The 63576-nt window shown below is 43.5% G+C and overlaps 1 protein-coding gene across 1 annotated transcript; it reads left to right on the forward strand.

Annotated features, from left to right (window-relative positions):
* The first annotated feature begins 19250 nt into the window (after window positions 1–19250).
* LOC124263415 (multiple epidermal growth factor-like domains protein 10) lies at window positions 19251–59811 on the forward strand. The gene is made up of 11 exons (XM_046698045.1): window positions 19251–19431; window positions 21101–21154; window positions 21932–22216; window positions 22786–23070; window positions 26037–26321; window positions 28638–28725; window positions 28933–28983; window positions 29347–29360; window positions 56746–56802; window positions 57733–57812; window positions 59413–59811. Exons 1-11 carry the CDS (start codon window positions 19380–19382, stop codon window positions 59809–59811), a joined length of 1650 nt encoding a protein of 549 aa, XP_046554001.1. The 5' UTR covers window positions 19251–19379.
* Window positions 59812–63576: the final 3765 nt, after the last annotated feature.

Here is a 63576-nt window from a genome sequence, read left to right on the forward strand (position 1 = left end):
AACAGGCCGGTTGAATTTTATGTGGCTTTTCTTCATGTGTAAGGCAACTAGGTCATCGGTGAATATCTTGCTACGGTTGAATGCCGGACTGGCTATCAGCCTCCTGAGCTTGTCTTCCTCATTCGACCGAACCAGCTTCATGGTCACGCGTTTCCTCAGGTTCTCCATAGTCTTACCAAACACCGAGTTGTTCATGAGCCTGTAGAGATTTTTCTCAAAGTCACTGGTGGCAAGCTTTTGCAGGTCCGTGTTCATTCTGATGTATGGCTCCATCCAGGGGCTCTGGTTGAACACGAGCACCCTGTGTATTTTGGTCAGCCTCATACCCAACGACAGGTACAGCTGTACGTTGCGATAGTGAATGATGCACTTGGCCTTATTCCTTAAGTTGGGCACGAGTTTTTCAACGTCTGTCACCCACCCACCTAACAAGTTGTGTTGGTACTCAGACATCCAGTCTGGGTTAACCCTCATACGTTCGGGGGCCAGGGGGTAGCTGTTGTGTGATGTGTGTAATGCCTTTGGGTATTCTAAGTCAACCTCGAGGATATAACCTTTGTTCGAATCTGGTGCGATGCTCATAACATCGACCTCGTGCGATGCCCATTCGAATCCCCCTGTGGGTAGATACTGGCTCATGGCCCAACCGTACAGGTTGTTGGCGTCGAGGTATAGAATATGATTGGTTGGCTTGCTCGGGTCGTAGCCCTTCACGTATTGATTATTTGCTTTCGCGTATCGTTTGGTTGCCATGGAAATCCCGCCTCGCAAGCCTTTCTCAATGAATAGGTGCATGTCGTAATCTGTGAGCAATTCCAACTTAACTCCGGTCTTTTTCAGCAAGGCATCCCACGACAGACCTGGGCTGGTGTAGTACCATGCGGGGTCGAGTTGATACTGCTTGAAACATGTCCGCCTAAATGTCTCAAACACGTCGGATAACAGCAGTACATCTGTCCTCAAGTGCAGGTCGTGATAGTCACCCAGATTCTTACAGCCCAGTTTATTCCATACGTTAATAGCGTGTGAGTAATCGTCTTGGGTGATTGCCGAGTCGGTCAGGTTACTGTAAAATTCTCTGATGGGGGGTAGTCTGGTCTCGGTGAACTTGGCTCAGCCATCCATGAACTCGTAGGGGTACACACCCCACCTCATCAGCAGGGGTCGAGTCTCGGCGTCGGTGTATCGATCGGTGATGGGGAAGGTATCGTTGGCCTTGACCAGACTGTCGAGTGACGACAGGAGGAACTGAACCGAGTCGATGAACCTCAAGTCATTCAAGCTGAAGGAAATGTATCTCTCCATGTTGTTGGGGATGCACGTCAGGTTGCCGTCGACTTTTGCGATGGCCTGCATGATCAAGTGAGAGTCGTACCCTCTCAAGTTGTGAAGACCACGGGGATGTTTATTGTCTTGGGGGTGATTCTGAGCTTGAGGTTGCACGCGCTGTGAGTGGCGCCTCTATACTTACCGGTGACGTGGCAGTGATCTCTCACCGAATCACCGTTAAGTGGTGAGTCACACACGTGGCAGTTAGTGCTACAGGCGTGGGCTAACCGGTCGGCTTGGGTCATACACATGGGAGCGACTGTATACAGTGCATTCCTAATAATTTTTTCTTCCTCCTGCAAACACTTTAGAAACTTTTCAGCCGCGTCGGGACCCCTATACACTACCGGAGCTTTCGTTTTCCCATCACAACGGACGACCACGTATCCAAACGCACAAGCCACATGCTCCTGTGTTTTGTGTGTGGTTGGGGTACCCCCGGCAACCTCAACAGGTTTGACCAAGGCTTCAAAGTCGGCGTAGATGACATAAGGCACAGACATTTGGTTCTTGTGGTTGCCGAATTTTAGGATATTGCCACTTTCCTTAGGTATGTCGACTCGTATGGTCGTCTGCCCCACACCTTGGCAATCCTCCCGGTTGGATTCTAATAAATCAGCTCGTGTGAAGCCGTGAAGGCATCGTATGCAAAAGTGTTTTTTCCCATCGTATTTCGATTGGTCATGCAATAGCCTGCTGAGATGTTTTATCCACGTGTAGTGATACGTTTCACCTAGCTTGATCATGAATATATTGATAACGTGGCGACCCAACAGTTGGGTTTCCCCAACGAACTGACCCTGTGTACTATTGTTGTGTTACCTTTGTGCCCTAATACGTTTATGGCTATATCGTTCTGTTTTTCTATTTTAGTGATCTGGGATATGGGGGTGGGTTCATCTATACCATCCCAGTTGAGCCCATCGTCTTGGGGATAGTTAGAAAGCCTGTTCGAATTAGAGTCAGCTGGAAACAAGGCTGACCTGATAGCTACCCTCAGGCAATCGTCTCCTCTATTCTTGACGTTGACCATGGCCTGTTTTTTCTTATAGTAGGGGGGCAAGTCTAAGTATGACCCGCCTCTGAATGGCACGTAGTTAGCTATGTCTAGATAGACATTATCGATTTTATCAACAACCCACCCGGACCCCATGTGTGTGTAGCGTTCTAGGTATTCTCGTATCTGCTGAAAACTGGTATCGATTGATGCGTCTATGGTCTCTGTATGAGTCACGACCTGTTGCCTACCTCGGAAGTAAGGCTGAACGTACTCAGTGACCCAATTCCCCACGTTCTTATCGAGTGACATTTTCACTGTGATCTGAAACTTTATACTACCCAGATTGTTTAGTTCCTGGTTGACTGTATCAGCTACCAGAGGCTTGATATCTGTGATGTCTATGTTCCTATCAACATCCATGCGCCAGCCTCTCAAATAGTTACCTACAGCGTGCTCAGTGGGTATGAACTGTAGGTCAATAGCTCTATTCTGCCGTAATAGTTCTACAAGCTGTGGTTTCCTCATACGGGAATATCCACCTAACCCCAAATTGCGTACCTCAGCTTTTAATTGTTTTACAGTGGGAGGTTTTGCTACGGGGTCATGTGATAACAATGCGACTAACCTGGCTCTCCCCAGGGTGGAATAACCCGTGAACCCAAGCTCTTTTGCTTGGACTTGTAGTTGTTATACCGTAGGAGGGGCTTGCAGGCCCAGTAAACGCAACAAGGCTGGCTTCCTCATTCGAGAGTAACCAGTTACACCCCTCTGTCTCGTGATCTGCTTGAGCTCACGAATAGTAGTCATAGTTGCGTACACACCTAAGTATATCAATCTCTAATTGGGCCGCCGGCAAGGGAGGTAACTCCTCCAACCTTGATAAAAAAATAGTGAGGCGCTCATAAAATCAGAGGGTTATATCCTCTCCGTCGCCCCAATCAGCTATACTTAGATGGGCCGTTTCGATCGAGTACTTACACTGGTGGATATAGTATTCCTTGAAGTTGTGCAGGTATTCCTGTATACTTGTAAAACAAGTTATCTGGTATTGAGTCGTGATGCCCCGCCCACATGTGAAAGGGAGAGTATACTTAACACCCTCTTTAATCCATGCCACTTCCAATATGACCTGAAATCTGAAGCGTCCCCATAAGTTCAGTTCATCTTTGAGTATGTTTTTGACCAGAGATTCGATGGCCCTGGGCTCAATTTCCACAAACATAGTTTGTTTGACATTTTGTGAATTTTATCGGGAGTGTAGTCCCCAAAGTAATGTTTGGCTTTGCCCCCAACAGCCAACGCCACCAGTCTCTCTCGCTTGTCGTCACCTAGGTGTGTACAGTCTCTAATTTGGGACTTATCCTGAGAAGGCGCCTACATTCTTTTATGTAGGCCTTTTTATTCTCGCAGATGAGATGATGTCTGACTACGTTTGCTCCGTGAGCTTTGCATAGGCAGTAGTGCCCTTTCACCCCTATACCACACACAGAACACGTGTAGTTAGGGCTTCCCATGTGAAAACAACAGTACCCCTCAGTCCTGCATCTCCTATCACAGGGTTCTTTCTTCCCTCATCTTTGGTATACTTATATGAGTACTTAGTCTAATTGTTTTGCAACCAACGCAGTCGCTGCTAGACCCAGCGCGATGAAGACCAGTTCCCGGTCCATTTACCCCTTGGATGGTGTGTAGTACTGAGCGAGTGTGGGCTTATTGAGTGGTTTTAGCTGTTTACCTGTTAGTAGGTAGTATTCTCTCCCTGCGCCGTCGACATCTTGGAATGTTTTAACCGCATGGCTCTCACGCCTGAGCTGTTCGTTAATGTAATCGATCCTCTGAACACGTTTTTTCGCGTACTCGGATTGTGCCGCTTGTAATTTCTCAACAGCAAGGTCGTGCCGCTTCCTCTCTGCCCGTATCTCAGCCGCGTGTGACTCTCGTAGTTTCGAGAAGAGGAAATTACTCCGAGAAAATGCCAGGGCATTTACTAACGCCCCGCCAACCATTATGGCGATCGTAGCCATCCTATATTTACTTCATAATATTTTCAGGTAGTATCCCTTGTTTTACTAGGATGTCCTTTGTGGCCATCGCCATACCAAGGTTCATTATGAGCATACCCATATCCTGCAGGTTGAAATCTAACTTGATAGTTGGTTGTTTAAGCACCATTTTGGTCAACTGAGCGTACCCTACAGCTAGACTGGCGACCACGGTGGCGTGGTATGCGTCGTTGACGAACGTTTTCCCCTCAGACATTATGTATATGATATAAAAATATATATTTTATAACATGATATGTGGGTTGACCTCTAATTGCGGGGATTTCTCCTGGGGCCGTGTATAGAACCATGAGATAGCCACGGCAGCTGCAATCAACAAGAGTGGAGTTGGGTTCCACGTGATAATTTTATGTTGGTTACACAACCGTTTTTTTCCGGCAGCTACTCTCTTAGGGTTCTTCTGCCTGGTGACTGTAGGAGGGTTCACCTCGGGAGGGTTCACCTCCCTGGGGGTTTCCCCCAGTTTGGGTTGGGGTGGGGTCTCCTCCCTGGGGGTTTCCCCCAGTTGGGGTTCCCCCAATTCCTCCTGTGCAGTATCCATCTATACTATTATTATTATTTTTCCCCTCCTTAAATTGGCAATGCTTTGCCGTGATAATCGCCGCCGTCACCGGGGCTAACAACATACCGTATTTGTGGTACAGCATGCAGCTGATAGAGCTCAAGGCGTGTTCAATAAAAGGGTCTTTCTCAAGGGCCTCCCACAGGTACAGTCGGCGCTCCGGGGGGATGGGAAGGAAGTATGACGCAATACCAGTGTATATCTGGGTCAAAACCGATCCTATAGTTTTCGTCATCTCTGCCCCGAGTCTAGCCTCGTATCTAGCGTACAGCTTATCGATTTCTTCGGCTGACATTTTGTGAACTTTATCGGGAGTGTAGTCCCCAAAGTAATGTTTGGCTTTGCCCCCAACAGCCAACGCCACCAGTCTCTCTCGCTTGTCGTCACTCACCTGTGGTGATAGTTGATCCTGTGGCACCAACAGTTGTTCGAGCAGTTCATCACACTCCATCTTATAATGTAACAAGCAAGTTTTAGTTTTAACAATATAATATACGGTGTAGGCGAAACACAGAGAAATGAAGGTTAAGTTGCAAACGACGAACACTTAAAAAACAACCATTGCTAAGCTTTGCTAAGCATTGCTAAGCATTTGCTAAGCATTGCTAAGCTAAAACACCCTATAGGCCACGGGTTGGTCGGTCTTGAGCACTAGCTTAGCATGTTTAGTTTCAGCAAGCTGTTTCTTCACACGTTCCCTATCATGTTTGCTCATCACATCATTCTCTCTCTGTGTTTTGCGTGCCTACCGGAGAAGGCCAGGTACGATAGCATGTCTCTCTTTTTTGTTATCTTGCGATTAGCGCTGCAGTCGTCCAGTATGAACAGCGTCGACTCCCCTTTAAATTTGTTGCGATAAGCATTCAACCAGTCCTGCAGACGTGTCCTCGGGTCGACTCTGTGTACGTCCGGGTCCGTCATCACCCAAGGTCTTTCCATGTACGTTTTATTAATTTGCAGAGTAGGGCACATGATAACGATGTTATCGAACACATCCCTGTAGTACCCCTCCAACATATTCAGCACGAAAACGGTCACGAAAACCTGCCTGGCCAGCTCCGGGCTAGTGACCATGTCGAACTCCAGAGAGATGTTGTCTATGGTGTAACTGGCCTCATCACCGTTCGGCGTACGCACTACTTTGCTGTAGTCGTTTAATGTGAGCTCGTATTCAAGCCTATCACCCAGCGCGCGGCCTGGTAAAACGGCGCGTGTTCCGTGAGCAACTCGAAGTCGAGCGGAACGCAGAACCTGTTCCCGTACGCTTGGGCGATGGCCTTTTCACCACCCGTGATTTTGTCTAACTGGTCTTGCGTGAAGCCCTATCCCACGCGCAACCGGGTCGATTTGCTGATACCTTGGTACACGCCATTGACGCGTTCTCCCTCACTTTTCCAGAAGTCCCCCGTAGCAGTGAAAGACGTCGCTGTCGTCGATGCTCAGCACCTCTTTACCGCTGATCTTGATGGTGGTTTTCTTGATGATGGCTCGACCTACGTTCCGGACTAGCTCGCGTTTGTCGTTGTCGGAGGTCAACGTGAGGTTGAACGTCAGTTGAAGCGTGCCTGGTATAATAAGGTCATTCTCGCCCAGGTTTGGAAATCTAACCAACAGCGTTTGATTCTGGTCTATCTTGCTGGGATTGTTGGTGATAGTCACCGACTGGAGCACAGCTCTGACGCCTATAGGCTCTCTTGATCTTCGAAACGGATCTAGCTTCCTGCCATACATTGTTATATAAATGAAATATTTAAGTCTTAATATTAAATAATGGCTGAAGGCGGTCATGAGGACATACCTATGGATTATATATGGGATGATAGTGCCCAGGCATTCGACGAGGAGGAAACCTCATTCACGCAAGGCAACGAACTCGTGAAGCAGGCCGTCAATGGGTTTTACGATGGCTAAAAGGGGATTGAAGGCTCACCCGGGGATCGATCTCATGAATAAGCGCACGAGAGAACCGCTTGCCTTATCAACACTCGGCAGTCGTCATGGGGGTGACATTATCCGCGATGAACTAGGATTCATAGATTACAGTGGCGCACGGCCTAGAGCCCTTCCCCCGGAGGCCATTCAAGATCTGCAAGACGTCAGGGGTGCCACATCGGATCAAGACATGACTGATAAAATTGAAAAGCTGTTGGCCACATACCATAACAAACCGTTACCCGGGTTCGAATTTACCGTTCGGGAACTGCGGGGGCTGGACAAGGCCATGCAAACCATTCGCGGACATCTCGTGAACAACACGGCCAAACTGGACGCGATAGACGACCACATCACCCATGAAAAGGTCAAACTTGGTGAAACGGAGGACGAGTCTCTGAAAGCCACCATCGAGGAACGAATACGTTATTTGGAAGAGGAAAGGAAGACCCGGCTGGAAACGGCATCCTCCTTCCGAGATCAGCCTCGATCCCAGATCAGCTGTACGCGGGAAACTGTTGATCAAGTCCTCTACCAGGACACCACGTTAGCTGACAGGATCCGAATCCTGTTCCGGGAGCAAGGCATCACCATCGCCAGCATTCTGACGGCATTGGGCTTCATCATATCAACCCTGGTCGTGTCATTGACAGGGGGTACCCCCACGCCAGCTGGCGGCAGTGGCACACCACCAAGTGGTGGGGGCGTCAAAGCCTGGATAAAAAAAATCGGGGAAGCCCTGGCTAAACTGGCTGGTAAGACCGCCGAAGCCCTGCCCGACATCCTGGGTAGCATCGTCTCGTGGCTGCTGAGCGCTCTGGTTAAAACTGCTACGTGGTTCAGTCAAAACCTGTTGGCAGCCATCGTCGCCGTGGCGGGTTTGGTGTACGTAGCAGCTAAGGAATTTTTAGCCAAATAAGTCCCAACCCGACCGCGACCCCACCAACCACCAGGGCTGTTTTACGGTGGATGTGCTGCTGCAGGTGTGTGTGTGACCCCACAGGGGGTGTTGGTTGAGCCCTGGACTCAGGGGGTGGCGCCACTATACCCGTTTCACCGGTCGTGGGTGGTGGGACGTGGGGGACGTTGACATCGGGGTTGACACCCAACTTTTGGTCCGCCGTGGCTATGACTATTTCGTTGTTGTAACCCACCACTTTTTTTACTCTCAGTTGCATATCGCTCGGAGCCATGTACAGTCCCACGTCGAAGATGTAGTCGACTTTCGACCTGGCGTATTCCAACACGTCTTGGTAGCGTTTGATGGTACTCGGGAGATCAGCTGGAGAATTGACAGCATCCTCAACGTTAACAACGAACTGTTTCTGAACGTCGTAAGCAGTCCCCTTACCGAGGATGTTGGAACACCCAAACCAACAGCGCCCACACGTTCGTTCGAATCGAGTCGTTCAATCTGATTACACCGGCATGAGTGAACCCTCTCGATGTGTCCAACATGAACTTTTTCCAGTCATCCGCTGGACCCTGCTCGAACCTCCAGACTCGGTAATCCTGGCTGTTGTCGAAAGCCATGTAACGGTCATCCCACTCGTTTGTTGTGATATGATACGACTTGTAACCCCAATCTTTCACCAGCTGTTTGCTGGCTTCCACAATATGCATATTGTGAACGATGGGGACACCCAACCAGTGGTTCGGCCCCGGCAAATGCCAATCCGTCTTCGGGTTTAGTTCGAATTCGTTGCAAATACGTTCGTAGGCCCGTCTATCGTACTGGTTATTTACTGCGTTCCATGCCTTGTCCTGTGGGAGCGGGGGCGCTGATCTCATTGAGGATACGTCTGATCTGGTAGTACACGTGGAACGTGAATACAGACTGACTCAGCGGTCCACACCGAGTGTCAGTGAATGTCACACCACACCCCGTTGTAGCGCACCACATGGCGAAGTTGAGTTGATTCTGCCAGAACTGCATCGGTTTGTTGAACCAAGCATGAACTACCTTGGCGTTAGTCACCGAAAACCTATACCGATCGGACACATCTATAAACTGGGCGTCGAAATACAGCCCATCAGCGACCACGATCTTGTGTGGGAAATCTATGTCCAGTTTAGGGTAAAACACTCCAGGGGAGTACATTTTAAAACTATTATGTAATGAGCATATATACTCTAACATGTACATAACACTTCCAGGAATAACGAGCGGCGAGGCCGTTCATCTGATGCACACGATCGATAACACGTCGGGTCAACTCGAAGCCGCACTCTGCGATATCGCCTACCTACCGCGATGGACTCACATCAACGTCAACAACAACAAGCTATTCGTCAGTGGCACGCAGCCAGATAACTGACGGCTACTACAGCGTGTGCTCGCTAAGCGACGAGGTCTTCAAGCCCCTGGGAGCCAAACTCAAGATGAACGACTCAAACGGCACAGTGGTGTTAATCAACAATGGAAGAAACTCCTTGAGGTTCGGTCGACCATTGGCGAGGACACTCGGTATGTCGCCTGACGAGATAAAACCAACAACTACCGTCACAGGCACGAAGTTACCCGACCTAGTACCATACCGAGAGCTGTGCATTCATCTCGGCCAGGTGAGCACAACGGACAACATTCAAGGGGGTCACCCTTCCACGATACTGAGAGCAGTGCCGGTGAAAACGGAGAAATACAACGACGGTAGAACCGAGTCGTTTTCACGGCGGCAGTATAAGAGGTTAACACAGGGCAACATCCCTGAGCTGATAATATCGGTGTTAGATATAAATCATAATCCCGTGAATATAGGATACCTCAGCATAACGCTGCACATAAAATGACCAGCGCACAAGGCCCCGGAATGAAGGTGAAAAAATGTGCCAATACGGGGATCTCCAACCTCGGGGACATACGCGGATTCGACGACCCCGTAGTAGATGGTAAATTGTACGCCTTGCAAATGAAAAACAACATTTACAAACGCGCTGAAGTCCCCTCCGGTGGAGCCCTAGGTGATATAGTAGATACCTCAAGAGCGGTCGTCAACACTCGGTACACCCTAGTCAACACCGGTGATGATAAATGGATAATATACCCATCGTTCGGGGGCAAACTGTTCAACTTAGACGATGACGATGTTGAGAGCACTACCGTCGCCCGAAACAAACCATATACGCTCGTCTTCACCGAAGATGACAAGTGGGTGTTGTTACCTGCTAAAGGCGACTGGTTTCTCAATATTAGGCTCTGTTCCCCCTACGTGTTCACGGATAACAAAGACAACTACCTAAACAAAGTCGTGAACAACGGAACCCTGCTCGTGGCTTACGTCCCGACTCAGAGACGTAGCGTAGTCATCAGTCCAGTCGCCAGTATGGCAGCCCACATGCTATCGGGTAAACCAGGAGTGCAAGACGTGACATTGCAGTTGGTGTCTGAATTCGCTGGCGTGGTCAACGTCCTGGCGAGCCTACCGGATAATGCCACTCTGATCATCAAAGTATACCTAGGGGAACCATCGCGGGATGAGGTCGAAATCGTGAAGGGGATCAAACTCGGGTGGGTGAAACGACACCAGTATCACGTTTGCACCGTTTACGTGTGGGTTGGTGTCGACTCCAAAACCAGTCTGCAGGGAGTCACCGTGATCGTGGAAGACACGATATCACTAACCAAGATCTTCCTACCCGACAACATACACTTCATGGGGGTGAAGTGCACCCCTGAACTATTATCAGAAAACCAGTTGGAAACTATATCGTAATAGTATTATAGCAATGACCAGTTATCACCCCATGGGGACACGGAGGGATTCGATCAGCCTGGTGAGGAAGACACCTTATACATCCTGCACTTCAAAGACAACGTGTATAGGCGGGTGTCATTATCAGATTTTAAAGAGCCTGAATGGTTAGTCAACTTAACCCTCACCTCACCTTATATCTCCTTGAAACAAAATAATACTATCTCCGAGATTAGGAACAACGGCATCATTCTAGGATCGTTCGTACCGGAATCTAGTGTACAAGTTATACCAATACCAGACCACTCGTGGGCAACATGCTAGCTTCAAACAGTGGGAGGGTAAAGACAGAGATCAAATTACTCGATTACCAAGAGGTTTTTAGAGATGTCGCGGAAAACTTCACATTCATCATAGACGTCTATCTCGGAGATATAAGTTTGACTAGTAATTATATTTACATTATAGATGATATGAAGATAGGTTGGGAAAACAGGTGTAATAACCAACGTTGTCGTATTATTAAGGTATCGGGAAACAGACCTTTAGCAAGCCTTGATGGGGTTCGTCTCCTTAATGGAAGTAGAGCTAAGACCCCGCTTTTTTACGTGCAAGTTAATCTAAGTATTATCAGCTTTAAGTACATTAATCGAAGGTTAAATGAAACCCAATTAAAATATCTTTTGTAATATATATTATAGGATGGGGCTATACCCAGTCGTAGGGGAAGTAGCGAAGACCCTGGAAACCGTAGACGGGTTCCGCTTGAGACAGTTATGTGATGTAAAACGCCAACTAGGACAAGACCGGAAAGCACTATGTAAGAAGTACCATAGAGCTTTCAATATCGTGGATGGGGCTGATACTGCCCTTATGACAACCAGCATGGGGCTAGGGGCAGCAGGTGTTGGGTTGTTAGCTACCATCGTGGCTACACCCGTAGTGCTAGGTATCGAAATAACAGCTGGGGTGGCAGGGGTGTTAGGGTTGGCGCTTAAAGAACCACTAAACTTTGTTTTTTGTTACTCTTTTAACCATTACATATGAAAGATTTGTGGTTAGTCTTATGCGGAACACCAAATTTATTCTTTAAAAACTTGTTGTTATTTAATACCGAGCGATTAAAAGTGGCCAAAAAGTCGCCTGCTTCCCTCTCGCCCGCCAACGAAACCACAGACAGGTTACGTAACTCTGTCGCCAGAGCACTGCAGTGACGTCATATGAGGAACGATTTTCAGTTAGTTGTATAGAAAATGTGTAGCACGCTCATCATTTTGATGATTTCTCGACATCAACGACGACATGCCGAATCGTTGCTTTGTCGTCAATTGCTCCTAGGGGTCGGGCAATGGTGTCCCCAAGCACAGATTTCCACAGGACCCCGCAATTCGTGCTAAATGGGTTATGTTTGTGAGTGCGAAGCGAGCGTTGTGGAAGCCTGAAACGATATCTTACTTGTGTTCAGATCGCTTCACGGAAGTTAAAGAATCAAAACTACTTACTAGTTGTAGTAAAATATGCATATGATTGATGACCATAAAGATTTTCTATGACACAACTTGTAACATAACGATTTCTTCCTCGAAAGTGAGGTTGTGGTCGAAGTAACAATAATATTGTAAGTAGTATTATATTGACACCCACCTCGCTGCCACGAGAGAAATTGTTATGTTATACGCTTTGTCATGCAAAATCCTATTGACCATCAATAAAATACATATTTTACTACCAGTAGAAAGTAGTTTTGATTTTGTAACTCGGTGGAAACAAACCTAAATACCATTTATCCTCAGACTGGCGGATGTTCCCGACAGGGCGCCGCCATTTTTAAAAATAAAAAAATCTGTTAAAATTAATGAGATTATAGTTTGTTTTCATCAAGTTAGAAAATCAAGACTACTTTCTACTCGTAGTTAAATATGTATTGGAATCATAACCAAACGGATTTTGCATGACACAACTTATAACATAACGATTTCTTCCACGGAAGCGAGGTGGGGGTCGAAGTCACAATACTGCGCGATAAATTTCTTGCTACATTCACATGGTTAATGTCCACTCACCAGTATGTAGATACTACTCAATGTGCGTCTTTATATTTGGTCTTATAATCCTAATAAGTTTATTATCATACTTGTATGCATTTTGAAACTAAATAAAAAGCAGACGATCTGCTGATACTTAAAGTGAATTTATAACATAACTGTAATATCTAGACATTTTATAGTTTGCCAATGTGAATCATAATTCGCACACACACCCTAGTGTATGTTGTCTGTCCCATTACACTTCACGGCGAAAACAATGATTCTGTTGAATGCTACGACAAATGAATAAAAACAAAATGCAAATATTAAAATTAAAACAGATTAAAGTTATAGGAACAATATCAGGCCATTACCTTGTTCGAGGAATGTATCCATCAATATCCACAAAACTGTTCCAAATGATGTGTCTTTTAACAGTTTAATATACGAAAAAGTGATAAATCTTTTCAGGTATTGGTGTATAGTCTCATTGGTCACCCAAGATAGCACACCTGGCAACTAATTGCATAATGTCCGCCTTTCTTTAAAACAGTAATTTAGTTAGCCAATAATGGGCAATCAATCAATGTATTGCCGGTTAATCCTTTGAAAGAAGGACGTTGTTTTACGCAGACACCGACACGACAGAGTGTATTCAGTATAGATTAGTAAATCTACATACATAAACACTACCTTTGGACAATTCCGCTGTGTAAGATAAAAGTAATTAATCAATCAGCGTGTTATCGGTTAATCCTTTGATCGATGTTTATAATGTTGAATATTTACTCCAGACACAAGAAATGCCAAATGGGAACCTTTGTCGGGTAATCTAAGTGTGTTACCACTAATTATACCTGTTATAAATTCATTAACTGACCATCAAGTGAATGATGACAAATAACATGTGTAGGTTTATACCACCTAACACGGGTTACAACAAGGGAGTATTAATTGCTGTATTGCATGTGAAAACTTATGGGCCGACACTGTTTTGAGAATACAAACAGATTTTTACATGACATGATTAAATATCGAGGTAAAAACACAGAAATGGGATCAATTTGGATCAGTCATTATACAAATAGGGCCTAACGACACCAATCGATTTTGACAGAAGCGTCTATGAAAACAAGTTGTAACTCGGAAACTAGGCAAAGCAGGAGACAAAATTAAATGACAGTAGATTGTGAGAACATATAGCTTTCATTTTCCACAACAATTGTCACGATTTCAGGTTTATACAAGCCTGTAAACAAGATAATTTAACCCCTAAAATGTAGATGAATTCTGCACAGGCCCTCCAAGCTATTCCTCATATGACGTCACAGAGTCGCGCCGCTCTGATTGGTTGAAATTTCGTTCGCGGGTGAGAATTGTGCACTGTTGTCAAAAAGGTCGATTTAAGTCAATTAAAGGTCGAAATGAGTAGTTTTAATGACGGGGTTTCATTTATTACGATGCGAGTTAGTGATTGATGTATTTTTAACCCCTAGGGTTTATGTGACCTTTAAGTTTGCATCACTCAGACTGCATCGTAAGGCATTGAAACACGACGAGATCAGGGTTCTGGCCGAAGCAAAGCTGAACACAGTAAGTGAGCGTATTTCCACGGCACTCACTGACAGTACGGTCTCAGAGGAGGAGTTTCGTTCAATCCTCTCTGAACTCACAAAATATAACAAAATGAAACAAGAGATTCGATCCAAGTCTCGTAAGTCTGCTATCAGCGAGGACGAGAAAAAAAAGTACATAGAAGAGGGAGTACGAAAAGCCCAGCAAGCCTTTATTACAAACACCAAAGAGATCATGGGCGATTCACATTAAACTGTTTCATCGAGGTCAACGTGACATAGCGGCACGTGCTAGTTCGCAGTCATAGTGGCACAGCAGTGCCACATGTGGGCGGGAAATTAACGGGGGCTCAAAAGTAGTAGATACAATGGTGGTGAGATCAAAGGGCCTGACAAAAGCTTTATTTGTGAAATATGGCTTTGCAGAGGCTTTTGTTGGACTTGATCCCATACCGCTATTGTATATACTACTGCGTACGCCAACTCCACTAGAAAACATATACGTCTATGGCCAAGACGTACTTTCGTTTCCGTCTGTACTTTGCCCTAACTCCGGTGCCAGCGAGCGGAACTACACTCCTACGGTACTGTGCCTTCTTGGCGCGGTCACTCAGCCCCAGTAGTACCCAGGGATATCTCAACATGGTGCGATTGCTCCACCTGGAGGCGGGACTCGACAACCCACTCACGGACTGGACACTCGGATTAGTTGGAAGGGTATCCTCAGGCTTAAAGGAAAACCACCGGTTCAAAAACATATCGATAACACCAGAGATTTTAGGACAAATATATCAAAAACTTGAAATGAGTCGCCACTTCAACATTGCTTTCTGGGCAGCTTGTCTCACCGCCTTCTTTACGTTCTTTAAGAAATCAACATTGCTACCTGAAGAGCCAGATTATACTGTATAAGTGATGACAACTATGTGGGGCTGATTGTCAGACACACTCAGACCAAACAGTTCGGCCAGAGGGTCCTGGGGGTGCCGTTATCTGCGTTACAGGGGTCTCCACTCTGCCCTGTGTCAGCCCTGACACGCCTGGGTCAGCTCCAACAGGGATTATCACGTGACTATCATCTGTTTGCATTCTGTGAGGCGGACAAAATCAACTGTCTCACTTACTCAACCTTTGTAAAAGCTCTAAAAAGTGTCTTGTGCGCATGTGGATACCGACCAGCAGACTACTTTGAACACTCCTTCAGGCGAGCGGGGTGCTCTTTTGCTTTCAGTCTAAGGGTTTCGCCCTTGATAATAAAACTTCACGGTGACTGGAAGTCAAATGCATTTGAGAGATATGTAACTATCAAAAGCGAGGCGTATCATAATTTCGCAAAAGCCATGGTCGTAGCGTCAACATAAAGTGTTTGAGTGAATGAGTGTTGGGGGATTTGGAGGAATTTAATATATATTTTTATGTTGTCAGAAATAAACTGACCTTTCCCCCAACACTTTGTCATTATTGACATGCATGGCCTGACGAGTTAAACCACAATTGTTTTAACCATAATTGGCAGAAATACTGCCTTTGTGACTAAAATGTTAACGTACTCACTCACTCTACCACCTGTAGCAGCTGTGAAAGTCATCTTGAGAGGCACTTTGACCACGGTAACAGTTTTTTCTGATGTGCGCCAGTTGTCGGCCTTAGTCGACCAAACCGGAAACGGTAACAGCTCGAGCCACAGTGTTATTCTAATTCCACCATGCCGCATGTGAAAAATAATAACAACGAATAAAAAGCCACAAAAAAGAAAAACAACCACAAAAAAAAGGAAAAAACAAACAATTACCGAAGAAAACGTTTCATTGAGTTTAGTAAAACAGCATCAGAACATCTCTCAGTCTGTTTTCTAGAGTTTAGTAAAACAACATCAGAACATCTCTCAGTCTGTTTTCTAGTGTTTAGTAAAAGAACATCAGAACATCTCTGTCTGTTTTCTAGAGTTTAGTAAAACGACATCAGAACATCTCTCAGTCTGTTTTCTAGAGTTTAGTAAAACAACATCAGAACATCTCTCAGTCTGTTTTCTAGTGTTTAGTAAAACAACATCAGAACATCTCTCAGTCTGTTTTCTAGAGTTTAGTAAAACGACATCAGAACATCTCCGAGTCTGTTTTGTAGAGTTTAGTAAAACAACATCAGAACATCTCTTAGTCTGTTTTCTAGGGATTAGTAAAACAACATCAGAACATCTCTCTGTTTTCTAGGGATTAGTAAAACAACATCAGAACATCTCTCAGTCTGTTTTCTAGAGTTTAGTAAAAGAACATCAGAACATCTCTCAGTCTGTTTTGTAGAGTTTAGTAAAACAACATCAGAACATCTCTCAGTCTGTTTTCTAGAGTTTAGTAAAAGAACATCAGAACATCTCTCAGTCTGTTTTCTAGGGATTAGTAAAACAACATCAGAACATCTCTCAGTCTGTTTTCTAGAGTTTAGTAAAAGAACATCAGAACATCTCTCAGTCTGTTTTGTAGAGTTTAGTAAAACAACATCAGAACATCTCTCAGTCTGTTTTGTAGAGTTTAGTAAAACAACATCAGAACATCTCTCAGTCTGTTTTCTAGGGATTAGTAAAACAACATCAGAACATCTCTCAGTCTGTTTTCTAGAGTTTAGTAAAAGAACATCAGAACATCTCTCAGTCTGTTTTGTAGAGTTTAGTAAAACAACATCAGAACATCTCTCAGTCTGTTTTCTAGAGTTTAGTAAAACAACATCAGAACATCTCTCAGTCTGTTTTCTAGAGTTTAGTAAAACGACATCAGAACATCTCTCAGTCTGTTTTCTAGAGTTTAGTAAAACAACATCAGAACATCTCTCAGTCTGTTTTCTAGAGTTTAGTAAAACGACATCAGAACATCTCTCAGTCTGTTCTGTAGAGTTTAGTAAAACAACATCAGAACATTTCTCAGTTTATTTTCTAGGGTTTAGTAAAACAACATCAGAACATCTCTTAGTCTGTTTTCTAGGGTTTAGTAAAACAACATCAGAACATCTCTCAGTCTGTTTTGTAGAGTTTAGTAAAACAACATCAGAACATCTCTCAGTCTGTTTTCTAGAGTTTAGTAAAACGACATCAGAACATCTCTCAGTTTATTTTCTAGGGTTTAGTAAAACAACATCATAACATCTCTTAGTCTGTTTTCTAGGGTTTAGTAAAACAACATCAGAACATCTCTCAGTCTGTTTTGTAGAGTTTAGTAAAACAACATCAGAACATCTCTCAGTCTGTTTTCTAGAGTTTAGTAAAACGACATCAGAACATCTCTCAGTTTATTTTCTAGGGTTTAGTAAAACAACATCATAACATCTCTTAGTCTGTTTTCTAGGGTTTAGTAAAACAACATCAGAACATCTCTCAGTCTGTTTTCTAGAGTTTAGTAAAACAACATCATAACATCTCTTAGTTTGTTTTCTAGGGTTTAGTAAAACAACATCAGAACATCTCTCAGTCTGTTTTCTAGAGTTTAGTAAAACAACATCAGAACATCTCTCAGTCTGTTTTCTAGAGTTTAGTAAAACGACATCAGAACATCCCTCAGTCTGTTTTCTAGATTTTAGTAAAACAACATCAGAACATCTCTCAGTCTGTTTTCTAGTGTTTAGTAAAACAACATCAGAACATCTCTCAGTCTGTTTTCTAGAGTTTAGTAAAACGACATCAGAACATCTCTCAGTCTGTTTTCTAGAGTTTAGTAAAACAACATCAGAACATCTCTCAGTCTGTTTTCTAGGGATTAGTAAAACAACATCAGAACATCTCTTAGTTTATTTTCTAGAGTTTAGTAAAACAACATCAGAACATCTCTCAGTCTGTTTTCTAGAGTTTAGTAAAACAACATCAGAACATCTCTCAGTCTGTTTTCTAGAGTTTAGTAAAACAACATCAGAACATCTCTCAGTCTGTTTTCTAGAGTTTAGTAAAACGACATCAGAACATCTCTCTGTCTGTTTTCTAGAGTTTAGTAAAACAACATCAGAACATCTCTCAGTCTGTTTTCTAGTGTTTAGTAAAACAACATCAGAACATCTCTCAGTCTGTTTTCTAGAGTTTAGTAAAACGACATCAGAACATCTCCCAGTCTGTTTTCTAGAGTTTAGTAAAACAACATCAGAACATCTCTCAGTCTTTTTTCTAGGGTTTAGTAAAACAACATCATAACATCTCTTAGTCTGTTTTCTAGGGTTTAGTAAAACAACATCAGAACATCTCTTAGTTTATTTTCTAGGGTTTAGTAAAACAACATCAGAACATCTCTCAGTCTGTTTTCTAGAGTTTAGTAAAACAACATCAGAACATCTCTTAGTCTGTTTTCTAGAGTTTAGTAAAACAACATCAGAACATCTCTCAGTCTGTTTTCTAGAGTTTAGTAAAACAACATCAGAACATCTCTCAGTCTGTTTTGTAGAGTTTAGTAAAACAACATCAGAACATCTCTTAGTTTATTTTCTAGGGTTTAGTAAAACAACATCAGAACATCTCTAAGTCTGTTTTCTAGAGTTTAGTAAAACAACATCAGAACATCTCTCAGTCTGTTTTCTAGAGTTTAGTAAAACAACTTCAGAACATCTCTTAGTCTGTTTTCTAGGGTTTAGTAAAACAACATCAGAACATCTCTTAGTCTGTTTTCTAGAGTTTAGTAAAACAACATCAGAACATCTCTCAGTCTGTTTTCTAGGTATCTGAAGTGTACAGCACCTCACTGACATATTTCGCTTCGAATTTTACCCCGACCTAGTTCATAAGAACGCCATGAAAAACGCTTGCACGAAAGTGTCTTGTTTGCTTAAACTTCAATAAACGTTGTGAATGGATTAATCGTTTTCTAAATCCATGTACCATCAACCTGGTTCCCAAGAATGCCACTCAAATAAACAAAGCAATATCACCTTAAAATATCCCCTACGTATTTCAATAGTATCTATAAGAAACAATAACTTAAAGCATCATTTGTATTCAAGATGTTATTACTGATCACTCTGATGACTGTTATTCCGAGATCGACCGCCTCGTTCAGTCCAAATATAGCTCTGACACTTATTGTGTACAGTCGGGTAGACCGCTGCACACCTCAGTGTACAGGACTACAACTACAGAGTCACGGCCCTTTCATCCGGGTTGTCTGTCAATGGAGTACTCTGTCGTGCTGTAGTATGTCCTGTTGGAGAGTGTGGTTGTTGGTTTGTGGAGAATATGTTGAGTGGGACCCTACGGGACAGTGACAAGTGTAGGTTCTGGGTTGACGGTAAGCTGGATGTATAGTCCTATTACATTTGATGTTTTCAGAGCACACAGCTCAATGTATTCATGACAGTTTCGTCACAGCGCCTTTTACATACAGCATGCTACTGTCACGACAGATCAACGCTAACATATTAGTATGTGAGCACCGAAACCTTACAGGAAGGACGTATTTTAAGGTGTGTCGAGAAATGGCCGATACACTTTCCTGTACGATGAGAAGCAGAGTTTAAAAGATGGCGTCATAATACCGTGAATGTGTACCTGACATACGGGTCACACTGACCTGGAAAATAATGTTATCAAACGAACACGTTAAGTGTGTCTACGTGTGTCTCCGTGTGTCTCTGTGTGTTTCCGTGTGTCTCCGTGTGTCTCTGTGTGTCTCCGTGTGTCTCCGTGTGTTTCAGTGGGTCTCTGTGGGTCTCCGTGTGTCTCCTTGTGTCTCTGTGTGTTTCCGTGTGTCTACGTGTGTCTCCGTGTGTCTCTGTGTGTCTCTGTGTGTTTCCGTGTCTCTCTTTGTCTCTGTTTGTTTCCGTGTGTATCCGTGTGTCTCTGTGTATCTCCGTGTGTCTCTGTGTGTCTCTGTGTGTTTCTGTGTGTCTGTCTGTGTCTCCCTGTGTCTCTGTGTGTCTCTGTTTTTGTGAAACTCCGTGTGTTTCTTTGTCTCCCTGTTTCTCCCTGTGTCGCCGTGTGTATCTGTGTGTCTGTCTGTGTGTCCGTGTGTCCCTGTGTATCTGGTCGTCTCCCTGTGTCTCTGTGTGTCTCCCTGTGTCTCCGTGAGTCTCTGTGTGTCTCCCTGTGTCATCTTGACATTCGGGTAACACTGACCTGGAAAATAATGTAATCAAACGTACACGTTACGTGTGTCTCCGTGTGTCTCTGTGTGTCTCCGTCTGTCTATATGTGTCTCTCTGTGTCTCTTTGTTTCTCCGTGTGTCTCTGTGTGCCTCCGTGTATATCCGTGTCTAAGTGTGTCTGTATGTTTTTGTGTCTCCGTGCGTATCCATGTGTCTCCGTGTGTCTATGTGTGTCTCTGTGTCTCCGTGTGTCTGTGTGTCACAATGTGTCGCTGTGTGTGTCAGTGTGTTCCTGTGTGTCTCTGTGTGTCTCTGTGTGTCTCTGTGTGTCTCTGTGTGTCTCTGCGTGTCCCCGTGTTACTGTGTGTCTCCCTGTGTCTCTGTGTGTCACAGTGTGTCTCCGTGTGTCACAGTGTGTCTCCGTACGTCTCCGTGTGTCTCTGTGTGTCTCCGTTTGTCACCGTATGTGGTGGGTAGCAGTGGAAGCCAGGTGGGGTGGGAGGCAGTAGGTATGGGTGCCGTTAGTAAGAGTGATGTGGGTGATAGCTTGATAAAGTAATCCCTAGTAAGACCGAAGGCTCATGCTCGATTCGATTCGGGTACTACAGGCTAAAACCCGTTTGTCCCACTTACAGGTATAACTGACAAGTAACTGAAACGACGTGAAAGGCTTTGGTCTTTCTCTGTTGTATTCAGAGTCGTTTGTTTGTTGGTTGCTTCACTGGGCGATGTTCAAGCTATATGGTGGTAGTTTGTACTGAACATGGGAACACCATGTGAAACTGGAAATACGATGACTAGAAATCCGAGTCTCCGAGCTAGACCAGATCCCGTTGCAGTAGTAATTAGATGACAATTTGAAATGTTTTGCAGGAGCTGTGGCCAGTATGCCTGAAGTAATGATTGGATCACTGCTGCTCATATTTCGTAAGTGCACAGAGTACAACTACATCATTTCTATGTTCACCCTTGTATTGGACAGAATGTTTGTTCATGTATAAGTGTACAAGGTAAACTACATTTTTTCTTTGTTTACCCTTGTATTGGACACAATGTTTGTTCATATATAAGTGTACAAGGTACAACTACACCATTTCTATGTTTACCCTTGTATTGGACACAATGTTTGTTCATATATAAGTGCACAAGGTACAACTACATCATTTCTATGTTCACCCTTGTATTGGACACAATGTTTGTTCATATATAAGTGCACAGGGTACAACTACATCATTTCTATGGTTACCCTTGTATTGGACACAATGTTTGTTCATATATAAGTGCACAGGGTACAACTACACCATTTCTATGTTTACCCTTGTATTGGACACAATGTTTGTTCATATATAAGTGCACAGGGTACAACTACACCATTTCTATGTTTACCCTTGTATTGGACACAATGTTTGTTCATATATAAGTGCACAGGGTACAACTACACCATTTCTATGTTTAACTTTGTATTGGACACAATATAAATAAAGACAATAACATGTCTGTAAACATTGTTTTAGTCTCCCTGTATATTGATGTGGGTGCAAATACCATTCACTTGGGCAGCGACTAGGTAGAATAATACCATAGCTGATATTTGGTTATTCAAACCTGCTTCAAATACCATCTACTCACTACTGACAGATATTATGAAAACGTTTAGCTTTGCTAGCTGCAATAATAATGTTTCTTGTTGATCTTTTGTTTCAGTTTCGACAGTTAATGGTGTCCCAGTGTGCGAGTGGGGCAGATATGGACAAAACTGCGACCAACTATGTTCACATCTCTGTAGACTTTACCCTGGCAGAAACCTTCCACCGTGTGACAAAGATGCTGGGAAGTGTTTAGAAGGATGCGTTCGTGGTCGGCATGGTGACCACTGTGATCAACATTGTAGCCAGAACTGCATCAACACCACGTGCAATCAACCCAACGGGGAATGTACCCTCGGGTGTACAGACGGATACACTGGGTATTTCTGTAACATAGCAACAGGTACACATATACAGATGTAGAAACACATTCTGAAAAGTATTTCAATCACATCTTGCCTATCTCAGACTGAAGTAACATGTCAGTGCAGATACATTCGGATATGAAAATGGCTAGCTACATTACCGTTACTTAAAACAATTAAATTCCTTTTTAGCACGCCATAACAAGCTTTCATAAGCGTCTCATAATGTATCGCAGGTAGATGAAGAAACTCTGTCTGATAGGTATTTCTATGACCTCTTTCCATCCTTCAATTTTTATATCTCAGACTAATTTAATACGTCAGTATAGATACATTTTGGATAGGAAGGAATGCTTCTTATATACATTATTGGGTATTTGAAAAATATTTAATTCATATTTTGTAATTTAAAAATGCATAACAAGCTTCATAACCGACTCGTAATGTTGAAAGTGGTAACTGGAGTTTTACATGTAGCGTTGACTGGATAGTATATTATACATCTCCGTCTTGTACAACAGGTCCCCCTGTAGCTGTCCCACCACCACCTCCACCATAACCTATGGTAGCATTGTCCTCCTGAACGTCAGTTGGTTTTTTGTTTCAGTTTCCAAAGTTGATGGTGTTCCAGTGTGCGAGTGGGGCAGGTATGGACCGAACTGTGACAAACTATGTTCGCCTCACTGTAGACTTTACCCTGGCAGAAACCTTCCACCGTGTGACAAAGATACTGGGAAGTGTTTAGAAGGATGTGTTCGTGGTCGTCATGGTGACCACTGTGATCAACTCTGTAGCCAGAACTGTATCAACACCACGTGCAATCAACCCAACGGGGAATGTACACTCGGGTGTGCAGACGGATACACTGGGTACTTCTGTAACATGGCAACAGGTACACATATACAGGTGTATGACATCGTTTTCATCTTGCAATATCTAAATCTCAGACTGAATGAATGAATATATCAGCATAGATACATTTCTGATACGAACAAATTTCTACATAACGACAGTATACAGAATCTGCTCTACACACAGACTATGTAGTCTACCTGTATATGTTTACAGTTGGAAACCACAGTTGAACAGATTCCATTGTGTTACAATTTCTCAGTTGAAACTTCATTTGGACAGCAAACTTACAGGATTTGATGATTATTTACCCAAGGTAGCATGAAATGGTAACAAACTCTTTACTGATATGGGTCCATTTCCAACATGAAGGAATATGTTAACCGGGAATCTGTCAGTGAAACCAACAAACGACACGGAAAAGTTAAAAAATTCAAAACTGTATTCTAAAGGAAGCTAAATTTACAAATCTGTACGCATTACTACAAACTGATTACAAAGAATTACAGTACACATTCAATGGAAGCACAAAATACAAGGGTGATATTAAATTAAAGTTGTGGTTATTGCCATAGAGATGGTGATGATTAGTCTCACACGGCTGCAGCAGCGGCTAAGCTTACTGTGTGGTGGTGGTGTATTTCAGAAAAGTAATGCAGGCTATAGGCCCAAGTTACACATTGAAGATTACAGAGTGAGAAAGTATGTTACAGTGAAGACTGTCTCAGTAACATAGCTTGATATATAGTAGTATGCATAATGGGGGGACGAATACAAGGTACCCTAATGGTTTATTTTGGGTTAATACCGCTCCCAGCGTCCAGTAAAAATGGTGATCCCCGAGTGGGAGACATCTTTCGATGTTCACTATCTCATCCTTCTATTGGCTACAACAGTGTCCATACGCGTAAGTCGTGACAGCATCGATGGCGATCCGTCGTTTGGTATCCATGGGCGACAGCGACGTTTCATTGAGGGTGATCCCGTACGCTGGGAGCGGAATTAACCCAAAATAAACCATTAGGGTACCCTGCAGTCGTCCCCCCATTAAGCATACTACTTACATATATGCTGATAAATGTTTTAAGATGCTTGCATTTGATGATTGCAGAAGCGTATTAAATTTTTGGATTGTTGGATATTCATAAAATTGTAAAGGGATGTACAGAAGCCGCAATGCTTGATATTTATTATAAATAAGCAAGAAGTGATATTCATCTTCTATATACGGCAGTTTACAGGTATAACATAATCTGTCATTTCTAGCCTCTCCAGTATACCTACCTGTTTCTATTCGTAGTTTATGGGACCGCGATCTAAACTGAGCAAGAGCACGTCTATGTTTAAAATAGCTAACTGTGAAGATATAAGGTTCAACACCGAACATAGGTTTAAACAACGAGTATCCAAATGTTTTTGTGCCTTTTATTAGTGCAAAATGCCAGTCTTGTTGATACGAAACTTTGAGTCTACCTAGAAATTCATTTAGAAATAGCGTTTCACTTCGAACCATCTGTTGGTCTTGAATAAATGTCCAATGCAATATGAGATGGCCAAAACACGCGTGCGCCAGTTAATGTTAGTCCGTGTTGACATATTCTGTCTATACTGGAATATTCGGTAACACTAGGGGTCTGTCTATACTGGAATATTTGGTAACACTGGGTATCTGTCTATACTGGAATATTTGGTAACAATTGGGGTCTGTCTATACTGGAATATTCGGTAACAATGGGGGTCTGTCTATACTGGAATTTTCGGTAACAATGCGGTTTTTTCTATAGTGGAATATTCGTTAACACAGGAGGTCTGTCTATACTTGAATATTCGGTAACAATGGGGGTCTGTCTATACTGGAATATTCGGTAACACTGGAGATCTGTCTATACTGGAATATTCAGAAACACTGGAGGTCTGTATATAGTGGAATATTCGGTAACACTAGGGGTCTGTCTATACTGGAATATTCGGTAACAATGGGGATCTGTCTATACTGGAATATTCGGTAACACTGGAGATCTGTCTATACTTGAATATTCGGTAACACTAGGGGTCTGTCTATACTGGAATATTCGGTAACACTTGAGGTCTGTCTATACTTGAATATTCGGTAACACTAGGGGTCTGTCTATACTGGAATATTCGGAAACACTTGAGGTCTGTCTATACTGGAATATTCGGTAACACTGGAGATCTGTCTCTACTGGAATATTCGGTAACAATGGGGGTCTGTCTATACTGGAATATTCGGTAACATTGGACATCTGTCTATACTGGAATATTCGGTAACAATGGGGGTCTGTCTATACTTGAATATTCGGTAACACTGGAGATCTGTCTATACTGGAATATTCAGAAACACTGGAGGTCTGTCTATACTGGAATATTCAGTTACACTGGATGTCTGTCTATACTGTGATGTTCAATAACACTGGAGGTCTGTCTATACTGGAATATTCAGAAACACTGGAGGTCTGTCTATACTGGAATATTCAGTTACACTGGAGGTCTGTCTATACTGTGATGTTCAGTAACACTGGGGGTCTGTCTATACTGGAAAATTCAGCAACACTGGAGGTTTGTGTATATTGGAAAATTCAGTAACACTGTAGGTGTTTCTATACTGGAATATTCAGTAACACTGTGTGTGTTTTTATACTGGAATATTCAGTAACACTGTGTGTGTTTATATACAGGAATATTCAGTAACTGTGTGTGTGTTTATATACAGGGGTCAGTAACACTGGAGGTGTTTCTGTACTGGAATATTCAGTAACACTAGGGATCTGTCTATACTGGAATATTTGGTAACACTGGGGGTCTGTCTATACTGGAATATTCAGTAACACTGGATATGTTTCTATACTAGAATTGTCAGTAATACGCCCAGTTTAAGTATAGAAACTAGCTCTCTTGCGTTTTTGTGATGTCATGCTTTTAACAGAATGTAGTTTAGGACACAACTAACGACCGCCGTGTGCCATTTAGTTTCCTGTTTTGTTTCAGTTTCCACAGTACAGAGTGGCACAAGATGTGACTCTGGCAAGTATGGACCAAACTGTGACCTCCACTGCTCTGAACACTGTGGTCTATTGCTAGAGACGAACCACCGACCGTGTGACAAAGATACTGGGAAGTGTTTACAAGGATGTGTTCGTGGTCGTCATAGTGGCCACTGTGATCAACCCTGTAGCCAGAACTGCATCAACACCACGTGCAATCAACCCAACGGGGGATGTACACTCGGGTGTACAGACGGATACACTGGGTACTTCTGTAACATGGCAACAGGTACACAGATACAGATGTAGAAACACATTTTTAAGTATTCGCATGGCACTTATTTGATCTTTCAAGTTTTATATATAAGATAAAATTAACTATAGGACAGTCAGTATAGATACACGTTGGAAAGAAATAGAAGGCTACTTATCTACTTAATTGGTTCTTAGAAAAACATTTTATTCATTTTTTGGTATTACAAAAGTGCATAACAAGCTGTCATAACCGACTCGTACTGTATCGCAGGTCTGACAAACCTCTGTTGTAACTATTGTAGCATAACAGGGACACAGACAGGTGTGGAGCCAGATTCTGGTAACGTGGGTGTGAGACTGGAGCCAGAACATATCTGGTACGGTGATTGAGAAGAGGACATTCTGTAGCAGCTCCTAGTTTCAGTATTTGGCAGAAATATGTAATTGTACATCACGTAATGAGATCAGTCCAACAACACCTGTTTCTATAAAGTGCTGACATATCATTCAGTCACGGTTCAACACAGATAGGATTTATCACTGTGAATGATTCATAACACATCTTTAACTGATGATGGTCAAATGGGAAGATCATGTAGTTACTCACGATCAACAACAAATCTTGTTATATTTTACTGTATGTAAGACTCTAGAGGGTGTCACTATTAGTTAGGAGGTTGATAATTGTTGTTTTAGATGTAGAGTTGACTTGACGTGAGGAAAGTAGCTCAGTATCTGAATGTTAGAATTCAGTCTCACAGGTCTGGGCAGGATTCCTTGTTTTATCATTACCATGGATACTTGAAAATGCTTACTAAATACAACCTGGATATGACAATGTTTGGTGCAATTCCAGAAATAGTGTTACGAAAGGGCTGAATATGAATATGAAACAACCGCATTCATTCAACGGATGTTTTTTTTCAACGATTGTAAAGATATTGATGAATCTGTGGAACGTTTGCAGTAGAACTATCATAACAAAATGATAATTAAAATAATTCGACCAGATGGTAAACCATTATTTAATTCAGAATTAAGGAAAGTAATAAGGAATAGGAATAGGTTAGACAATATTGCAAGATAACAAAGTAAGACAAAGTCAAAATAGTAATCAGAGACAAGTAAATAATATAAATGTATACAATGCAAAGGGAATGTCATATTCCAATTTTGAACACTTCAGATATCGTTGTCCGTGTGTAAGTCAGGTGTACGTTAACAGATCACCATAACCATGCAACAAAAGCAGTCAAACTGGGATTTTTTCATAGTTAGGGGAACATCAGACAGACTTATTAGTCCTTTAGTGTTTGTTCCAGTTGAAGGGCACATCAGACAGACTAATTAGTCCTTTAGTGTTTGTTCCAGGTGAAGGGCACATCAGACAGACTAATTACTCCTTTAGTGTTTGTTCCAGGTGAAGGGCACATCAGCCATACTAATTAGGACTGTAGTGTTTGTTCCAGGTGAAGGGCACATCAGACAGACTAATTAGTTCTTCAGTGTTTGTTCCAGGTGAAGGGCACATCAGAGAGACTAATTAGTCCTATAGTGCTTGTTTCAGTAGAAGGGCACATTACACAGACTAATTAGTCCTATAGTGTTTGTTCCAGGTGAAGGGCACATTACACAGACTAATTAGTCCTATAGTGTTTCTTCCAGGTGAAGGGCACATCAGACAGACTAATTAGTCCTTCGTGTTTGTTCCAGGTGAAGGGCACATCAGACAGACTAATTAGTCCAATAGCGTTTGTTCCAGGTGAAGGGTTCATCAGACAAGACTAATTAGTCTTATAGTACTTGTTCCAGGTGAAGGGCACATCAAACAGACTATTTAGTCCTTCAGTGTTTGTTCCAGGTGAAGGGCACATCAGACAGACTAATTAGTCCAATAGTGTTTGTTCCAGGTGAAGGGCACATAAGACAGTGTAATTAGTCCTTTAGTGTTTGTTCCAGGTGAAGGGCACATCAGACAGACTAATTAGTCCTTCGTGTTTGTTCCAGGTGAAGGGCACATCAGACAGAGTAATTAGTCCAATAGTGTTTGTTTCAGTTGAAGGGCACATAACACAGACTAATTAGTCATGTAGTGTTTGTTCCAGTTGAAGGGCACATTGCACAGACTAATTAGTCCTTCAGTGTTTGTTCCAGGTGAAGGGCACATCAGACAGACTAATTAGTCCAATAGTGTTTGTTCCAGGTGAAGGGCACATAACACAGACTAATTAGTCATGTAGTGTTTGTTCCAGTTGAAGGGCACATCAGGCAGACTAATTAGTCCTGTATTGTTTGTTTCAGGTGAAGGGCACATCAGGCAGACTAATTAGTCCTGTATTGTTTGTTTCAGGTGAAGGGCACATTCCACAGAGTGTAAACGTGGTGTCGATGTTAGCTGCCATCATCTTCTTGTTCACGACTGTTTGGTGCTGGAGGAGGTGAGTTACTGTTTGGCGGGTACCAACCTGACACAACATCTTCTGTCTCAGCCAGTTTTCACTTTACTTACATAACACTGCAATGGCAGCGCTATTCAGCTGTTGATTGATGACACAAGACACAAATGTGAATTTGATGGGGCAACAAGCAGGGAGGGTGTTTACGAAACAGATGCCCTATTTTCTAAAAGACAAATTTCTTTGCAGTGGACGATGTAGAAGAACTTGCAACAGATGGTGTGACTGGCTGACCGAAAGGTAATCCACACGAATACTTGTTATTTATACACTATTACTGAACAGATGAGTGAGTGAGTTTGATTTAACGCCGCTTTTAGCGGTAGCTCGGTCATATGACGACGTGTCTGCTGAATGGGGGAGCAAAACCCGAAGTGTTGCAGGTCATAGATGGTTACCAGGTTTGTGGGCTCTACAAACATCGTCATGGTAATGACAAACCTAGAAATATAATCTAGACGATCTGGCATTGATCATACCGTCATATGTTTTTACTACAGTCAAGGGCGATAACCGTGTCATGCTTACAACCCGTGTCCCTATATACACGTTACCTTACTTTAATAGTTCAGTTTACTTACCTCATCTGTTATTCCTTTACAGGATCCTTTGGCCAGGTAAGTGATATTTTTCTTCATCATAGATGAAAAAATACCTGATTCACGCCACGTCACAGTATGTGTTCTTTCTTCCGGAATGTTAATCAATCTCGTCATTGTTTGTTTACTTTCAGATATCTAACTGTTTTTGTCACTGTTGTACAATTCATATCTTTCCGTTGTCGAAATTAAATATACTGTGTACCTATCAGGTATATGCAAACTGTATGCATCCACGTAGGACTTACATTGTTAACAGTGTAGCCAAGGTCATGAATACAAATATCTAACTATGATTTCAACATTTCTGCTATCAATGTATTTTATCGAAGCCATAAATGGGGTAAACGTATCCTCGCTGCGAAATATGCATACTCCCGTTTGCTCCTCCCTTGCATAATTCTAGTAAACTGAATTCAGTTAGGCTGAAGTTAGTCCTGATGTACAAGCACGTACAGGAGAGCCATGTCAGGTGTTCCGTGTATGGAGCTGTTGTCACAGAAGTCCTGATGTACATACACGTACAGGAGAGCCATGTCAGGTGTTCCGTGTATGGAGCTGTTGTCACAGAAGTCCTGATGTACAAGCACGTACAGGAGAGCCATGGCAGGTGTTCCGTGTATGGAACTGTTGTCACAGAGATGTCCTGCAACACACACGCATCTTCGTGTCTCCACCCTTATGGAAACAGAACAGGCTCAGATGTGACACACACGCATCTTCGTGTCTCCACCCTTATGGAAACAAAACAGGCTTAGGTGCAACACACATGCATCTTCGTGTCTCCACCCTTATGGAAACAAAACAGGCTCAGATGTGACACACATGCATCTTCGTGTCTCCACCCTTATGGAAACAAAACAGGCTCAGATGTGACACACACGCATCTTCGTGTCTCCACCCTTATGGAAACAAAACAGGCTCAGATGTGACACACATGCATCTTCGTGTCTCCACCCTTATGGAAACAAAACAGGCTCAGATGCAACACACACGCATCTTCGTGTCTCCACCCTTATGGAAACAAAACAGGCTCAGATGTGACACACACGCATCTTCGTGTCTCCACCCTTATGGAAACAAAACAGGCTCAGATGTGACACACACGCATCTTCGTGCCTCCACCCTTATGGAAACAAAACAGGCTCAGATGCAACACACACGCATCTTTGTGTCTCCACCCTTATGGAATTAGAACAGGCTCAGATGCAACACACACGCATCTCCACCCTTATGGCAGAAACAGGCTTAGATCAGAACACACACGGCGATGCACCCTTATTGAAACAGGATTAGATGTGACACACAGCGATGTACCCTTATTGAAACAGGATTAGATGTAACACACACGGCGCTGTACCCTTATTGAAACAGGCTTAGATGTAACACACACGGCGATGTACCCTTATTGAAACAGGCTTAGATGTAACACACACGGTGATGTACCCTTATTGAAACAGTCTATGATGCAACACACACGGCGATGTACCCTTATTCAAACAGGCTTAGATGTAACACACGCGGCGATGTACCCTTACTGAAACAGGCTTAGATGTGACACACAGCGATGCACCCTTATTGAAAACGTATTAGATGTAACACACCCGGCGATGTACCCTTATTGAAACAGGCTTAGATGTGACACACAGCGATGCACCCTTATTGAAAACGTATTAGATGTGAAACACAGCCATGCACCCTTATTAATACAGGCTTAGATGTGACAAACGGCGATGTACCCTTATTGAAACAAAACAGGCTCAGATGTGACACACGGAGATGTACCCTCATAGAAAAAGTATTAGATGTAACACACAGGAATCCACCCTTATTGAAACAGGCTTAGATGTAACACACACGGCGATTTACCCTTATTGAAACAGGCTTAGATGTAACACACACGGCGATGTGCCCTTATTGAAACAGGCTTAGATGTAACACACACGGCGATGTACCCTTATTGAAACAGAATAAGATGTGACACACAGCGATGTACCGTACCCAACAAGATACGGCAGTACCCCACTTAGAGACCTCTACCCTCACTGCTGCCACACAGACAATAGACTTTACCAACAAGATACAGACACCAACCACACACCCCACAGACCTCTACCCTCACTGCTGCCACACAGACAATAGACTTTACCAACAAGATACAGACACCCCACAGACCTCTACCCTCACTGCTGCCACACAGACAATAGACTTTACCAACAAGATACAGACACCCCACAGACCTCTACCCTCACTGCTGCCACACAGACAATAGACTTTACCAACAAGATACAGACACCCCACAGACCTCTACCCTCACTGCTGCCACACAGACAATAGACTTTACCAACAAGATACAGACACCCCACAGACCTCTACCCTCACTGCTGCCACACAGACAATAGACTTTACCAACAAGATACAGACACCCCACAGACCTCTACCCTCACTGCTGCCACACAGACAATAGACTTTACCAACAAGATACAGACACCCACAGACCTCTACCCTCACTGCTGCCACACAGACAATGGACTTTACCAACAAGATACAGACACCCCACAGACCTCTACCCTCACTGCTGCCACACAGACAATAGACTTTACCAACAAGATACAGACACCCACAGACCTCTACCCTCACTGCTGCCACACAGACAATAGACTTTACCAACAAGATACAGACACCCCACAGACCTCTACCCTCACTGCTGCCACACAGACAATAGACTTTACCAACAAGATACAGACACCCCACAGACCTCTACCCTCACTGCTGCCACACAGACAATAGACTTTACCAACAAGATACAGACACCCCACAGACCTCTACCCTCACTGCTGCCACACAGACAATAGACTTTACCAACAAGATACAGACACCCCACAGACCTCTACCCTCACTGCTGCCACACAGACAATAGACTTTACCAACAAGATACAGACACCCCACAGACCTCTACCCTCACACTGCCACACAGACAATAGACTTTACCAACAAGATACAGACACCCCACAGACCTCTACCCTCACTGCTGCCACACAGACAATAGACTTTACCAACAAGATACAGACACCCCACAGACCTCTACCCTCACTGCTGCCACACAGACAATAGACTTTACCAACAAGATACAGACACCCCACAGACCTCTACCCTCACTGCTGCCACACAGACAATAGACTTTACCAACAAGATACAGACACCCCACAGACCTCTACCCTCACTGCTGCCACACAGACAATAGACTTTACCAACAAGATACAGACACCCCACAGACCTCTACCCTCACTGCTGCCACACAGACAATAGACTTTACCAACAAGATACAGACACCCCACAGACCTCTACCCTCACTGCTGCCACACAGACAATAGACTTTACCAACAAGATACAGACACCCCACAGACCTCTACCCTCACTGCTGCCACACAGACAATAGACTTTACCAACAAGATACAGACACCCCACAGACCTCTACCCTCACTGCTGCCACACAGACAATAGACTTTACCAACAAGATACAGACACCCCACAGACCTCTACCCTCACTGCTGCCACACAGACAATAGACTTTACCAACAAGATACAGACACCCCACAGACCTCTACCCTCACTGCTGCCACACAGACAATAGACTTTACCAACAAGATACAGACACCCCACAGACCTCTCTACCCTCACTGCTGCCACACAGACAATAGACTTTACCAACAAGATACAGAGACACCCACACAGACCTCTACCCTCACTGCTGCCACACAGACAATAGACTTTACCAACAAGATACAGACACCCCACAGACCTCTACCCTCACTGCTGCCACACAGACAATAGACTTTACCAACAAGATACAGACACCCCACAGACCTCTACCCTCACTGCTGCCACACAGACAATAGACTTTACCAACAAGATACAGACACCCCACAGACCTCTACCCTCACTGCTGCCACACAGACAATAGACTTTACCAACAAGATACAGACACCCCACAGACCTCTACCCTCACTGCTGCCACACAGACAATAGACTTTACCAACAAGATACAGACACCCACAGACCTCTACCCTCACTGCTGCCACACAGACAATAGACTTTACCAACAAGATACAGACCCCCCACAGACTTCTTCCCTCACTGCTGCCACACAGACAATAGACTTTACCAACAAGATACAGACACCCCACAGACCTCTACCCTCACTGCTGCCACACAGACAATAGACTTTACCAACAAGATACAGACACCCCACAGACCTCTACCCTCACTGCTGCCACACAGACAATAGACTTTACCAACAAGATACAGACACCCCACAGACCTCTACCCTCACTGCTGCCACACAGACAATAGACTTTACCAACAAGATACAGACACCCCACAGACCTCTACCCTCACTCACTGCTGCCACACAGACAATAGACTTTACCAACAAGATACAGACACCCCACAGACCTCTACCCTCACTGCTGCCACACAGACAATAGACTTTACCAACAAGATACAGACACCCACAGACCTCTACCCTCACTGCTGCCAAACAGACAATAGACTTTACCAACAAGATACAGACACCCCACAGACCTCTACCCTCACTGCTGCCACACAGACAATAGACTTTACCAACAAGATACAGACACCCCCACAGACGTCTTCCCTCACTGCTGCCACACAGACAATAGACTTTACCAACAAGATACAGACACCCCACAGACCTCTACCCTCACTGCTGCCACACAGACAATAGACTTTACCAACAAGATACAGACACCCCACAGACTTCTACCCTCACTGCTGCCACACAGACAATAGACTTTACCAACAAGATACAGACACCCCACAGACTTCTACCCTCACTGCTGCCACACAGACAATAGGCTTTACCAACAAGATACAGACACCCCACAGACCTCTACCCTCACTGCTGCCACACAGACAATAGACTTTACCAACAAGATACAGACACCCCACAGACATCTACCCTCACTGCTGCCACACAGACAATAGACTTTACCAACAAGATACAGAGACACCCACAGACCTCTACCCTCACTGCTGCCACACAGACAATAGACTTTACCAACAAGATACAGACACCCCACAGACCTCTACCCTCACTGCTGCCACACAGACAATAGACTTTACCAACAAGATACAGACACCCCACAGACCTCTACCCTCACTGCTGCCACACAGACAATAGACTTTACCAACAAGATACAGACACCCCACAGACCTCTACCCTCACTGCTGCCACACAGACAATAGACTTTACCAACAAGATACAGACACCCCACAGACCTCTACCCTCACTGCTGCCACACAGACAATAGACTTTACCAACAAGATACAGACACCCCACAGACCTCTACCCTCACTGCTGCCACACAGACAATAGACTTTACCAACAAGATACAGACACCCCACAGACCTCTACCCTCACTGCTGCCACACAGACAATGGACTTTACCAACAAGATACAGACACCCCACAGACCTCTACCCTCACTGCTGCCACACAGACAATAGACTTTACCAACAAGATACAGACACCCCACAGACCTCTACCCTCACTGCTGCCACACAGACAATAGACTTTACCAACAAGATACAGACACCCACAGACCTCTACCCTCACTGCTGCCACACAGACAATAGACTTTACCAACAAGATACAGACACCCCACAGACCTCTACCCTCACTGCTGCCACACAGACAATAGACTTTACCAACAAGATACAGACACCCCACAGACCTCTACCCTCACTGCTGCCACACAGACAATAGACTTTACCAACAAGATACAGACACCCCACAGACCTCTACCCTCACTGCTGCCACACAGACAATAGACTTTACCAACAAGATACAGACACCCCACAGACCTCTACCCTCACTGCTGCCACACAGACAATAGACTTTACCAACAAGATACAGACACCCACAGACCTCTACCCTCACTGCTGCCACACAGACAATAGACTTTACCAACAAGATACAGACACACCCACAGACCTCTACCCTCACTGCTGCCACACAGACAATAGACTTTACCAACAAGATACAGACACCCACAGACCTCTACCCTCACTGCTGCCACACAGACAATAGACTTTACCAACAAGATACAGACACCCCACAGACCTCTACCCTCACTGCTGCCACACAGACAATAGACTTTTTACCAACAAGATACAGACACACCACACAGACCTCTACCCTCACTGCTGCCACACAGACAATAGACTTTACCAACAAGATACAGACACCCCACAGACCTCTACCCTCACTGCTGCCACACAGACAATAGACTTTACCAACAAGATACAGACACCCCACAGACCTCTACCCTCACTGCTGCCACACAGACAATAGACTTTACCAACAAGATACAGACACCCACAGACCTCTACCCTCACTGCTGCCACACAGACAATAGACTTTACCAACAAGATACAGACACCCCACAGACCTCTACCCTCACTGCTGCCACACAGACAATAGACTTTACCAACAAGATACAGACACCCACAGACCTCTACCTTCCCTCACTGCTGCCACACAGACAATAGACTTTACCAACAAGATACAGACACCCCACAGACCTCTACCCTCACTGCTGCCACACAGACAATAGACTTTACCAACAAGATACAGACACCCACAGACCTCTACCCTCACTGCTGCCACACAGACAATAGACTTTACCAACAAGATACAGACACCCCACAGACCTCTACCCTCACTGCTGCCACACAGACAATAGACTTTACCAACAAGATACAGACACCCCACAGACCTCTACCCTCACTGCTGCCACACAGACAATAGACTTTACCAACAAGATACACAGACACCCCACAGACCTCTACCCTCACTGCTGCCACACAGACAATAGACTTTACCAACAAGATACAGACACCCACAGACCTCTACCCTCACTGCTGCCACACAGACAATAGACTTTACCAACAAGATACAGACACCCACCCCACAGACCTCTACCCTCACTGCTGCCACACAGACAATAGACTTTACCAACAAGATACAGACACCCCACAGACCTCTACCCTCACTGCTGCCACACAGACAATAGACTTTACCAACAAGATACAGACACCCCACAGACCTCTACCCTCACTGCTGCCACACAGACAATAGACTTTACCAACAAGATACAGACACACCACAGACCTCTACCCTCACTGCTGCCACACAGACAATAGACTTTACCAACAAGATACAGACACCCCACAGACCTCTACCCTCACTGCTGCCACACAGACAATAGACTTTACCAACAAGATACAGACACCCCACAGACCTCTACCCTCACTGCTGCCACACAGACAATGGACTTTACCAACAAGATACAGACACCCCACAGACCTCTACCCTCACTGCTGCCACACAGACAATAGACTTTACCAACAAGATACAGACACCCACAGACCTCTACCCTCACTGCTGCCACACAGACAATAGACTTTACCAACAAGATACAGACACCCCACAGACCTCTACCCTCACTGCTGCCACACAGACAATAGACTTTACCAACAAGATACAGACACCCACAGACCTCTACCCTCACTGCTGCCACACAGACAACAGACAATGGACTTTACCAACAAGATACAGACACCCCACAGACCTCTACCCTCACTGCTGCCACACAGACAATAGACTTTACCAACAAGATACAGACACCCCACAGACCTCTACCCTCACTGCTGCCACACAGACAATAGACTTTACCAACAAGATACAGACACCCACAGACCTCTACCCTCACTGCTGCCACACAGACAATAGACTTTACCAACAAGATACAGACACCCCACAGACCTCTACCCTCACTGCTGCCACACAGACAATAGACTTTACCAACAAGATACAGACACCCCACAGACCTCTACCCTCACTGCTGCCACACAGACAATGGGCTTTACCAACAAGATACAGACACACCCACAGACCTCTACCCTCACTGCTGCCACACAGACAATAGACTTTACCAACAAGATACAGACACCCCACAGACCTCTACCCTCACTGCTGCCACACAGACAATGGAGCTTTACCAACAAGATACAGACACCCCACAGACCTCTACCCTCACTGCTGCCACACAGACAATAGACTTTACCAACAAGATACAGACACCCCACAGACCTCTACCCTCACTGCTGCCACACAGACAATAGACTTTACCAACAAGATACAGACACCCCACAGACCTCTACCCTCACTGCTGCCACACAGACAATGGACTTTACCAACAAGATACAGACACCCCACAGACCTCTACCCTCACTGCTGCCACACAGACAATAGACTTTACCAACAAGATACAGACACCCCACAGACCTCTACCCTCACTGCTGCCACACAGACAATAGACTTTACCAACAAGATACAGACACCCCACAGACCTCTACCCTCACTGCTGCCACACAGACAATAGACTTTACCAACAAGATACAGACACCCCACAGACCTCTACCCTCACTGCTGCCACACAGACAATAGACTTTACCAACAAGATACAGACACCCCACAGACCTCTACCCTCACTGCTGCCACACAGACAATAGACTTTACCAACAAGATACAGACACCCCACAGACCTCTACCCTCACTGCTGCCACACAGACAATAGACTTTACCAACAAGATACAGACACCCCACAGACCTCTACCCTCACTGCTGCCACACAGACAATAGACTTTACCAACAAGATACAGACACCCCACAGACCTCTACCCTCACTGCTGCCACACAGACAATAGACTTTACCAACAAGATACAGACACCCCACAGACCTCTACCCTCACTGCTGCCACACAGACAATAGACTTTACCAACAAGATACAGACACCCCACAGACCTCTACCCTCACTGCTGCCACACAGACAATAGACTTTACCAACAAGATACAGACACCCCACAGACCTCTACCCTCACTGCTGCCACACAGACAATAGACTTTACCAACAAGATACAGACACCCCACAGACCTCTACCCTCACTGCTGCCACACAGACAATAGACTTTACCAACAAGATACAGACACCCCACAGACCTCTACCCTCACTGCTGCCACACAGACAATAGACTTTACCAACAAGATACAGACACCCCACAGACCTCTACCCTCACTGCTGCCACACAGACAATAGACTTTACCAACAAGATACAGACACCCCACAGACCTCTACCCTCACTGCTGCCACACAGACAATAGACTTTACCAACAAGATACAGAGACACCCCACAGACCTCTACCCTCACTGCTGCCACACAGACAATGGAGCTTTACCAACAAGATACAGACACCCCACAGACCTCTACCCTCACTGCTGCCACACAGACAATAGACTTTACCAACAAGATACAGACACCCCACAGACCTCTACCCTCACTGCTGCCACACAGACAATAGACTTTACCAACAAGATACAGACACCCACAGACCTCTACCCTCACTGCTGCCACACAGACAATAGACTTTACCAACAAGATACACAGACACCCCACAGACCTCTACCCTCACTGCTGCCACACAGACAATGGAGCTTTACCAACAAGATACAGACACCCCACAGACCTCTACCCTCACTGCTGCCACACAGACAATAGACTTTACCAACAAGATACAGACACCCCACAGACCTCTACCCTCACTGCTGCCACACAGACAATAGACTTTACCAACAAGATACAGACACCCCACAGACCTCTACCCTCACTGCTGCCACACAGACAATAGACTTTACCAACAAGATACAGACACCCCACAGACCTCTACCCTCACTGCTGCCACACAGACAATAGACTTTACCAACAAGATACAGACACCCACAGACCTCTACCCTCACTGCTGCCACACAGACAATAGACTTTACCAACAAGATACAGACACCCCACAGACCTCTACCCTCACTGCTGCCACACAGACAATAGACTTTACCAACAAGATACAGACACCCCACAGACCTCTACCCTCACTGCTGCCACACAGACAATAGACTTTACCAACAAGATACAGACACCCCACAGACCTCTACCCTCACTGCTGCCACACAGACAATAGACTTTACCAACAAGATACAGACACCCCACAGACCTCTACCCTCACTGCTGCCACACAGACAATAGACTTTACCAACAAGATACAGACACCCCACAGACCTCTACCCTCACTGCTGCTGCCACACAGACAATAGACTTTACCAACAAGATACAGACACCCCACAGACCTCTACCCTCACTGCTGCCACACAGACAATAGACTTTACCAACAAGATACAGACACCCCACAGACCTCTACCCTCACTGCTGCCACACAGACAATAGACTTTACCAACAAGATACAGACACCCCACAGACCTCTACCCTCACTGCTGCCACACAGACAATAGACTTTACCAACAAGATACAGAGACACCCCACAGACCTCTACCCTCACTGCTGCCACACAGACAATGGAGCTTTACCAACAAGATACAGACACCCCACAGACCTCTACCCTCACTGCTGCCACACAGACAATAGACTTTACCAACAAGATACAGACACCCCACAGACCTCTACCCTCACTGCTGCCACACAGACAATAGACTTTACCAACAAGATACAGACACCCCACAGACCTCTACCCTCACTGCTGCCCACACAGACAATAGACTTTACCAACAAGATACAGACACCCCACAGACCTCTACCCTCACTGCTGCCACACAGACAATAGACTTTACCAACAAGATACAGACACCCCACAGACCTCTACCCTCACTGCTGCCACACAGACAATAGACTTTACCAACAAGATACAGACACCCCACAGACCTCTACCCTCACTGCTGCCACACAGACAATAGACTTTACCAACAAGATACAGAGACACCCCACAGACCTCTACCCTCACTGCTGCCACACAGACAATAGACTTTACCAACAAGATACAGACACCCCACAGACCTCTACCCTCACTGCTGCCACACAGACAATGGAGCTTTACCAACAAGATACAGACACCCCACAGACCTCTACCCTCACTGCTGCCACACAGACAATAGACTTTACCAACAAGATACAGACACCCCACAGACCTCTACCCTCACTGCTGCCACACAGACAATAGACTTTACCAACAAGATACAGACACCCCACAGACCTCTACCCTCACTGCTGCCACACAGACAATAGACTTTACCAACAAGATACAGACACCCCACAGACCTCTACCCTCACTGCTGCCACACAGACAATAGACTTTACCAACAAGATACAGACACCCCACAGACCTCTACCCTCACTGCTGCCACACAGACAATAGACTTTACCAACAAGATACAGACACCCCACAGACCTCTACCCTCACTGCTGCCACACAGACAATAGACTTTACCAACAAGATACAGACACCCCACAGACCTCTACCCTCACTGCTGCCACACAGACAATAGACTTTACCAACAAGATACAGACACCCCACAGACCTCTACCCTCACTGCTGCCACACAGACAATAGACTTTACCAACAAGATACAGACACCCCACAGACCTCTACCCTCACTGCTGCCACACAGACAATAGACTTTACCAACAAGATACACAGACACCCACAGACCTCTACCCTCACTGCTGCCACACAGACAATAGACTTTACCAACAAGATACAGACACCCACAGACCTCTACCCTCACTGCTGCCACACAGACAATGGGCTTTACCAACAAGATACAGACACCCCACAGACCTCTACCCTCACTGCTGCCACACAGACAATAGACTTTACCAACAAGATACAGACACCCACAGACCTCTACCCTCACTGCTGCCACACAGACAATAGACTTTACCAACAAGATACAGACACCCCACAGACCTCTACCCTCACTGCTGCCACACAGACAATGGACTTTACCAACAAGATACAGACACCCCACAGACCTCTACCCTCACTGCTGCCACACAGACAATAGACTTTACCAACAAGATACAGACACCCCACAGACCTCTACCCTCACTGCTGCCACACAGACAATAGACTTTACCAACAAGATACAGACACCCCACAGACCTCTACCCTCACTGCTGCCACACAGACAATAGACTTTACCAACAAGATACAGACACCCCACAGACCTCTACCCTCACTGCTGCCACACAGACAATAGACTTTACCAACAAGATACAGACACCCCACAGACCTCTACCCTCACTGCTGCCACACAGACAATGGACTTTACCAACAAGATACAGACACCCCACAGACCTCTACCCTCACTGCTGCCACACAGACAATGGGCTTTACCAACAAGATACAGACACCCCACAGACCTCTACCCTCACTGCTGCCACACAGACAATAGACTTTACCATCAAGATACAGACACCCCACAGACCTCTACCCTCACTGCTGCCACACAGACAATAGACTTTACCAACAAGATACAGACCCCCCACAGACCTCTACCCTCACTGCTGCCACACAGACAATAGACTTTACCAACAAGATACAGACACCCCACAGACCTCTACCCTCACTGCTGCCACACAGACAATAGACTTTACCAACAAGATACAGACACCCCACAGACCTCTACCCTCACTGCTGCCACACAGACAATAGACTTTACCAACAAGATACAGACACCCCACAGACCTCTACCCTCACTGCTGCCACACAGACAATGGACTTTACCAACAAGATACAGACACCCCACAGACCTCTACCCTCACTGCTGCCACACAGACAATAGACTTTACCAACAAGATACAGACACCCCACAGACCTCTACCCTCACTGCTGCCACACAGACAATGGACTTTACCAACAAGATACAGACACCCCACAGACCTCTACCCTCACTGCTGCCACACAGACAATAGACTTTACCAACAAGATACAGACACCCCACAGACCTCTACCCTCACTGCTGCCACACAGACAATAGACTTTACCAACAAGATACAGACACCCCACAGACCTCTACCCTCACTGCTGCCACACAGACAATAGACTTTACCAACAAGATACAGACACCCCACAGACCTCTACCCTCACTGCTGCCACACAGACAATAGACTTTACCAACAAGATACAGACACCCCACAGACCTCTACCCTCACTGCTGCCACACAGACAATAGACTTTACCAACAAGATACAGACACCCCACAGACCTCTACCCTCACTGCTGCCACACAGACAATAGACTTTACCAACAAGATACAGACACACCCACAGACCTCTACCCTCCACTGCCACACAGACAATAGACTTTACCAACAAGATACAGACACCCCACAGACCTCTACCCTCACTGCTGCCACACAGACAATAGACTTTACCAACAAGATACAGACACCCCACAGACCTCTACCCTCACTGCTGCCACACAGACAATAGACTTTACCAACAAGATACAGACACCCCACAGACCTCTACCCTCACTGCTGCCACACAGACAATGGACTTTACCAACAAGATACAGACACCCCACAGACCTCTACCCTCACTGCTGCCACACAGACAATAGACTTTACCAACAAGATACAGACACCCCACAGACCTCTACCCTCACTGCTGCCACACAGACAATAGACTTTACCAACAAGATACAGACACCCACAGACCTCTACCCTCACTGCTGCCACACAGACAATGGACTTTACCAACAAGATACAGACACCCCACAGACCTCTACCCTCACTGCTGCTGCCACACAGACAATAGACTTTACCAACAAGATACAGACACCCCACAGACCTCTACCCTCACTGCTGCCACACAGACAATGGAGCTTTACCAACAAGATACAGACACCCCACAGACCTCTACCCCCTCACTGCTGCCACACAGACAATGGACTTTACCAACAAGATACAGACACCCCACAGACCTCTACCCTCACTGCTGCCACACAGACAATGGACTTTACCAACAAGATACAGACACCCCCACAGACCTCTACCCTCACTGCTGCCACACAGACAATAGACTTTACCAACAAGATACAGACACCCACAGACCTCTACCCTCACTGCTGCCACACAGACAATAGACTTTACCAACAAGATACAGACACCCCACAGACCTCTACCCTCACTGCTGCCACACAGACAATAGACTTTACCAACAAGATACAGACACCCCACAGACCTCTACCCTCACTGCTGCCACACAGACAATGGGCTTTACCAACAAGATACAGACACCCCACAGACCTCTACCCTCACTGCTGCCACACAGACAATAGACTTTACCAACAAGATACAGACACCCACAGGCCTCTACCCTCACTGCTGCCACACAGACAATGGGCTTTACCAACAAGATACAGACACCCCACAGACCTCTACCCTCACTGCTGCCACACAGACAATAGACTTTACCAACAAGATACAGACACCCCACAGACCTCTACCCTCACTGCTGCCACACAGACAATAGACTTTACCATCAAGATACAGACACCCCACAGGCATGTATCCTCACTGCTGCCACACAGACAATAGACTTTACCAACAAGATACAGACACCCCACAGACCTCTACCCTCACTGCTGCCACACAGACAATAGACTTTACCAACAAGATACAGACACCCCACAGACCTCTACCCTCACTGCTGCCACACAGACAATAGAGCTTTACCAACAAGATACAGACACCCCACAGACCTCTACCCTCACTGCTGCCACACAGACAATAGACTTTACCAACAAGATACAGACACCCCACAGACCTCTACCCTCACTGCTGCCACACAGACAATAGACTTTACCAACAAGATACAGACACACCACAGGCCTCTACCCTCACTGCTGCCACACAGACAATAGACTTTACCAACAAGATACAGACACACCACAGGCCTCTACCCTCTCACTGCTGCCACACAGACAATAGACTTTACCAACAAGATACAGACACCCCACAGACCTCTACCCTCACTGCTGCCACACAGACAATAGACTTTACCAACAAGATACAGACACCCCACAGGCCTCTACCCTCACTGCTGCCACACAGACAATAGACTTTACCAACAAGATACAGACACCCACAGGCCTCTACCCTCACTGCTGCCACACAGACAATAGACTTTACCAACAAGATACAGACACCCCACAGACCTCTACCCTCACTGCTGCCACACAGACAATAGGCTTTACCAACAAGATACAGACACCCCACAGACCTCTACCCTCACTGCTGCCACACAGACAATAGACTTTACCAACAAGATACAGACACCCCACAGACCTCTACCATCACTGCTACAATACATTTTAGTAGCAATAAAGTGATCGAATTGGTTTCAAGATGTTCTACTCTCTACCCTGATTAAAATACAAAGGATAGATCTACCTCTCAGTTCAGAGTTTAAACCACACTTTTATCTGTTCCAATCTTTGTCGTTGATGGAGAAACATACATTGGTCCAATGGATATGTAATGGAGAGCAGTAGTCGGCACAAACCAGACTCACACGCATCCTTGGATCTTGGAAGTAACGTTTTTAAGTGTCCTTCCCCTTCAACCCTCAATTTCAAGTCCAATAAAAATCAACATATCCCACGCACACAAATACCTTTCACAGTTTCGAATTCTGTTTCTTGATACCACCCACTATCACTTTAGACAAAGCTCAAGTGCTGAAAATGACCTTTCAAAATAGGCTTTATCGAAAATGTCGCCATTTTTGACACAGTACGAAATCGCGATTCACAGCGTTATTTGCTGTATGTTTTGAAGTGTGAAAATCGGATAATTACTGGGAGCATTGAATTTCAAAAATAACATATTCATGATCACTGATATCAGTTTTACATGAAATCGCTAATTATAATTCTTAAACGTTGCCGATGAACCTAGAATCGGTTTGGATGTTTTCGAAAATGCACTTACACGAACGCCGTAGAGCGCTTTTAGTCCAGTCAATTTACATGAATACCCACCACAAATTGCAACAGAAATGATTGCAACTGTTTTAAGATCCTGAACCATTTCTTTATAACATATAAAAAGTCTAGGAAAATCGACCGTCAAGGTCATAGGGGTCATCTTCGCTTTCGAAATATTAGATGGAAATGCAAACTTTTGTTATAATCTACTCAATTGTGTCATGTCATATATCAAATGAAAGCTCTGTTTACAGGTTTTTCAAAGACATATGCTTTAATAGGTATTAGCCTCATCATATTTGTTATATTTTTAAAACATCATTCCGAAAAGTATGAAAATTGTGTTCCACCATCCACATGTATATGTATGCTACGATTATGCCCAACATACCATTCTTCAATTGTGTGACAGTTTTTGCATGAAGAAATATTGTGATGGATCGGTATCAACCAATAGTCTAATAATGAAATAGATTTAACGATCTATATTGGATTGGGTGTGTGGGTCTGTGGGTGTGTGTGGGTGTGTGTGTGTCGGGTGGCTGTCTAAAGCGCCAGGTTAATGGTCCAGTGAGCTTAAGGTGCTGGGATCGAGCCCACCTGTGACCGGCCGGATACAGCAACGTGCAATTAAACTTGGACAAAGTACTGTGACTATGTGTCCCCTTTAGTTACACTTCCTTGACAGATAGGCAATGTCCTTTTTCGGTTTACTTTACAACAGTTCTCTGATTCTGTTGTTATGGATTCAATGGGCTGGGTGAATAGTTTCCCACATTCTCTGAAACATAGATCGTCCTGAAACTTTTTCATGGCAACAGCTTTTCCAATTCCATGGATTCTTGATGTCGTATCACAGCCTAAGACAGCATGTATGAACAAGTTCTGACAAGCGTCTTCTCCAAGCTTCTTCTTGGTTTCACTGATATTCCAAACTGGAATTCTTTTCAAAGAACTTTTCTTGGGGATTGACAGCACGAAGATATCATGCAATTCCAGATTTGCGTGATGGCACAGGGAGGACCGGCAGATCCGTGTCGTCCCCTTTGACAACTGTTGATGGCATGCCAGTGAAACTGCTGTTAGAACTATCACAACATCACCGGTGGCCTGAACTGTGTCACATCCTTCAGCTTGGTGATAGGAACACATCATGACGAACTGTTTTTGTTCTGAACAGTGGCGAGCATGACTCTTTCTTTGAGTGAAAGATCAGACTGTCATCAAATTTAACTGTTGGTCCGACAAGTCCATCTCAGTTATGTTGTATACTTTGTCCAAGAACTTCAGTATCCATCGAACACGACAGTACCTCTGTCATAGTGTATTTTGACATATATGCAGTACATGATGCACAACCCAGCATAAGATTCTCCACGTGGCCAAGGTAGTGTATGAAGCAAAGCCCTTCCATCGAGAACATAAACAGCATCAGAAGCTGGACCAGGGGAAAAACCACCATCCAATGTTGATATGAATGAAGCCAGGGCAGGTTGTTTGCTTTCTAGCGGCAATCAGAAACCGTTGAAACACTAAAACTGGACCAATGTTGCCAATCGATGCTCATGCTCGATCACTGGATTGCCTGGATTGTCTGGTCCAGATTTGATTATTTACAGACCGCCGCCGTATAGCTGGAATATTGGTGAGTGCGGAGTAAAACTAAACTCACTCACTCACTCCTTTTTGAATTTGAAATCGCCAGTGGTAGTGTTTGTCATAGAGTCCAAAATTGAGCTACCAACACAACATGCATCATCTGCATTCACAGTTGTATACTATTTGCAATGTTTCTGAGGCCAGGATCAGGTTTGAATGGGTCTCTGTCTTGAAGGAAATGGAGTAGTTTCATGCCCACATTCTTGTCTCTCTCCTGTCTTGCACTGGACATATCCTTGTGTAGTTCAGAGTTTCTGTTTCCACTACTTGTAAGATCACTCATTGCATTGCTGACTTCCGTGCATGATGGTATTGACATGAGCCTTTGCGTTTCAGACATGCCTGTCTCCCTTGTAAGTTCTCCGTTTGTCTTAATGCTCCGCATGAGCACCTGTTCAATCACAAGATCTGTTGAAAGTCCTCCCCAATAGTGATCGGAACGGCATATAACGGCATATGATGACCTCAGTTAGAAGGTCTTGGGATGTGTTCCTTGCAGGGAAGTCATCAACTGAACGTACAACTCAACTGATTTGGTATACAAGTTATGACAATAGACATTGGGTGCATCTTCCCATTTCCAAATGTTTCAGCTTTAATGAAATTCCACAAGATATCTATCATGTTCATATACTGGATCCTAAGTTTTGCTGTCCTCATGTTGCTTAGTGCATCTTTTTTCTGGGTATACTGACTGACTGAGTTTGGTTTTATGCTGCTTTTAGCAATATTCCAGCAACATCACGGCTGGGGACACACATTGTACCACATTGTACCCATGTGGGGATTCGAACCCGGGTGTTCGGCGTGACGAGCCAACGCTTTAACCACTAGGCTACCCCACCGCCCCTTTTTCTGGGTTTAACTGATGGTGTATGTTCTTTATGTGTTTGAAAAAGAGACTTCACCAACAGTCAAGGATTCACTCATCAGCTCATCGTACAGCACTGCCGCCATGTTGAGATCTTCACCATCGCTGTTTCGAAGGGGAGTGGCAAGGTCAGCTTCATCAGAAGGCTTACAAAACGTAGGAAGGTTCACGTTAAAAGCTCTTGATACTAACAGTGCACTGAGAGCTGTGGCTACAAGAAAGTGAGCTGGAATAGCTCTGGCAACAGCTTTCCCTGTTAGTATGTAACTAATTGTGTTACTGGCATATATCACTACCAGAAGTTCAAATAGACCCCATCAAGACATGATATTTCGAATCCATCCCAAAAGGCGACCTTCTTCAAATCCCTTGATGAAGGCTCACTGGAAATTTTCATTCAAGCTTTCCGCCAGAGAGACTGATCAAAAGTGACGATTGGTGTGACATTGTTTTCCATGTCTTGTGTGGTGACAAGTCACTTGTGCTCATGTCAATCATTGGCAGGACAACAAATGTTAGTCAATTAAAATTTAAAGGACTTTAACTGCATTTTTAAATGTTCGTTTTTATTTTTAAAGATATAAAAGTACAATGTTTTAAAATTATTAAAACATTGTTTTTAGCAGATATTAGTTTTACATAATCGTAGCATACACATACATGTGGATGTCTGAAACGATTTTCATACTTTTCAGAACGTTTTTTAAAAATAAAACAAATATTATGAGGCTAATACCTATTAAACGTATATCCTTGAAAAGCCTGTAAACAGAGCTTTTATTTGATATATAACTTGACACAATTGAGTAGATTACAAAAAAGTTTGCATTTCCATCTAAGATTTCGAAAGCGAAGATGACCCCTATGACCTTGAGAGTCGGATTTGACCTTGTTCCACCACTGAGATTTTCCTAGACTTTTTATATGTTATAAAGGAATGGTTCAGGATCTTAAAACAGTTGAAATCATTTCTGTTGCAATTTGTGGTGGGTTAGGTCAGAATCTTACCAGGATGACTGGACTATTTCCGCCATATTGGATAGTGTTTACAAAATCACGTTTCGCTAAGGCCGGTATTGAGACGCCTATTACATCACGTATATTTCATATTCAGCTTCGAAAAATGCATCACTGAATTCCCCATGCATTTTAGAATCAAATTGCAACTGGTCTGCGTCACCAATACCAACTGTCTAGATAAAATGAGACGAAACATATTGGGTGTGAAAACGAACGCTGTGCTTGAGAGACTGCGCTTCTCTGAAATGTAAACAAAAGACAAATTCCGATTTTACACTGCGTAGCATTTTCTTAAATTTTTCAACATTCATCCGTCTATTCATTGCTTGCAATGGCTCAATACCTTTGGAATATGCATGGAAAGAGTATCGTAGCAAGAAATAGGAAATTATAAATAGATACAATGCAATGAAGTAATAGTTCTTAAGAAATTGTCAAAGTTTCCGTGCAGCGTGACGCCATGACTGACGCAAAATCACGCAGAACGACAACGGTAATTATCTGCATTTCTGGCTTTTTCTCTTACTTATAGTGAAAACGATAAAAACATATAACAACACACAGATAGTCAGAATCATTCTGATTACTTACATCTCATATTTATGTACAAACGATCCCTGAATCAATGGAAGGGTCCTCGCAAAATCCTGTGTACCCTTGTCAGCAAAGACGCCATTTTTTAAGAAATCGGTCAGTGGTAGTGATGTCATACGTCAACATATTGTTCTACATACTAGGCAATTTCTTTGAGGTGAAGGTCGGTTGAACAAGAGTAAACACAATCGCCCAATCCTTCCGATTACACTGTCAGTATTATGGTGTATATTTTGCGTATAGTTCAGATACTTTTTCATGAAACTGACTTCAGTATCTACATTTAGCCTTGTTCAATATCATATCATACGTGCATATAGGGTTTACGGTGTTTTATTCTTTGAAAGTTTTTGATTGTTTGAATCATATTTACATAAGAAATTGACATATTTAGTGCAATACACCATATTCTAAACCTTTACACAAGTGTTAGAAGTTCAAACGTAGCCATAACTGCAACTACTTTAGTTCCTATGATGTACAATATTCAATTTATTTGGGCTAATATCGCAATTTCATATGAACAGGTTAATAAACGGTGATTTAATTCAACCTTATATTGTAAAACTGATAATATTAATGAAAATGATTTATATATGGTATGAAATGTATATGCACACATATTCAAAGGAATTGTCTCGTTCATTGCATAATTTTGTGTCGTTTTATAGACAAAAGAATGATGCATATTGATCGGCCAGGTGCGCGTTTGTTGGAAACGTTTTATGATTTTCTATCATTGTTTCCGATAATATAATCAATTCATATTCGATTAAATAATATTGCGATGACAGGATATCTACCTCTAACTACATTTATTGGAAAATTGTTGGGAAATATATATACCATCTTATGTGTTAATTCGGACAAATCTTACATCCATATTCTAATATATAGTTCCATATATGAATAGCTATCTTTTTGCAACTTTCATTGCATACGTATGAAGAGAAATAGCTACATAATCATAAACAAACAAAATTCTTATCCCAAACAAAATATTCGAGTGTTGTGAAATATTATTTTTATTTACGTTAAATTGATGCCAAACATGTGCGCGTGTTGTTCACAATAAGATACTCTGTCAAACCGTCTATTTGTTGATATATTCAGGACACTATTTAAATTTGAAAAATCAGTCATTTTATGTTTTGTCTTAAAGAGTGTTAAATTCTTACGTAGAAGCCGAGACCTTTTATACAATTAATGGAAATTAGGTGAGATATATACTGATCAGCATACCAATGTCGTCTTTTTCCGACGTCGCAAAATGCATAAAACAAGCAATGACATCAACTAAAATCTTGTATTATTTTCAGCAATTTCATTACATTTGAAAATATGGTTAGTATTCTGGTAATAACGATGCAAAATTAGTCAACTTACATCTACACAAACAGGATAATATGGGAATCTAAGAACTAAGTTATATATTTGATAGAGCCATCCAAATCGCTATTACGTGCTTTCACATGTAATACGTTGTCATTTTTCTTGTAAATTGTGAAACTAACAAACTGCATCCGCTCACACTGGGGAACTTTGAATTGGAATAGTTTGGTTCACCATGAACATAAAATAACGAAAATATAGCGTCATTATCCACAACAAATTCTCTCCAAGTGATCTGAGTTACATTGACTTATTGTTAGACATAACGGAATTATGCCCCCTTATCATTATACGTGTATGACCTCTCTATCGTCGTATGACGTCACAGAAGAAATTCCATTTTTGACATTTATAGACCATTCTTAATGAGGCCTCATGAATATTCATATCTGTACCAAAACGAGGCTAAATGGGGCAAGGACACAATCGCATAATGGCGACAAATCTCAATGTATACTTTCTGGTTTCAAATTTCCCTTGAACGGTACATTACGAAACTGTCCAGTAGTTCGGGGAAATCGCAGAGAAATGGGAAAGGGCTACACAAATGTTTCTGTATCATATCCACGGATTGAAGGGTGAATAATTACTGTACATCACGATAAGTCATATGACCTAGATATCTAGGTAACGTTTACCATGTTGCCCAGCATTTATTAAGGGAAGTCACAATAGTGGAATATTACCAAGGGAAGTCAATTACGTTTACTTCATCAACATATGAACAAAGCAAAAGACTCAACGTATTTCCTGACCTGGATTCAAATCATCCACTTCCACATGGGAGAAGTGATGTTAATTCTTGAGCTGGATAATCGAGATTATAAGTAATATGTAGATCACGATAGCTCTCCTCGAGTGGATCTGGACCAAACAAATTTGTTTGTATTATTCATGTGATGAAATTATTTGTTTGGTATTTTTTCTGTTAAAATGTTTTGTCCTATCGACTATTGGGTATTTATTCACGCATTTATTTACAGTTGTACAGGACTAGTGGTGATGGCGGTGTGCGCTGTGCGCGTAGCTGCATGTTACAATCGCAGAGGAAAAACGAATCGCCACATCATCATGTAGAAACTATTTATTTCAATCAACATCTATCATATAGTCTCTGGTGGGACACAATGTGCAAGACAAAACTGGATGATTTTTTCAAGTTTTTTCCTTGACTGATTTGGAGGTGAATAATTAACTTACCTAAATGGACAAGTGGTACCTGCATAGGGAATATTTGAACCAATTTTCAATTCTGTGTTACTATACCATAAAATTGATTTATTGTAGATCAGGTGTATTTATTCTGTACCACTATAACTGAAGACATTTTTAAGGAGAACATATTATCAGAATAACATAACAGGATTCACACTACAGCAAACAATTAACCCAAATAAATAACGAACACCTGGAGTGCAGTTAATAATAATTTATTTTGAAATGGTGTCTTAAAAGTCCAATAACAATAGACACATTCACAATAGCTTCCAACTGTAATACTATTGAATAACAATAAAATTTTCAGAGGATGCAAATTGAAAATATATTGGGTGCAATATTTATGTTCAGAGAAGCATCCTTTTAGATTAGTCTGGCATAAATGGCAACAATTACCGCTGGATCAATGCATACTTTATCATAGTTTTCTCCCCTTACACATTATCATAATCTCTTACCTATGAATGATGTTCTTTTCTGATTCCCAACTAACTCTTTTCAAACAGGATGAAATACATTCTTTTTCATCAATTATTAATTAAACAGCAGCAAATAAGTTACATCTACAACTATGCCATTATGAAAGACCTGTCTATTTTTCAGTTAAATCCATCAATGTGTATGTATTACAGCTGTCTCTTTTTTTTCATCCATCATTTACACATCACAAAAGCACCAAACAATTTCATTTACATTCATGTCTGTCAATTTTTGTGCTGTTTGGGCAAGGTACTTCACAAAACCTGGGAAGATATTCAACAAACGAAAACGTTCCAGCTAATCAGTGCCAATGTTTGAAATGATGGAATACTGTAAAATTTTCAATCAATTTTTATCATCATACATGAATTTACAAACTCCAAACTTTTCAAGTTCAAGTTTTCTGTTCAATTTTTCTATTTTGTCAACCTTTTCTTTGAGTTGCCTCCCCTGTTCATGTAAGTTTTGCTGGAGTTGTTCTATGTAGGACTGGGGTCAGTGGCTGCTGTATCACTCTCTGCTTCACAGTAAAATAAGCATTGTAAAGCATCAGTATTATCTCTTCGACCACACAAACAATAAATATATCTCTGGAATTACAAATATACATCAAGGAATAGAGGCTAAAATCATTTCATATTTTAGACAGTATGGGCAATCAATATTTTTATATGTAAATAACATAGCATATAGGTCAAAGTTCAGTTGTATTACATTCTTTAATGTTGGCAAAATTAACTTAATACGATCTGACATTCTTACTGTATCTGAGATGGTGACTGTGGTAGATTCCTTATGGGAGGTTCCTGAGCTGGTTACATGCTCTCTGACTCTTAATTAGCAGCATCTGAAATGGATGTTTAAACACTAAATATATTTCAGTTGGTGTAATTACATTGTCCAGTAATATGTCCTGTATCCCTGAAGTACTGGTCAGTATGCAGTAATTTTGAAAGTAGATACATATTCAAGATTTTTTTAACAGCATGTGTATGTCCTGCATATACAAATGTATGTCCTTCATATATATGTACTTGAAATGTTACTTTGATTTGCAGCCAATCTAATTTCACGGACACAGAATATTTGCAAATAAAATTCCCTTGCCATCATGACAAGAGTGTCTGCACATGTCGATATGCTTAATTGTTTTTAATATATTGGACCGTTCATAATTTATGACTAGGGGGGGTGATGATGATTTTAGGTGCAGTGTTTGTGGGGGTTGGGGTGTCTCCCAGTTTGTTTTGGGAGGCAGGGGGAGGGGTCAATTGTGTACATATGAACTAGGGGGGTGATCACTGATTTTGAACATGACAATGTGTGTGGGGGTGGGGGTGGTGTTTGAATGTGTCTGTGTGTGTGTGACATTCACATTGTACACGAGCCCCTGATATCAAAACCTTGCATAGTGAACAGTTTGTACATTACACGGCAGATCTAGACTATGACATGTGCCGTAATTATTTTGTACTTACTATGAATCATTTTCCAGGATCTCTAAGTATTTTCGTCAACCACTGCCTTCTTCTGATCTTATTCTTGGGAATATGGTGAAAAGATACCGTAAAATCCTTACGGGCATCACTCCAACGCAAAGGCACACAGCAGTAATCTTTCCTTTTCGAGGTCGCCATTTTCAAGGTGGGGTCAACCTATTTAAGCCTCGCTTTCGATTTGACCTCGAGGTCATGCATATTGGCTAAGAATGGTCTATTGCGAGTCATTTTTAATGTTGAGCGTATAACGTTATGCACAAGCACATAAACCCAATTTATATACACTTATATCGTTCAGATATCAGGCTGCATTTTCTTCGCTAACACTTTCCGTAAAGAGGCCACATTAAAAAATTCGTAGCACAGTGCTTTTATCGGTGCGCGATAAAAAGCGGATACATTTACTGTTTTTTAACGCATAACAAACTGTGGACAACATTTAACAGTGTCTATTTCTCAAACCGCCAAGGAAGTTGCATTTATATTTATACCAACGGATAGGAAATTTAATATTCTACATTTCTGTGTAATTTTATAGCCGTACGCAGATCCAGGACCACGCGAGCGCAATTCTCGCACAACGTTCACTTTTCAAAGCGTATGAAAATGTGCGCCTGAAAAAAAACTCGGCATCAAGGGGGTTAAGTGAAACATATCCACAAGGAACACCCGACCTTCTCACTGACTGAAGCGCTTTGTTTTGATTGACAGTTGGATCGGTCTATTTCTTACATAAACACGGATGTGACGTGGATGGAATTTGACTTAACTGATTTAATTAACTTTATGGTGTTTTGCCCACATCCGACAGGCTGTTCTTCCTACAATGCTGGATTATGTTAATGATTTTTTGCGTTCTGATATCTATTGTATAAAAATTCCATTGATGAGGGGTTTCTAATTTTTTTTACCGTAACACGTGACAGAATTCTGGCAACAATAGGCATCAACAGGCCTCACACTTTACGCATGTCACTGAAGCGACGTAATTCTAAAGCTTGTAGAGGTGTAGGTGCATGTCGACTAGGGGTACAATACTTGGACCCTGTACTTTTCCTAATAAAATCACACGTCTGTTTGAATATATGTTAGATAATGGGTCTGTTGAGAATATACCACACCACATTAATCTTGGCGTGGCGTCTGGCAGCCGGACAGTATATCATTATCAGGCTACAATAGGCCTGGCTCACAAGCGGTTGATCCGTTCACGCAGTCAGGCGCCAAAATATGACCGACTCTACTTGCCACGTCATAGTGACGTCATAACTAACACCTTCTCGGTGTGGTGTCGCCAGTCAAAGGCAGTTCATGACTGACACTAGAAGTGTATGACTTGTGCTGAGCGTGATGGGCGGGTGAGTTACTGGTTTCTACTTTACACTTATTGTGAAAATAACATGGATCCAGAAATTGGGAATAGAGTAAGATTGATTGACAGTATATGTTTACGTAATGCCCCTGCCTGTCTTCACACAAAGTTTACCCAGACCACACTGGCCTGTATCGGAAACAAATGGCGGCGACAATATATATACATTCATGAGCCAACATTGTTTTAATTTTTACCGATCGGCGGAATGCGAGACAATTTTGGCACATGTGTGAACCTTGATGCCAGGTATATGCAACACAGACGTGATGGTTAGGCCGAGAATAATTTGGTAGACGAAGCTTCATGCCACACGACGAGGTCCATGACTACAGTATAGGCTTTCTCACATTACAGTTCCGAAAATGTGTGGAAAAAGAGTAGAATTCTGCAGCAGTTATTTTATAGAATGACGAGGTATAACAGTCGTAAGGGCACGTGTGCTGGATTCTCCTATTATCTGACTGACTGCAAAATAGACCATCGCAGCATCGGCGTCCATCACACGGACAATCACAATATCAACCCTTGTCACCACACAGACCCGTGCCACTTATATTGGGCCACTTGATGTAATTTCCATAGACTTACATGTTATTTCAGTGTAGTATACATAATCTAGATCTAGACCTACTGCACTTGCGTACTCTGCAAACAAAACACATATGTATGTTTTGCCGTTAGGTTAGACATAGTGCTGTTTACATCTATCGTTATAATTGCCAATTTGTTTGATGTCGTACGGCTAATTTTAATTTGAATTTAGCAATTTACCCAACCTGCCTGAAACTGTTATGAACCCAAGAAACACTGCATCCCTACAGACTAAAAAAAACCCATTCTTCCCAGAACACGTGGTCGTGTCCTTCTCATTCTACCAACAATCCATACAATCAAACAAATATGCTAATCAATCCAGACTGAGGTAAGGTAGATGATGTAATTCCTCCTGTTCCAATACAACTGCTTCACATCTCCAGTATTGTACTGTATTGAAGATATGCTTTTCTTGCGTGTCTATCCAGTGATCCAAAACTGTTAATGCTTTTTAGTGTCTAAACTTATGTTACTACACAACTTAAAACTGTAATCAACAAATTCCACATAACAACAAAGAGAGACAATGTATCTGGGTAGGTAAAAACAAAGACGCTGTATAGCTTTATGACACTTGGAAGCTATGAACGTTAGCACATGTAATAGGATTCTGAAAGTGTTTTTCTTCCAACAGTCTAAATTTGAGTTGTATTGAGAGATTTACCCAGGATACAAAACTATTAGACATCTCTGATAACAAGTCGGTATTTTATTCAGTGGAAAAATGGAAATCAGTGATACTTTTAACATCATATTTAATAACAGCCCATGCCCTGTTTCAGTCTGGACTGGTCGGAATCCACTGCCCCAAGTGACCACAGGAGAGTCTGATATACAGGGTAGGTGGGAAAACACAGCCGGTGCTAGCTCTCCTTAATCTGGGAACATGTGTTTACTATGCTATGATAAGCGTGCATACTTTAATTCTAACTCAACATAGGCTATTTGTTGTATACCTGGCCAGTATTTGTAATGCTATTGTGCTCTATATAGTTCACTAAACAGGCTATTTGTTGTATACCCGGCCAGTGTTTTGTAATGCTATTGTGCTTTATATAGTTTTACTAAACAGGCTATTGTGCTCTATATAGTTTACCCAAACAAGCTATTTTTTGTATACCTGGCCAGTATTTGTAATGCTATTGTGCTCTATATAGTTCACTAAACAGGCTATTTGTTGTATGCCTGGCCAGTATTTGTAATGCTATTGTGCTTTTATATAGTTAACTAAACCTTGGGCTATTTTTTGCTCTATATAGTTTACTAAAAAGCTATTTGTTGTATACCTGGCCAGTATTTGTAATAACTATTGTTGCTCTATATAGTTCACTAAACAGGCTATTTGTTGTATACCTGGCCAGTATTTTGTAATGCTATTGTGCTTATATAGTTTACTAAACAGGCTATTGTCCTCTATATAGTTTACTAAACAGGCTATTTGTTGTATACCTGGCCAGTATTTGTATTGCTATTGTGCTTTATATAGTTTGCTAAACAGGCTATTGTGCTTTATATAATTTACTAAACAGGCTATTGTCCTCTATATAGTTTACTAAACAGGCTATTTGTTGTATACCTGGCCAGTATTTGTAATGCTATTGTGCTTTATATAGTTTACTAAACAGGCTATTGTCCTCTATATAGTTTACTAAACAGGCTATTTGTTGTATACCTGCCCAGGATTTGTAATGCTATTGTCCTCTATATAGTTTACTAAACAAGCTAATGTGCTCTATATAGTTTACTAAACAGGCTATTCTCTGTTTCAGACTCCACTGATCCCAGTCAGGGTGGGAGCAGAGACAGACCATCTGCTCCCAGGGGGCCAAACCAACGTCTTCTACACACGGTAGGTGGGGGAGAACACAGCAGGTGGTAGCTAACCCCTACCCTACTAACAAGTTGATAGATAGACGGTAGGTGGGAGAACACAGCAGGTGGTAGCTAACCCCTACCTAGTAGCAAGTTGATAGATAGACGGTAGGTGGGAGAGAACACAGCAGGTGGTAGCTAACCCTACGCTAGTAACAGGCTGATAGATGAGACAGTAGGTGGGAGAACACAGCGGGTGGTAGCTAACCCCTACCCTACTAACAAGTTGATAGATAGACGGTAGGTGGGAGAACACCAGCAGGTGGTACCCTAACCCCTACCTAGTAACAAGCTGATAGATAGACGGTAGGTGGGAGAACTTACAGCAGGTGTTAGCTAACCCCTACGCTAGTAACAGGCTGATAGATGGAGGCGGTAGGTGGGAGAACACAGCAGGTGGTTGCTAACCCCTACCCTGGCTAACAAGTTGATAGATGATAGGCGGTAGGTGGGAGAACACAGCAGGTGGTAGCTAACCCCTACCTAGTAACAAGTTGATAGATAGACGGTAGGTGGGAGAACACAGCAGGTGGTAGCTAACCCCTACCCTACTAACAAGCTGATAGATAGACGGTAGGCGGGAGAAACAAAGCAGGTGGTAGCTAACTCCTACCTGTGTAACAGGCTGATAGATGGAGCGGTAGGTGGGAGAACAAAGCAGGTGGTAGCTAGCCCCTACCTAGTAACAGGCTGATAGATGGGCGGTGGGTGGGAGAACACAGCGAGGTGGTAGCTAACCCCTACCTGGTAACAAGTTGATAGATGGGCGGTGGGTGGGGGGAACACAGCAGGTGGTAGCTAGACCCTACCCTGGTAACAGGCTGATGGGACAGACCCGGTGGGGTGGGAGGGGAACACAGCAGGTGGTAGCCAACTCCTACCCTAGTAACAGGCTGATAGACAGACGAGCAGGGTGGGAGAACACGGCGGGCTAACCCCTACCTAGTAACAGTGCTGATAGATGGGCGGTGGGTGGAGAGAACACATGGGTGGTAGCTGGCCTACCCACAGTAACAGGCAGATAGATAGAGCGGTAGGTGGGAGAACACAGCAGGTGGTAGCTAACCCTACCCTATTAACAAGGTGATAGACCAGACGGTAGGTGGGAGAACACAGCAGGTGTTGGCTAACCCCCTACTAGTAACAGGCTGATAGATGAACGGTAGGTTGGGGGAGAACACAGCAGGTGGTAGCTAACCCCTACCCTACTAACAAAGTTGATAGATAGACGTATCATCGGGTGAATGTTCATGAGATGTGAAGTCACTTTGGGCTGTCAGGATCCGGCTCCGTCATAAAACAGACGCAGTGAAGCCCAGTGTAATATGCTTATATCTGTCCACCAAACATGGGTACTCTCCAGCCAAACACAGGAGGTATTATTGATAGAAAGGCTTATTTTAGCTTAACAAACAATCCTTCATTACATTAACCAGTTGTCGTTCCCCACAAGTGTTCATTGGAATTGAGCAAATAAATGCATCTATGTCCATGTCTTGTATCAACACTCTGTGATGTAAACAGTAATACACAACGCAGATGTCCCAATGTGTTACACAGTTTACTTTGTGTTACAGCGACTCCATCACAAAGCAGGCCCCACTGACCTCTACTACTACTACGCCAGCAGGAGCGGTGACCTGGAGGAGGTGAGGCGGATCCTGTCAGCGGGTCACGCAGACGTCCAACAATGGGGATGGAGAGCAGCAGAGACACCGGTGATGGAGGCAGCACACTGGGGGACACAAGGGATAATGGTGGAAGCTCCTTGTGAGTCCGAGGTGCTGATAATGTCACTGGTGGACGATAACGGTAACAACTTACCCTTACGGCTGGGCCTGTGTGGGAGGGAGACAGGAAGACAGTGGAGTTTGTCCTGTCTCTGGACGGGGGTGGACATCAACAGTAGAGAGGACGGTGGAACAAGACACACACCGGTGATGTGGGCAACACTAAGGGGGGACCTACAGGGATAATGGTGGAGTTCCTTGTGAGTCCGAGTGCTGAGTGTGTCACTGGTGGACGATAACGGTGACAACATCCTTCACTATGGGCCTGTTGGGGAGGAGACAGGGGAGACAGTGAAGTTTGTCCTGTCTCTGTGGGCGGGGTGGACGTCAGCATACTGGAACAACCATGCAGGCGAGACAGCGACAAACGTGGCGAGAGGCAGGCGAGCATCCTCAACTGTCCGGATCTCCTGGGGTGTCACGTGGTGGACACTGAAGTCAGTGTGGTGTTGGTGTAAGAACGATCATGGGTACATGTCATTACGGCTGACACTGACGTGGTGTGCTGACGTTCACACGTCATCGTGTTTATATTTCAGCATTAAGGTGAGGATGTTTGGGCATGTATGTTAGGAAAATAAAACTTTTAGCTGAAACATTTTTCGAATATTTTTGTCATTTGTTGTGTTTTGGAACTTGATCAGGTGAGTGTAAATACAAAAGATCCTAGTAATTGGTATGGCCAACACGGCATTTCATGTGTATAATTTCTACGTAAATCATTTGTCATGACATGTTTATGTTCATTAGTTTGTAATTAATCACACAATAGACAACAACAAACGGTTTTGTTTTTGCATCTCGCTGCACTCTGTGACCTCAGAGTGCAGCGGTTCTATAGAAGATTTGGCGCTCAACGTACTGACAGTGACGTCACACTACTGATGACGTCACGGCACATTGCGGCAGGGTCTTACACTAGTCCCTGAATGCCGAGATTTGTTGCTGACGCGCATTTTTAATAAATTCTAAAGGGTGAAAGTACAGCGAAATGTTTTAGCTCGCGTGGCACTGGATCGGCCTACGGCTACAAACGATACACGAAATATGAAGGATTCATTGCTGTCAGAGTTGTGGAAGTTCGAGTCCGGAGTAGCGGTGGGTTTGAGGCTACACTTGGCTGGTTGAGGCCCCGCGGACGGATTTTCGAATATGGCGGCTGGATGGTCATTGAGTTGATGTTGATGTTGTGGCTTGCGGTTGTCTTCGGCTGAAAGCTTCTTCGATATTGAATTTTCGGATATGAGGTTTTGTTTTCTTTGTTTTGGATCACGATGGTCGGACGTCGACTGTAAATCGCTGGATCTGCCTGCGGTTGTAAGATTGCGCAGAGGTAATGAGATGTTGCGTTTCGCGATGTATCGTTAGCTCGGTGCGAGTAGCATGCGGTTTTGGAAAATGGGCGCTTAACAAATCTTGATGCGGGTACGTTTAAAGAGCGGGTGAAGTTTTAAGCATCGTTGCGCGGATAGCGCGTGGGCGGTTTATTTCAGGCATTGTTTCGGGTGTGGTAAGGTGCACCGGGTATCGGCATTTTTGGTTGGTCGTCATGAAACCATGAAGTATTGGGGTGGTTAGTTATTGGTTTGCATTTTAGTTGTTCTGCCCATGTGGAAATCGAACTCGGGATATTTCGTGGGCGAGGCGGACGCTTGTGCATTGAATGCCGATTACTTTGAAATCTTGACACGAGTCGTTTTGGAAGGAATTGGACGTGGATAGGGACATGGAACGTTCACGATGAACCATTTTATTCCTGTATCCCGCATTGTAACTGCATGCGTTTTGGTGAATCACCGTTACTGAAATGTGAAATTATACAAAATGTGACATCACGTAATAGCGAAATAGGTAGCCCTATCCAATATGTAAGTCGGATTCTTGTAGAAATATTACACGCAGTTTTATTTATTTTGCACCGTATTAACCGAAGTTCTATGACAAATTTCACCTTATTATGTAACTCGATGCTCATGCTATTATTGATCACAAGGTATTTGGTCCAGACCCATTGTTACAGACCGCAGCCATATAAGCTGGAATATTGCTGGAGTGCAGCGTTCGCTCCGCTCTTTCAAAAAACAAAACATCAATCGTTTCAGTGATATACTGTCACTATCGTAGATGCACGATTCATGGTACATATTTTCGAATCTCAAATCATCCTGAACTTTTCTTTCGTGTTGTCGCCATGATAGAAAATACTGGAGCCTTCCTGTCCATGCGGCAAGTGTTACCCCGACCCAATCACAATATCCCCGTATTGCTGATGGATCGTGAGTCCCCGGAAGTGACACATGTCGTCATTATCCTGCTACGTAGTTCGCTGCTTTCATGTTGCTGCTAACTGGATTGTCTGGTCAGACTCGATTGTTACAGACCGCCGCCATATGTATATCTATGGCTTGAATACAGCTCAGTGCGGCGTAAACCAACAAACTAACAACCAATCTCAAGTATACAATGAGAAAGAAAAGCTCCTTGTGTTTGGGACTATCAGAATAATGTAGGTTGGCCGAAAAGGAAGACATGGCAGGTTGATATATGTTTTAAATTCTTGTCGAAATATAGTTACTGTCTATTGTCATGACAACATCCTGTATATAAAATGTCATTGATTATATCATAGAAACATGGCGAGTACATGATAAAACGATTGTCAAGCGTGCACCAGCCAGTCATCATACGTATTGTTCTGTGTATAACGGCATAAACAATTCCATAACCAAGACAATTCGTAAAAACTATGTGCATACATTTGATAAAACATATCAAACATTCTCTTAAATTATCATTGTAAGCACATATAAGATTAAATTAAAATTGATGTTTATTGACCTGCCGACGTAAAATCACAATACAGATATTGCTGTCACGGAACTGGTGCGATACGCCAACGCCTTCTACGGCACTTCGTATAAGGTATTAAATATGGTGTACTGCGGCGATGACTAGATTTCTTATGAAAACAAGAAAAGCTTTCGGGGATGCAATCGCGTGCCTATATCGGCGATTGGTGGTTAGCACGTTGAACGATGGTCTTGGACCGGACGGTCGGTTGGCGGCGGCGGCGGGCGGCGGGCTACGTTACGTACGATGCGCTCGCGATTGACGATTGATAGAGTTGCTTGCGGTTGAAGACTCAATCCAGTCGGCAACGCGAAGTTTAAAGGATGTATCACGGATCTGGTATGCCGTAATCAGGCAAATACGGTGTTGACATTGATGTTTTTGTTTTTATTGTTTTCTTTTTGTTTAACGCCGCTGCCCGGCAATATTCAACTTATAACGCGTCGCGTAATGAACAAATACTGTGATCAATAACGCACAATAGGTGAAATTGTCGTAAACTCGGTTAATAATGATTGCAGGCGAAGCTGCGTTAATGTTCTGCGAAACTGACGCATGTTGGATGGTGCCCGTTCGCTTTATTACGTGATCGATGCATTTGTATAATTTCGGCATTTCATAAACCATTTTGACGATTCTTACCAAAAGAACGTATGCGATTTAATATTCGGATAGCAGAATAAAATGTTCATCGTGAACAAAAACTCGTATCGGTCCATTATGGAACATAAATTGACGGAATTGATGGTATTAATGATCGTCACCAGAACCGGTTCATTCCATGAGTGCGGTGAACGCCAAAAGCGGCGAAACCACTTATACCCGTATATGAACGACAAAAATGTTGATATTCGATAATTTCATTTGAACGCTGACTTTGATAACATTGACGCGTAAAGCGCATGAAACTTCAGGCAAATTGCAGTCATCTATTTCAAGCCGCATATAATTTTCGAATAACTATAAAACGAAAATATAATATTCCCATTTCAATGTATTACTAACCGTCGTCAATGATACGGCGACTCTTATGAAATGCGTCAGCGCTCATTTTATCAAACCCTATTTTCGAGAAGCTCTCTGCCCTTCTAAGGAACGGCA

The sequence above is a fragment of the Haliotis rubra genome, unplaced genomic scaffold (genome assembly GCF_003918875.1).
Source record: "Haliotis rubra isolate DU_JTF1 unplaced genomic scaffold, ASM391887v1 Scf880, whole genome shotgun sequence".
Taxonomy (NCBI): Eukaryota; Metazoa; Mollusca; class Gastropoda; order Lepetellida; family Haliotidae; genus Haliotis; species Haliotis rubra.

Excerpts from the sequence above, each read along its gene's own strand:
- LOC124263415 (XM_046698045.1), top strand. The coding sequence starts at position 19,380 with ATGTTGAGTGGGACCCTACGGGACAGTGACAAGTGTAGGTTCTGGGTT. Across the intron at positions 23,071-26,036 it reads CTTCTGTAACATGGCAACAG|TTTCCACAGTACAGAGTGGC; the intron begins GTACACATATAC and ends GTTTTGTTTCAG. Across the intron at positions 28,726-28,932 it reads ACTGTTTGGTGCTGGAGGAG|TGGACGATGTAGAAGAACTT; the intron begins GTGAGTTACTGT and ends ATTTCTTTGCAG.